Raw genomic sequence first — 72,089 nt, forward strand, 5'->3', positions numbered from 1 at the left:
ATTGAGTGACTGAACTGAACTGATTATCCCTTCACAGTAAATAACTGCCTTTGTCATATACAAATTGACAAGGAATCAAATTATTTATTACTCTTTTCCTTTGTCTTGGTTCCCAATAGACTGGGCTAGTGACTTGTATAAAGTTCGTGTATGTGCGCTCAGTTGTGTCAGACTCTCTGTGACAGACTGCCACAGACTGTAGCCTGTCAGACTCCTCTGTCCATGGGATTTTCCCAGCAAGAATACTGGAGTGAGTTGCCATGCCCTCCGCCAGGGGATTTTCCCGACCCAGGGATTGAACCCATGTCTCCTGTATTGGCAGGTGGCTTCCTAACCACTGAGCCACCTGGGAATCCCTGTGCAAAGGTCAAGAGGGGGCAATTCAAATGCTCAAGTCATTCAGATCCTGGCCCCTCCACCTCCCCATCTCTGTGGGAGGTGTGGATGAGCACAGCCTGGATTTAGACTGTGTGGTGGCTCTGAACACTGGCTCACAGCCAAAGATCATGCTCTTTCTCTCCCAGACCCTGTAGGTCTCTCCTTTCCTTCTCACCCTCATTCAGGTTAACTTTAAATGTAAATGAGAGTGGGATTTTTGAAGGTCTAAACTCAAATATGCGCTAATGTTTTACAAGGCAAAGACTTTATAATTTTGCTACTTTAATGATTTCCAGTAACAAATTGTTTGTGGTCTATATCACAACTCAATGACTAGCTTGACTTTATGAATAAATGAAAGTGTGTGCAAGGTGGTTAAACGACATTGTGTCAGTCAACTAATCACATACCTTTTACTTCCCAAAAGGATGTGATGTGTTTCTGTTGATGAGGAATCGTCATGGAACACTGGAAACTTTATAAATGGGAAATATTTTTCTTTTCTTTGTTTTATTTTTAAATATTTATTTATCTACTTGTCTGCCCTGAGTCTTAGCTATGGCACGTGGCATCTTCTGTCTTTGTTTGCAGCAAGCAGAATCTTTAATTGAGGCATCAGTTCAGTTCACTCGCTCAGTCGTGTCTGACTCTTTGCGACCCCAGGCCTCCCTGTCCATCACCAACTCCCGGAGTTCATTCATATGAACTCTTAATTGTGGCATGTGGGATCTAGTTTCCTGACCAGGGATCGAACCTGGGGAGCCTGCCTCAAGAGTGCAGAGTCTTAGCCATTGGACCACCAGGGAAGTCCCAAAGTATTTTTCTTTCAAAAACACAGGACTTTTATTCTGTTTTCTCTTTCCTAACCTATGGATGATTGTTCTAACCACACCCTCTACTGTGAATATCTTCTGTTCCCTCCTATCCTCGCTGACTATCTCAGATGCCACTGGGTGGAGTTTGGGACTGTCATACCTGAGGGTCTTCCCATTCAGCAGGGTTGTGGTGAAGAGTCCAAATATTGAGAAACAAAGGCATTCCTGAGTAAACAGGAGGAAAAGTAGGTGAGCTAAGATTCTGACTTCAAGAGCCGACTCATTGGAAAAGACCCTGATGTTGGGAAAGATAGAAGACAGGAGGAGAAGGGGATGACACAGGACAAGATGATTGGATGGCATCACCAACTCAATGGACATGAATCTGAGCAAACTTTGGGAGATAGTAAAGGACAGAGAAGCCTGGCATGTGCAGTCCATGGGGCTTCAAACAGTCAGACATGACTGAGTGACCAAACAACAATGATTTGTGACATTGAGCATCTTTTCATCTGTCTGTAGGTCCTCTGTATGTCTTCTTTGGAAGAATGCCTATTCAGGTCCTTTGCCCATTTTTAAATTGGATTTTTTAATATATGGGGCAGGAGAAGGGGATGACAGAGGGTGAGATGGCTGGATGGCATCACTGACTCAATGGATGTGAGTCTGAGTGAACTCTGGGAGTTGGTGATGGACAGGGAGGCCTGGCATGCTGTGATTCATGGGGTCGCAAAGAGTCAGACACGACTGAGCGACTGAACAGAACTGAACTGATGAGTTCTTTATAGATTGTGGATATTAACCCCTTAGTAGACATATCATTCGAAGAAGGCAATGGCACCCCACTCTAGTACTCTTGCCTGGAAAATCCCATGGATGGAGGAGCCTGGTGGGCTGCTGTCTGTGGGGTCGCACAGAGTCGGGCACAACTGAAGCGACTTAGCAGTAGCAGCAGCAGCAGACATATCATTTGAATCTTCATTCAGTATGCTTTTCATTTTGTTGATAGTTTCCTTCCCTGTGCAAAAGCTTTTTAGTTTGATGCAGTCTCATTTATTTATTTTGGCTTCTTTTTCCTTTACATAAAGAGACAGATCCAAAAAAATATTGCTAAGACCCATGACAAAGAGCTCACTGCCTATAGTATTCTTCTAGGAATTTTATGGCTTCTAGTCTTCCTTTTAAGTGTTTAATTCATTTTATTTTTTTGAGTATATGGTGTGAGAAAAGTTATCTAGTTTCATCCTTTTACATGTAGCTATCCATCAAATCTATATATTGTTAAAGAATTTTGAGTTGTACCAATGAGTGAGTTTTACAAAGGAGGACGTTTTTTTGTTCAATATTCTCAAACTGCCTAAGGATGAAATGACTTGCCTCCCGAACATGGGGTACCTCCACTACTAGACATATCCATCTGCTAAGGTTCTCCAAGATATTAGGGCAAAGGAATGGCTCTCAATAGGTTCCAGAAATGGGCTCAGGGAGTCCACTGGTGTCACAAGATCATAGACAAGCTCTTTTACTGGTGCTTAGAAAATGTATATATTTCTGGGGGAAGATTTTCTGTTTTCTTCAAATTTGTAAAATGATCTGTGATGCACAAAAATAAAGAATAAAAACATGACACTTGATATGATTTACAACTAACTCTGTTGGGTGTACTGTCCTTTACAGAAAAACTTTAGTGTTTAAGAAGTTGAGCATTGTTTTTTGCTTGTGTGCCATCTCCCAGTTGGGGGGACAAGAAGAGAGAGTGATAGCATTTTGGTCAGGTTTATGTGACTCCTCCAAGATTCTTGCCCACATCACCTATTCCTGACTTGAGACTGAATACTTACAGATTTACCTGTATGGCCTGCTGAATGGTGACCTTTAATTACTAGACTCTAAATGCTATGACACCCTTCATGGTCTCAGCACTATCCCTGATACAGTTTCTATTTTAAAAACATCAGTAGGTTATTTGTGGCAGAGATGACTCAGTGTCCCTTCAACATCTTTTCTCCACTCTTACAGAAATATCAATAGTTTTAGCTGAGAACATGGTCCCAGTGAAAGACCACATTTCCTAGTCTCCTTTTCAGCTAAAGGAGGAAGTCGGTTATAGGCAGAGCTGTGAGCAGAAGGGATGTATACAATTTCCAGCTAAATGTTTTCATAAAGAAAAGTGCATGCCTTCCCATTCCCTCTTATGTCCTCTCACTTGCTCAAAGGCAGATGCGGTGGTGGGAGCTGGTAACTATCTCAGATCATTAACTGAAAGCCATGTGTTGAAGATGGAGAACAAAAGACTGAAGGAGCCTGGATGCCTTGACGGTCTTGTAAAACAAACCATGCTACCAACTCTGGACCACTTGCCTCCCTGAGATTTTAATGTGAGAGAGAAAGAAATTTCTATCTGGTTTAGGTCCCTCTATTTGGGGATCTTCTTGTTAGAGTGGGTTATTACTGATGTGATCAGTGCTTTCTTTCCACTTACTGTCTACCCATATTGTCAGGAAGATTAGTTTGCTTTTACTTGTCAGGGTTCATGTTTCAGGGCTATTTAAACTGTCCAGCTACTTGCCATAATTTTGCTGCTACGAGGCACATGAGGAAAAGGAGGGCTAACTTCCATTACCATCTTTCAGGTTTCAACTTGTATGCCACCTTCTCAAAGAAGATTTTCTAGACAACCCCATCTAAAGTAAATTCCCCTTAAAAGCAAATACCATATGATATCACTTATATGTGAAAACTAAAATATGGCATAAATGAACCTGTCTACTAAACAGAAACAGACTCACAGACATAGAAATCAGACTTGTGGTTGCCAAGGGGAAGGGAGGGGAGGAGAGAGATGGACTGAGAGTTTGGGTTTGGTAGATGCAAGCTATTACATTTAGAATGGATCAACAACAAGGTCCTACTGTATAGCACAGGGAATTATATCCTGTCTCCTGGGATAACCTAACTGCCATCCCTTAATGACACCCCTACACAGCTTGAAGGGGCATCCCTGGTAGCTCAGCTGGTAAAGAATTCATCTAAGATGCGGGAGACCCTGGTTCAATTTCTGGGTTGGAAAGATCCACTGGAGAAGGGATAGGCTACCCACTCCAGTATTCTTGGTCTTCCATGGTGGCTAGGCTGGTAAAGAATCTGCTTGCAATGTGGGAGACCTGGGTTCAACCCCTGGGTTGGGAAGATCCCCTGGAGAAGGGAAAGGCTGCCCACTCCAGTATTCTTGCCTGAAGAATTCCATGGACTGGAGAAGTCCATGGGGTCACAAAGAGTTGGACATGCCTGAGCGACTTTCATTTCATTTTCCTGGGATAAACCTGGGAAAAGAATTTTAAAAATAATGTATATATGTGTAAAGCTGATATAGCAGAGATTGGCACTTTGTAAATCAACTATACTTAGGTGAAAAAAAGTAAGTTCCACTGGATTACTGTCTAGCTCAACCACTCATTTCTTTCATGGCACTCAGTATTAATACAATTTGTATTTATCTATTTGGTATCATTTTCCACTTTAGAATAGAAGCTCCATGAAGGCAGGGACCATGTATATTAATCCACTGAGTATCTAATATGTATCAAATATTTGGCACTTACACATCAAATAAGTGGTGAATCTCGAAATCATTAAGAAATTCCTGTTCAGGCTTCACAAGAGTTGTTAGCATCAGGAAACTATGTAGAATGTCTTGATAATATTCCAAACAAAAACCTTCTTATCCCAGACTCAAATCCCACAGACCATAAAGAAAAGTTTACCTATCTTACTTTGTGAAAATTTAGAAGTCCCATATGATAAAAGACACCATAAATACAGTTTTCAAAAAGGAAAAGAATGGGGGAAAATTACAAATAAAAGTTATAATCAAGGATTATTATCCACAATATGTAAAGAACTTACATGAATCAATAAGAAAAAGATAACTTCATGGAAAAATAAACATAGATGACATATACATTACAGAGAACAAAACACAGATAAACATAAATGGCCAATAAGCATGTTTTGAAAACTAAAAGTAATGTCTCCAATAATAGGAAAAGAGCTAAAAAAATTATAGTATATTCACATTACAGAATTTCATGAAGTCATGATTAGAAATGAGATGTATTTTTATTGAGTGAAAAAAGTAAGAACAATATGGATATGATCCCATAGATAAGAATACGTACATACATATGCATATATGAAATGTACAGGAAAAAGTCTGAAAGAATGCATTCCAAGCTATTCTGTTTTTAGGAAAAGCAGTAGGATCGGGCAGGGAGGTGTGGCTATGTGAAATGGGATTTTTACTTCTTACTCCATAGCTTTTCTAGTGTTGTAAATCTTTTACCGTGAGCATACATTCATCTATTATGAGTGCAATTCTGCAAGAGATTTTAAAACAGCAGAAAATATATGGAAGCCACTTAGAAAATTCTTGATATTTGGCATTAGTAATAACCAGAATCAAACAGAAAAGATGACAAAATCTCTGAATCATACAGAAACAGATCAAGGTGACACCCTAGGTCACCATACTTTGATTGCTCTCTATTTTCCTGGACCTTGAGCTGAAATTTAACTTTAAAACAAAATGTATATAATCATCATGTCCTAGGCTCTAACATTAGGGGAGTTTCTTCAGGTTCAAGTAGATCCCCTTCTTGGGTTTGATGAAAATATGGGGCATGAAGACAATAGGCTTGGTGGGCTCTACTCTCATCTGGAAGCGGAGCAGAATCAAGGCAACAATCACCTTCATCTCAGTTATGGCAAAATTCTGCCCGATGCAGTTCCTGCAGACACCAAGAAAAAGAGAGACCTGAAGAACTGATACTTCTTCTGACGCTTTAATAAGATACTAGAAAAACAAGCCTGTGTTAACAATACATTTGCACATGAAATTCCATACCAACTTTTGGACTTTGGACTTACCTTGTTCCCTGTAAGAATGTGAGCTGGAAGGTTCAAATTGATGTCCTTCCAAAACAAAGTGGCACTTGGAGCTGCTCACAGAATTGTTCCTCCCTCCACCCACCTCCACCACCGCCATGAAGTTCTAATGTATAATAAAACATGATGACCATAGTTGGTAATACACTGCATTGTAGAACTGAAATTTGCTAAGAAAGAAGAACTTAAATGTCCTCTCACACACAAAAAAGGACAGGTATGTAAGCTGAAGAATATGTTAATGAGCTACATGGGAAGGAATCTTCTCACAGTGTATATCGAATCATCATGATGCATATATCACGTGTCTTAAAATTTAAGATTCTAATATAAAGATGAAATAAAAGATGAAATAAATTGTTTTTCTGAAAAAGAATCATCTCATCTTTATTGGGAGTGAACCTGCATTGAACCCATAAGCAACAGCTTGCCTTGCTGTTTAGCCTTCTGAGCCATGGATGTATAGGATGCCATGGCAAAGGGTGTTGTCCTTCATGAAACTAATTGACACTTTCAGTGGTTCAAACAGGCATTAAGATCTATCTCATGGTCAGGTGAGAAGATAAGTTTCCATAAAGGAACTTATAGAGCTAGGGGGCTGAAGCGAGAAGGCTGTTCCCAGGTAAACATTTTTATGTGTTTTTAAAAACTTCAAATAGTCCTCACCTTGGTCCAGATGAGAAGGGTAAGTAAGCATGGGAGTGTCTTTTATTATTTTCCTGGGAGAACCTCAAGGGGTCAAAGACCTGAAATGAGAGGGTAACCCCACGACCATCCCCAAAACACCATTAACACATTTCTGAAGCTACTGCTTAGCACTAATCAACAGAAATATCCATGCACCACATATGTAATTTCAAATGTTCTGATATCCACATTTTTACAAGGGGTAATGAATTTTCTAATATAATTTATTTAACAGAAAATATGATCATTCCAACATGAATTCATATACATAATTACTTCAAGAAAATATTTCCTATTTTTTGTACTACAGCTGCAAAATTTTACTTTCCCAGCACATCTCAGTTCTAACCAGCCACATTTCAAGTGCTCCACACCACATGTGGTTAATGGCTACCACCCTGGACAGCACAACTCTAGACCTGCTGACCTTGTCTGGTCTCCCAGGTGATTAGTCTGCTACCCAGACTATGAAAGAGGAAAGCAGAAATACCATGGCCGGCGGTAGTATTTGAACTTTGAAGGTACAAGTGCATCTACTTAGAAGTCAAGCCAAGATGACCTACGTGATCAGTTGTCCAACTTCCCGTTACACATAACAGGTTTGAAACTAGCAGCATATAAAAAAGGAAGTATCTGCACACGTTGTGTTTAGAGTTTCAAGAGACTCAGGTATGCTACAAACCTTCTTTTTGCCTCTTCAGATCCTTTCTCCTCCCTTTCCCACCTTGCTCTGGGCTCCAAACTGACCCACGGGGTTTCCTGTTGGGTTTGACCAATAAAAGGCATTGAAAGGAAATCTGGAGAGTGGGACAGTCGTACCTGTGGGTTTTCCCAGACGTCAGGGTTGTGGTGGAGACCCCAGATACTGAGAACCACGGTCATTCCTGAGAAAGGAAGGAAATAAAAGAGATTGCAGAAAAAAGAGCAAATTGTGAGCTCCTTTTGTACTGCTCTTCAGTAACACTTTTCTTTTTGAAGGGAAAGACTTAGTTCCTGGCAGAGTTCTGTGGGCTGTAGCTGATGCCAGCAGTGAAGGACCCATAAAAAGATGGGGTTTGGTGGCACCTTAGTTTTCAAATCAATGATCTATTTAATACCTGATTCTATCTTAAGGCGCTCTTGGTATCATGTCAAAATGATAGCCTATGTTTATGCTTTCCACTATCCCTAGAAATTGTTTGTGCATCTATTCATGGACTATAAAGTATCCAGACACAACAGATTAGGTACAGTTAGGAACAGAATTGTACTTCCACTGTGCAGATCCAATGACAAGTTTCTGTTGGTGCAGGTCATACATGGAAGTAGGGAATTTTGGCAAATGTTCATGTAGTATGAGGATTTTAAAAAAGACAGAAGAAAAATATATAAAATTTAAAAAATAAAAAAGGAAAAAAGACAGGGGTGAGATAATTTGAGGATTATTGGGTTATCAGAAATAATTTTGGTAAAGTAATTCTAGATCTGTCAACAAAGGGACAGTGACAGGCTGTTGGTACTGATACAAGCAATCCTGTTGGCTTGTTCCTAAGGGCAAGAGTTAATTGAACACTGAAGCAGACTAAGTGGAGGGTATCTCATGTGATCTTTCTGCCTCCCACTTGCCCTGCTCAGATACTTGTGCTGTTCTGAAAAGCACTGGGCTCCAGACGTGGAACCTCTGAGCAAGTTCTAGCTCTGCTCAATGCACTTTGGGATCCCCCAGTGGGTTTTTGGCTACACCAAAAGTATCTGAAAATGCTCTGTAAACTGCAAAACACATATAAGCAATCTGCTAAGAGCATGTTCCAAGGTGAAAAAGATAAGATAATCTATTTGAAGGCTCTATGTAAACTTTTAAGTGCTGCATACTTACTAGGGTAATATTACTATGATGATGAAGACGAAGACCCTCTTTGGGTCTTCTAGATAAAGATAAAAGTGTTCATCTCCCATGAAGTCTTGCTGGGTGTCAAATGCAGCCAAGCCAGGATTATCTTAGAAACAACATCCCATAATGGAAGAAACCCTGAGTTGGGATTCTGGTGATATAGGTTCTGTTCATAGCTTTGCTTCAAATGACTATATACCTTTGGAAAAGTCTCAGAAACCCACATCTGGCCAAGGTATTACCCACTGAGAACTTAGCAGGTGCCCAACCCTAAGCCAGCTATCCTGAGGTTTGTCTTTTGACTCTTCCAAGAGTTAAGAATCCCTCTGGTCTTTTTCACTGTGGTCCCCAGGATTCAGTGATCTTTAGAAACTTCTTAGGAAAAGAATGCAAAGACCTGCAGGCAAAGAGCGTCCATCTGGAAAGGTAATGGGCTTGCTGAGTTGTCTGGAAATGGACATGGCTGGAGGTGCCAAGCGGAGTGACTCCTTAATGCACATTGTGGTGTATGACATCTCACTCAGTTGGTCCCTGTGAGTACAAGAGAGGGAGCACAGGGAACTCAGACTCCATATTCAGTTTGTAGATACTGACATATTTTTCTATTCAACCTTTGCTCCTGGTCAAAGTCCTTTTACCCATTGGTTTATGTAACAGAATGTTAAAAAGGAATACTTTCTGCCTCAGGATCAGCTGAGGTCCCAGAGGACAAGGGACCATACAGGAGCCACACATCCTCACCTTGAATGTGGAGAAAAGGGAGGGAACCTCTTACACTTTGGTGGGAATGCAAACGGGCGTAGCCACTGTGGCAACAGTATGGAGGTTCCTCAAAGAACTGAAAACAAAGCTACCATACGCTCTTGCAATCTCACTCCTGGGTATATATCTGGAGAACTCTTATTTGAAAAGATACGTGCACCCCAATGTTCATAGAAGCATTATTTACAAGAGCCAAGATATGCAAGTAACCTAAATATCCATCAACAGATGAGTGGATAAAGAAGATGTGCTATATATACACAATGGAATACTACTCAGTCATAAAAAGAATGAAATAATGTCATTTGCAGCAACATGGATGGATCTAGAGATCATCATGCTAAGTGAAATAAGTCAGAAAGAGAAAGACAAATATTATATGATATCACTTACATGTGAAATTTAAAATATGATATAAATGAACTTATTTGCAAAGCAGAAACAGACTCACAGTCAAAGAAAACAAATTTATGATTGTGCATGCTAAGTCGCTTCAGTCGTGTCCCATTCTTTGCGACCCTATGGACTGTGACCCAAAAGGCTCCTCTGTCCAAGGGATTCTCCAGGCAAGAACACTGGAGTTGGTTGCTGTGCCCATCTCCAGGGCATCTTCCTGACACAGGGATCAAACCTGCATCTCTTTACCTCTCCTACACTGGCAGGTGGGTTCTTTACCACTAGCACCATCAAAGTAAACAAAGTTATGGTTACCACAGGGGTTAAGTAAGGGGAAGAATATTAAAAAGTGCAGTCACTTTGTTGTACACCAGAAACTAACACAACATTATAAATTAACCCTACTTGAAAAAATCCCAAATATCCTCATAATAAAGGGAAGCACTAAACTACTGGTAAAGGATTTGCTGAGAAGATTCCTGAAAACGTTTTGCAATATTTAGCTCATCATATAAATCAAGGAATGGCTAAGGAATGAAGAAAGGAGGCCTCCAAGTTTTGAGAGGGGAAAAAAGATCCTTCCAAAGAACTGCTGGAATGCTGGCGTGCTGTGGAGAATGCTGGAGAGGGGGTTCCCTTCATGTTTAGCAAAGAGGGGATTAAAGAAGATGTTCTGACATGTGCTCCTTAGAGGCTGGGAAGAACAGAACTAGTAGGAAAGACCATGACTCACAACAGACAGAGAGGCAGGGAAAGGAGCAGGGACAAAGCAAGAAGCCTACAGTGAGTCCTATGGGCCCATGAACCAGCAAGAAGGACAGCTTCTGAACCAGCTTGAAGGACACTCTAAGGACAAGAATTTCATTGCCCCGTGAATCATCATCATAAAGTCCCAGTGAGAGAATCTCCAAAAACCTCACTGAGAGTAAAAGGAAGCACCAAGTTTAAAGGGCAAGATGGCAACAGTACCAGCTGCCTCTCTCCTCATCCTCTCTCCCTCCTGGGACCATTTCTGGAAGGGTTGGTAAGCAGAAGCCAACAACAACCCCCCCACTGTAGAGGGTGACTGCAGCCATGAAATTAAAAGATGCTTGCTTCTTGGAAGAAAAGTTATGATCAACCGAGACAGCATATTAAAAAGCAGGGACATTACTTTGCCAACAAAGGTCCGTCTAGTCAAAGCTATGGTTTTTCCAGTAGTCATGTATGGATGTGAGAGTTGGACTATAAACAAAGCTGAGTGCTGAAGAATTGACGCTTTTGAACTATGATATTGGAGAAGACTCTTAAGAGTCCCTTGGACTGCAAGCAGATTCAACCAGCCCATCCTAAAGAAAATCAGTCCTGAATATTCATTGGAAGGACTGATGCTGAAGCTGAAACTCCATTATTCTGGCCACCTGATGCGAAGAACTGATTCATTGGAAAAGACCCTGATGCTGGGAAAGATGGAAGGCAGGAGGAAAAGTGGACGACAGATGGTTGGATGGCATCATTGACTCAGTGGACATGAGTTTGAGCAAGTTCTGGGAACTGGTGATGGACAGGGAGGCCTGGTGTGCTGCAGTCCATGGGGTCACAAAGAGTCGGACATGACTGAGTAACTGAACTGAACTGAACTGAACTGACAACTGCTTCACCCACCTCTGGCTTCCAGACCCAGAGAAGTACTGAATTGGAATAGATGGAGATGCTCCAAGTGGATAACAATTTGAAGTTTTTATTATTACACTGGACCAGACAGCTTAATTATTGAAATGAGACTGCTCTTGTGATTTAAATGGATGGGAACACTATGAGATTAACTCAGAGTTTCACCCCAGTGATGAAAAGTACTTGCCCACACAAGTTTGAAGTATCAGCGGGAGAAGAGTAAAGTTTTTATTTGATCATAGATAGTCAGGTTGGTTCAGTAAAATGACAGCATACATTTGGTCTTTTTGCTTCAGGTATTTTTATTTGTCTTTCTGATTATTTAGCAGGCTTTGGCCATTCATTAATGTGAAATTTTAATTTTGAACTCTTTCCTCCTCAAGCTCATTATAAGAAGAGGAATTCTGCTTAGCCTAGCACTTTTCATACTTAAGAAAAATAATGCTGTCTATCTCAGCCCTGGTGCAAAAAGATGAGAGGCCTTTTAACCCAATGCAGAAATAGATTGACAAGGAAGCAAATGGAGATGTTGAACAACTTTCTAACTTTTTCAGAAATTTGCTCTTTGCGGTGTGGTTTTATTAGAATTATAAATTTGGGGACTGTTCTGTACAAATTTCATTAAATGTAATGAAAGGCCATTTTTTATTCTCTATAATATGATTGCCATTTCTCTCATTAACATAAATAGTAGCAAAGAGATCCTCTAGAGCGTGTTTTATCACCTGGCAAAGATTTCCTTATAGTTTTGACATTTCACATGGGCCAAACAGGAATAAGAAAAGTCAATATTTGAATTGTGTATATACATGTACCCTAATTGAAGTTAAAATATCTGATTAATATTGGTGTGGGAGGTGATATACACTGTCTCTAAATTCAGTGAATGAATAAAAACTTACTAGTCAACACTGCATCTAGTGCTATATAGATTAGACCTTTGACTTATCGTAGGAAATGACTAGTGTTTTGTTATAAAAAGTAAGATCTCTGCTTCAGTTCAGTTCAGTTGCTCAGTCGTGTCTGACTCTGTGACCCCATGAACTGCAGAACACCAGGCCTTCCTGTCCATCACCAACTCCCGGAGTCCACCCAAACCCGTGTCCATCGAGTCGGTGATGCCATCCAACCATCTCATCCTCTGTCATCCCCTTCTCCTCCTGCCCTTAATCTTTTCCAGCATCAGTGTCTTTTCAAATGAGTCAGCTCTTCGCATCAGGTGGCCAAAGTACTGGAGTTTCAGCTTCAACATCAGTCCTTCCAATGAACACCCAGGACTGATCTCCTTTAGGATGGACTGGTTGGATCTCCTTGCAGCCCACGGGACTCTCAAGAGTCTTCTCCAACACCACAGTTCAAAAGCATCAATTCTTCGGCTCTGTTATACCTATATAAATTCATATTTTCCTTTACAAATGTTCTAATTGAGCTGACTTTTGCATTTGAAACATGGTATTTTCCCTCTAGTCACTGGGCTGGGTTGTTAGCATCTCTTTCTTTGACCAACAAAACAAATACAATGGCTGCGTTTTCCTTGCAAACAATGTATCTGAGGAGCACATCTATAACCTGGGCTTCACTAACAGAAAGATGTGCTCAAAGTCTAGCCGAATGGAGTTGAAGTTTTCCACCTGACTAACTCCTACCCATCCTGTAAGAGGCAGCTTAAGTGTCAGATCTCCCAATAAGTCTTCCTGGGCCTTCCATGCTAAATCTCTGTGGCCACTAATGTGTATCTCTCTCTTTACCCTCACTATGTTATATTGCAATCAACTATATGGGGATCAGACCTCCCTGGCGGTGCTGGGGATGAGCATCTGCCTGCCAATGCAGGGGACACGGGTTTGATCCCTGGTTCAGGAAGATTCCATATGCCTGGATATGGAAGTTTTCATAAGCCCATGGGCATCACAACGACTGAGCCAGTACTCTAGAGCCTGGGAGCAGCAACTTCCGAAGTCAGCACAGCACAATGAAGAGTAGCCCCTGCCTGCTTCTACAGAAAGTCCATGAATAGCAAAGAAGACCTAGCGTAGCCAAAAATAAATAAATAAATATTTTTAAAAATTAAAAAATATATATATATGGGGACCAGTCTTCTGTACTAGAGTATGAACTCATTGAGGGCAGAACCCACATCAAATCTGGCACCTTTTTATAGTGGCTCAGTACTTAAAGCTTCCCTAGTAGCTCAGCTGGTAAAGAATCTGCCTGCAATGTGGGAGACCTGAGTTCAATCCCTAGGCTGGGAAGAACCCCTGGAGAAGAGAACAGCTACCCACTCCAGTATTCTGGGCTGGAGAATTCTATAGACTGTATAGTCCATGGGGTCGCAAAGAGCAGGACATGACTGAGCGACTTTCAGTTTCACTTTCAGCACTTCAGTGGTACACACTGTACTTGAGTTTAACACATGTGGACTGAGTATGTTTATTATTTTGTTCTAAGTCCAAAGTCCATCCTGAGAAGTGAACAAGGGGATGGGAGAGAACGTCTCCATGAGGCTTAGAAACACAGATATTCACTCAGGTCTTTCAGAAGCACAGCCTTACTGGAGTCCTACCATTCAAGCTGTGGATGCAAATCTAGGGAGATCATATCCCCATTTCCAAAGCGCCAGGGCCTGAGTGAAAGAAAGAAATAGGACCTTTTACACACACACTGACTAAAAAAACAATGAAATAGAAAATTACGGATGAGTGTAAAAGAGAAAGGGATAATTTTGGGCCTTCTAGAAAAAGAGAACAATAGTAGCCTGCCTCTTCTACTCATATATATGTGTGTGTGTGTGTGTGTATGCATATTAAACACTATGATCACCAAGAGGAAAGAATAAAGCAAAATCCCAGGAGGAAAACAAGGAGGAAATGTTTATAGATGCAGATCTTACCAGGTAATGGAAGACCCATCCCCCAGGATGGCTCTGATCTCCTCCCGGCATTTCTCCTGATGCTCAGGGTACAGAGCTAGGTGGTAGAGGAGCCAGGAAATGCCTGCTGATACAGAGTCATGCCCTGCCAACATGAATGTGTTCACCTCGGACCATAGGTCTGCATCTGTGAAGCTATCATTTTCAGCCTAGAAAGAATAGTAGAGATACTTTTATGCAGTGTCAGTTTACAGATGTTTGAAGCCCCAATCAAAACAATGGTTTTAGAGGGAAAAACTAGCTATCAAATAAGAGTTTTCATTTTTATGCAGTTTAACAAATATATAGTTGAGTCATGCTTTGCCCAGGGCATAAAGGAGAACCAAAGACAGATAAGAAAAGCAGGCCCCTGCAATAAGTTCCTGCAATCATTTTGTCAGATTTATCCAGACTTTTCAGCATCTCTTCTTCATTGTTTTATCAGCTCAATCTGATTCACTTTCCTGTGTTTCCCTGAACTACCATGTATCTTTATGATAATCACCAAATCCTGCTGAATTTGTAAAAAATTTAGTCTTATCTGACTCCCTCTAGTGACAGAATTGTAGAATTCAGTTTTTAATCTCAAACTATGCAGCACCAACCATCAATTCAAAAGAACTGTTAAATTTAGTTGATCAATTTTGCTTTTGTCTTCCCTCCTCCCACTCATCTAACTACCCACACAATTAACTAGATACATAAGCAGGCTTAGAATTTGAAAGATTTTGTTTTTTGTCTTCCCTCCTCCCTCTCTTCTAACTACCCACACAATTAATTAGATACATGAGTAGGCTCAGAATTTGAAAGGCTTACCTGAGCAGAAAGGACAATATCCAGGAAGTCCTGGTACTTCCTCTTCTGAGTGTTAGTCTGCTTATTCTCATCCTTGAGGGAATTCCTTCTATTCTTGACTATCTTGTCTAGGGTAGAATAAATATTCCCCATTAACAAAGTGACAGAAAAGTCAATCAAAATAAAATAAATCACAGAAAAAGCCATGACCCCCCCGGAAAGTTTCAAATCTTGTCTAATTTCCTGAAGTTAGAGTGAGTACATTACATTTAAATAGATTTAACTTATGCGGGGGGGCTTCCCTGGTGGCTCAGATGGTAAAATATCCATCTGCAATGCAGGAAACCCAGGTTCAATCACTGGGTCAGGAATATCCCCCCCAGAGAAGGGAACGGCTACCCACTCCAGTATTCTTGCCTGGTGAATCCCATAGACAGAGGAGCCTGGTGGGCTACAGTCCATGGGGTCACAAAGAGTTGGACATGACTAACACTTAATTTATGCAGATGTGTATTTTCCCATCAAATGACAACTTTTGTTCAAAGTTCCAAAGGCAAACACAACAGATGAAAATATACTTTATATAACTAAGTAGGCAATATAATTAAAAAATTAAAAATGTAGGTGCAAGTAACCAATCATTCTTGTCTTTCTCAGTCTAATCTCTCATTTTCATGGAAAAATTATCACATGAAATGGAATGAAAAGAAAAAGACCAGCAAAGAAATGCCAATCTATATATAACTGAAGGGGCCGAAAGGAAAAAAGTACTGGATAGAATATTTAAAATTATAATCCAAGAAAACTGTCTGGAAATAAGAGAAAAATTAAATCTACATATTAAAGGGCTCATACTATGTCTGGAAAAATCTGAACAGAATAACCAATTCTGTTATATATATATTATATATATATATTATATATATATATATATCCTAATAAAACTACTTGACATTAAAGGCAGAGAAAAGGAAATTCTCAGAGATTCTAGACAAAAATATCAAATGACTTTTAATGATGATGAATTAAGCTAGCATCATACTTCTCGAGAACAATAAAAAAAAATCAAGGCAAGGTTAGAGTATTTAGAAAAACTCAAGGAAACAAAGTGTGAGGCAAAATTTTTATCCAGCAAAACTATCCTTCATGTATCAAGTCTACCAAAAAACTGTTATAAACTTATATGAACTCAGAAAATGCTTTGCTCATGAAGCCCATACTGAGGAATCTATAGTGGATGAGTTTCATCCAACCAAGAAATTATTGGAAAAACTTTATTAAAATAACTGAGGTGGGCCTTTCAAAGATTTAATTCTAGATAACAGAATAAAATAAGGATAAGATGTGGACAGAATAGTAACACATAAGCATTAAAAGTGAAAATAATGCTACTAAAAATAGGAGGAGTAGGGAGGGAGAAAGCTGGCTTAAAATTCAACATTCAAAAAACTAAGATCATGGCATCCAGTCCCATCACTTAATGGCAAACAGATGGGGAAATAATGGAAACAGTGACAGACTTTATTTTCTTGAGCTCCAAAATCAATGCAGATGGTGACTGCAGCCATGAAATTGAAAGACACTTGCTCCTTGGAAGAAAAGCTATGACAAATCTATATAGCATGTTAAAAAGCAGAGACATTACTTTGCCAACAAAGACCCGTATAGTCAAAGCTATGTTTTTTCCAGTAGTCATATATGGATGTGAGAATTGGACCATAAAGAAGGTTGAGTGCCAAAGAATTTGTGTTTTTGAACTGTGGTGTTGGAGAAGACTCTTGAGAGTCCCTTGGACTGCAAGGAGATCAAACTAGGCAATCCTAAATGAAATCAATCCTGAATATTCACTGGAAGGACTGATGCTGAAGTTGAAGCTCCAATACTTTGGCCACCTGATGCGAAGAGCTGACTCATTAGAAAAGACCCTGATGCTGGGAAAGACTGAAGGCAAGAGGAGAAGGGATGACAGAGGACAAGATAGTTGGATGGCATCACCGACTCAATGCACATGAATTTGAGCAAGCTCAGGGAGATGGTGAAGGACAGGGAAGCCTGGTGTGCTGGAGTCCATGGAGTCCATGTGCAGAGTCAGGCACGACTGAGTGACTGAACAACAAATATCAACAATCACTTTAAACATCAATGGTTTACTACACCAATTAAAAGACAAAGAAGGTCAGAATGCACCTAAAAAACAAGATCCAACTGTATGTTGTCTACAAGCCCACCTTAAATATATAAAGATATACACAGATTATAAGTAAAGGGACAGAGAAAGATATACCATGCTAACTAATCAAAAGAAAGCTGGAGAAGCAATATTAGTTTCAAACAGAAGAGATTTCAGAGAAAAGAAAATATTAGGGATAAAGAAGAGCATTACATAATGACAAAGGGGTCAATTATCCAAGAAGACAATGATCTTTAATGTGCATGTGCCTAACAAAGGAGTCTCAAAATGCATGAGCCAAAAAGTAATGGGGCTCAAGAAGAAATAAATAAATCTACTATCATAGTTGGAGACTTCAATATCCCTCTATCATAATGGACAGATCCAGCAAGCAGAAAACAAGCAAGGATATAGTTGAACTGAACAGTATCATCCATCAACTGGATCTATTTGACAACTATAAAATATCTCATTTAACATGAGAACACTGACCAACATAGACCATACTTAGGGCCATAAACCATAATCTAGACTTTTAAAAATAGAGCTTATAGGATATATGCTTTCAAACCACAATGAAACAGAAATCAGTAATAGAAAGATAATTGGAAAACTCCAAATTATTTGGCAAGTAAACTACACACTTCTAAATAACACATGAGTCATAGACGTAGTCTCAACTTAAAAAATATTTTGAATTAATGAAAATTCAAATACAATTAATCAAAATTGTGAGATACAGTGAAAGCAGTGCTTAAAGGGAAATTTATAGCATTAAAAGAATTATCAGAAAAGAAGAAAGAACTGAAATCAATAATCTAAGCTTCTCCTTTGGGAAACAGGATAAGAAGAAAAAAATTAAGTCCAAACTAACTAAAGGAAAAGACATAATAAAAATCTGAGCAGAAAGCAATAAAACTGAAATAAGAAATAAAGAGACAAAATCAATGAAACCAAAAGTTGGTTCTTAGAAAAGATCAATAAAGTTGATAAATCTCTAGCCAGGTTAACTAAGGAAAAAAGAGAAAAGACAAAATTGCTATTATTAGGTATAAAAGGAACCATCACTTCTGATCCTATGGATATTAAAAAGAGAATAAGGAAATATTATGAACAACTCCATGCTTACAATTTGATAACCTAGTTGAAATGGGTCAATTTCCTGAAAGACACAACCTACCAAAAATCAAAAGAGAAATAGCTAATCTGAATAGACCTCTATCTATAAAACAGTTTTAGTCAATAATTAACAACCTTCCAAACCAGAATGGACCAGACTTGGTTGATTTCCTTGGTGATTTCTACCAAACATTTAGGAAAGAAATCCTGCCAATTCTCTACAATCTCTTCCAGAAAAATAGAAGCAGAGGGAGTACTTCCTGACTAATTTTATGAGACCAGCCATTATTCTCACTCCTAAACTGAGACAGGCCTGGAATCTGGGACCCTTTGTTGCAGTGCTGAAAAGCTTGTACCTGGACACATCTCTTCTCAAGCTACAGTATACAAAGAAACTATATGGGACTAAAAATTATTGTGTGCATGTGCAGTTAGAGCAAACTCTAGACCAAAAGATATAAAATAGACAAACCAAAACCAAAACCCATCTGCTGTTTCTGAAGGACCTGGAGCAAAAACTGGGTGTCGAAGCAAAAGCAGGGTGTTCCGCAGGGTGCCCTGCACTCAACAACACAAAGGATGGGCAAACCACCTAAACCACCCTTCCAGCCAGACCCCTGGACACGCTCCTATTGTCACCCCATGTAAGAAACAAGCTCAGCCACCCGCCTTGGGGACCAAACAAGGGAGCTTGTTACTTGTTTCGGTTATCCTCCTGGAGCCCCAATGAAGGCTTGACTGAATTTCTTGTCTGGCTTCCAGTCAATTTCTATTGGCTGGGGAAGACCAAGAACCCCGGTGGGTATCAAAACCAAATAAAGACATTACAATAAAGGGAACATTTTGGAGGATAATTTGGTGGATTCTTACAAAACTAAACTTATCCTTACCATGCCATCTCTAATCATCCTCCTCGGTATTTACCCAAAGGAGCTGAAAACTTAAGTTCATACAAAAACCTGTGCACAAATGTTTATAGAGACTTTATTCAAAATTGTCGAAACTTTGGTTTTTGAAAGCAACTAAGCAAACTATTGTTTGCCTTCAATTGGTAAACAAACTGTGATACACTCACAAGTGAAAGTGAAAGTCGCTCAGTTGTGTCTGACTCTTTGCCACCCCATGGACTTCACAGTCCATGGAATTCTCCAGGCCAGAATACTGGAGTGGGTAGCCTTTCCCTGCTCCAGGGATCTTCCTAACCCAGGGATCGAACTCAGGTCTCCCGCATTAGAGGTGGATTCTTTACCAGCTGAGCCACAAGGGAAGCCCTTATACAATAAAATAGAATTGAACAATAAAAATAAATGCACTATCAAGCCATGAAAATACATGGAAGAACTTTAGATGCATATTGCTAAGTGAAAAAAACCAATCTAAAAAGGTTACATATAGTATGATTCCAGTTAATGACATGGAAGAGGCCAAAGTATAGAGACAGTAAAAAAATTAGTGGTTGCCAGGGGTGTGGCACAAAGGAAGGAGGGCTAAGTAGGTGGAGCACAGGGGAGTTTTAAGGGCAGTGAAACTATGCTGTATGATACTGTAATGGTGGAAACATATCATTACATATTTGTCAAAATCCAGAGAGTGTACACATAAAGAGTGAACCCTACACTATGGACTTTAGTTAATAATAATGGCTCAAGAGGGCTTCCCTGGTGGCCCAGTGGTTAAGAATCTGCCTTGCAACACAGGGGACACCACTGGTCCAGAAAAATCCCACATGCCAGAGGCCAACTAAGCCCATGTAGCACAACCACTGACCCTGTGCTCTGGAGACCACCAGCCACAACTACTGAAGCCCATGTGCTTAGATCTTGTGTTTCTCAACAAGAGAAGCCACTGCAATGAGAAGCCCACGAAGCACAAGTAGAGAGTAGCCCCTGCTGGCCACAACTAGAGAAAGCCCATGTGCAGCAGTGAAGACTCAGTGCAGCCAAAAATAAATAAATAAAATAAATAAATATGTATGTAAAATAATTTGGAGAGGGCAATGGCACCCCACTCCAGTACTCTTGCCTGGAAAATCCCATGGATGGAGGAGCCTGGTAGGCTACAGTCCATGCTAAGGGTTGGACACGACTGAGCGACTTCACTTTCACTTTTCACTTTCATGCATTGGAGAAGGAAATGGCAATGCACTCCAGTGTTCTTGCCTGGAGAATCCCAGGGACGGGGGAGCCTGGTGGGCTACCATCTATGGGGTTGCACAGAGTCAGACACAACTGAAGTGACTTAGCAGCAGCAGCATGTAAAATAATAATGGCTCACCCATTATAAGAAATACACCATACTTATACAAGATGTTAATAAGGGAAAGTATGTATATAGGGGGTGGTGAAGAAGTAGCAATATATGGGAACTCTGTGCTTTCTGCTTAATTTTTCTATAAGCCTAAAACCCCCTGAAAAATACCTTATTAATTAAAAAAATACTACAAAGTCTCTTTAATTGATTCAGTGTGATTTACCACACAAATAGATAGACCAATGGATAGAAAAGAAAGTGAAGAAATAGATCCAAGTACATATGAAGAAATAGGTCCAAGTACATTAGAATATGATAAAAGTGGTTACCTCAAACTGACTGGAAAAGATGGAACTTTTTAATAAATGGTGATAGGACAATTGGATAATCATTTGGAAATATTAAAGCACCTCTGTCAAGAGTCCTACTATCATCAAGTGGGTTTATATCAGGGAAACAGCTAAACATCCTACAATGCACTGGACAGCTCCTCACTGTCTGGATAACAAAGATTTAGCTAGCCCCATGGAGAAGGCAATGGCACCCCACTCCAGTACTCTTGCCTGGAAAATCCCATGGATGGAGGAGCCTGGTGGGCTGCAGTGCATGGGGTCGCTAAGAGTCAGACACGACTGAGCGACTTCACTTTATTTTTTCGCTTTCATGCATTGGAGAAGGAAATGGCAACCCACTCCAGTGTTCTTGCCTGGAGAATCCCAAGGATGGGGGAGCCTGGTGGGCTGCCGTCTATGGGGTCACGCAGAGTCGGACACGACTGAAGCGACTTAGCAGCAACAGCAAATGTCATTAGTGCCATAATTGAGGTATTCTGGAATAGGGGAAGGTTTTTGACTATTGCTCAAAATCTAGATGCAGTAAAAGAAAATATAAATAAATTTGACTAATGGAAAATTTTGAAAAGTTTTTATTTTTGACCAATTTAACATTTCAGTTCAGTTCAGTTCAGTCACTCAGTCATGTCCAATTCTTTGCAACCCCATGAATCGCAGCACACCAGGCCTCCCTGTCCATCACCAACTCCTGGAGTTTACCCAAACTCATGTCCATCGAGTCGGTGATGCCATCCAGCCATCTCATCCTCTGTTGTCCCCTTCTCCTCCTGCCCCCAATCCCTCCCAGCATCAGGATCTTTTCCAATGAGTCAACTCTTCGTATGAGGTGGCCAAAGTATTGGAGTTTCAGCTTCAGCATCAGTCCTTCCAATGAACACCCAGGACTGATCTCCTTTAGGATGGACTGGTTGGATCTCCTTGCAGTCCAAGGGACTCTCAAGAGTCTTCTCCAACACCACAGTTCAAAAGCATCAATTCTTCGGCACTCAGCTTTCTTCACAGTCCAACTCTCACATGCATACATGACCACTGGAAAAACTATAGCCTTGACTAGACAGACCTTTGTTGGCACAGTGATGTCTCTGTTTTTGAATATGCTTTCTAGGTTGGTCATAACTTTCTTTCCAAGGCGTAAGCATCTTTTAACTTCATGGCTGCAAGCACCATCTGCAGTGATTTTGGAGCCCAAAAAATAAAGTCTGACACTGTTTCCACTATTTCCCCATCTATTTCCCATGAAGGGATGGGACCAGATGCCATGATCTTCGTTTTCTGAATGTTGAGCTTTAAGCCAACTTTTTCACTCTCCACTTTCACTTTTATCAAGAGGCTTTTTAGTTCCTCTTCACTTTCTGCCATAAGGGTGGTGTCATCTGCATATCTGAGGTTATTGATATTTCTCCCGGCAATCTTGATTCCAGCTTGTGTGTCATCCAGCCCAGGGTTTCTCGTGATGTACTCTGCATAGAAGTTAAATAAGCAGGGTGACAATATACAGCCTTGATGTACTCCTTTTCCTATTTGGAACCAGTCTGTTGTTCCATGTCCAGTTCTAACTATTGCTTCCTGACCTGCATACAGGTTTCTCAAGAGGCAGGTCAGGTGGTCTGGTATTCCTATCTCTTTCAGAATTTTCCACAGTTTATTGTGATCCACACAGTCAAAGGCTTTGGCATAGTCAATAAAGCAGAAATAGATGTTTTTCTGGAACTCTCTTGCTTTTTCACTGATCCAGCGGATGTTGGCAATTTGATCTCTGGTTCCTCTGCCTTTTCTAAAACCAGCTTGAACATCAGGAAGTTTGTGGTTCATGTATTGCTGAAGCCTGGCTTGGAGAATTTTAAGCATTACTTTACTAGCGTGTGAGATGAGTGCAAGTGTGTGGTAGTTTGAGCATTCTTTGGGATTGCCTTTCTTTGGGATTAGAATGAAAACTGACCTTTTCCAGTCCTGTGGCCACTGCTGAGTTTTCCAAATTTGCTGGCATATTGAGTGCAGCACTTTCACAGCATAATCTTCCAGGACTTGAAATAGCTCAACTGGAATTCCATCACCTCCACTAGCTTTGTTCGTAGTGATGCTTTCTAAGGTCCACTTGACATCACATTCCAGGATGTCTGGCTCTAGGTGAGTGATCACACCATCATGATTATCTGGGTTGTGAAGATTTTTTTTTTGTACAGTTCTTCTGTATATTCTTGCCATCTCGTCTTAATATCTTCTGCTTCTTTAGGCCCATACCATTTCTGTCCTTTATCGAGCCCATCTTTGCATGAAATGTTCCCTTGGTATCTCTAATTTTCTTGAAGAGCTCTCTAGTCTTTCCCATTCTGTTGTTTTCCTGTATTTCTTTGCATTGATCACTGAGGAAGGCTTTCTGATCTCTCATTGCTATTCTTTGGAACTCTGCATTCAGATGCTTATATCTTTCCTTTTCTCCTTTGCTTTCTGCTTCTCTTCTTTTCACAGCTATTAGTAAGGCCTCCCCAGACAGCCATTTTGCTTTTTTGCATTTCTTTTCCATGGGGTGTGGTGGCTGTGACGGACCATGCAGAAGCGTGCCGAGAGGAGCTACCCCAAGCCCAAGATCAGGGGCGGCGACCAAGAGCGCCAGGCTGTGACGGGGCAGGAGCAGCCAAGAGGAGCTACCCCATGTCTGAAGTCAGAGGCTGCGGCCGAGAGGAGCAACCCCTCATTCAAGGAGCAGTGGCTGCATGGGCCCTGGGGGGCTGAGAGGGGCTACTCCACATTCTTGGTCAGGAGGGGCGAGCTCGTCAAAGGTAAGGAGCAGAGGCTGTGCTTTGCTGGAGCAGCCGTGAAGAGATACCCCACGTCCAAGGTAAGAGAAACCCAAGTAAGATGGTAGGTGTTGCGAGAGGGCATCAGAGGGCAGACACACTGAAACTATAATCACAGAAAACTAGTCAATCTGATCATATGGACCACAGCCTTGTCTTACTCAATGAAACTAAGCCATGCCATGTGGGGCCACCCAAGATGGACGGGTCATGGTGGAGAGGTCTGACAGAATGTGGTCCACTGGAGAAGGGAATGGCAAACCCCTTCAGTATTCTTGCCTTGAGAACCCCATGAACAGTATGAAAAGGCAAAAAGATAGGACACTGAAAGAGGAACTCCCCAGGTCGGTAGGTACCCAATAAGCTACTGGAGATCAGTGGAGAAATAACTCCAGAAAGAATGAAGGGATGGAGCCAAAGCAAAAAGAATGCCCAGCTGTGGATGTGACTGGTGATAGAAGCAAGGTCCAATGCTGTAAAGAGCAATATTGCATAGGAACCTGGAATGTTAGGTCCATGAATCAAGGCAAATTGGAAGTGGTCAAACAGGAGATGGCAAGAGTGAACGTTGACATTCTAGGAATCAGTGAACTAAAATGGACTGGAATGGGTGAATTTAACTCTGATGACCATTACATCTACTACTGCGGGCAGGAATCCCTCAAAAGAAATTGAGTAGCCATCATGTTCAACAAAAGAGTCCAAAATGCAGTACTTGGATGCAATCTCAAAAAAGACAGAATGATCTCTGTTCATTTCCAAGGCAAACCATTCAATATCACAGTAATCCAAGTTTATGCCCCAACCAGTAACGCTGAAGAAGCTGAAGTTGAACAGTTCTATGAAGACCTACAAGACTTTTAGAACTAACACCCAAAAAAGATGTCCTTTTCATTATAGGGGACTGGAATGCAAAAGTAGGAAGTCAAGAAACACCTGGAGTAACAGGCAAATTTGGCCTTGGAATACAGAATTAAGCAGGACAAAGGCTAATAGAGTTTTGCCAAGAGAATGCACTGGTCATAGCAAACACCCTCTTCCAACAACACAAGAGAAAACTCTACACATGGACATCACCAGATGGTCAACACCGAAATCAGATTGATTATATTCTTTGCAGCCAAAAATGGAGAAGCTATATACAGTCAGCAAAAACAAGACCAGGAGCTGACTGTGGCTCAGACCATGAACTCCTTATTGCCAAATTCAGACTTAAATTGAAGAAAGTAGGGAAAACCACTAGACCATTCAGGTATGACCTAAATCAAATCCCTTATGATTATACAGTGGAAGTGAGAAATAGATTTAAGGGACTAGATCTGATAGACAGAGTGCCTGATGAACTATGGACTGAGGTTGGTGACATTGTACAGGAGACAGGGATCAAGACCATCCCCATGGAAAAGAAATGCAAAAAGCAAAATGGCTGTCTGAGGAGGCCTTACAAATAGCTGTGAAAAGAAGAGAAGTGAAAAGCAAAGGAGAAAAGGAAAGATATAAGCATCTGAATGCAGAGTTCCAAAGAATAGCAAGGACAGATAAGAAATTTAACATTTAATTTCCCCCTAATGTTCTGCATTTTGTTTTTTCATCATAAATAGGCAATAGCAAGAGAATGTGAATAATTGTTTTCACTAAGTTCTGTGTAGATGCCTACAAATCCACTCCTGTTTCCTCTAATATTTAAATATTAATATTTTTGGTGTGGGCCATGATACAAACAGGTTTGATAACTACTGTTATACCGAAAGCTCATTTGTGTCTTAGATGATTTCTAATCTGCTTATCTGTATGTCCTTACAATATCTATATATATGTGTCTCCATATGTATGCATGTGTAGGTGTGTCTTGCAAGTTTCTTGGAACAAATGTATTTTATATTTAACATTTATTCAGTTCCAGGGCCTGTCTTAAGTGCTTTACATATATTAACATATTTAATCATCATCACAAAACAATGAGATAGGTTTTTTTTATCTTCATTTTACAGATAACCCTGAGACAGAACAGTAACTTGCCCAAAGTCATACTGCTACTCAGTGGTGGAGCTGAGGAAGGATTAATTAATGGCCTGATAAATATTCTCTGTTTTGGTGTTCATGAAAAGTAGTGTTGAATTGCTTAAAAACTTAATCGATTTCAACTTTTGTTTATGTTTTGCTAAAACTATTTATTTTCGAATGAAGCTTCTTTTCTTTTATTTTTTTATTGGGGTAAGAATACTTAACAAGATCTACCTAAAGCACAATGTTGTTCACTATAGGTACTATGTTGTACAGCAGATCTTTAGAACTTATTCATCTTGCCTAACTACTTTATACCCATTGAACAGTCCCCCAGGGGGTCCTTTTTTTTTTAATGTATGTCCATGTTTACTCTGTTCCTCCATTTATTCCTATGTTGCCTGAATATTTTTAGCTTGTCATTACTATGACAATCACTATGCAAAAAGCCATGCCAGGTACGCTATAAAATGTTAAGTGCCCACTTGCTATGTTATATTTGTATTAATAAAAACTGCATATAATATAATAAAAATGGTGTAATATATAGAAAGGGCTTCTCTTGTGGCTCAGCTGGTAAAGAATCTGCCTGCAATGTGGGAGACCTGGGTACAATCCCTGAGTTGGGAAGATCCCCTGGAGAAGGGAAAGGCTACCCACTCCAGTATTCTGGCCTGGAGAATTCCATGGACTGTATAGTCCATGAGGTCGCAAAGAGTCGGACACAACTGAGTGACTTTCACTTTCACCTATATAGAAAAATTCAGATAAGACTATTACTGTGGATACAGCAAACTCTTCTATAGAAATTGTTTCATTTGAGCCATGTTCCTATAAAAGCTCCATTAAGAACAAGAATTCTTTCTCTTTTCACACTGAGACCTGTTCCTCTAGAGAGACAGAATACAACTGAGACAGTGTATAGACTTGGACAATCCAAACTCAAGAAATACCTGTATGCTGATGCAATATCTTGTTTACCTTCCGCAATCGGTGGCCCATAGGACTTAATTTGAAAATTAGGTCATAGTGATAAAAGTAATTGAACACGCGTTGCATAAGGATATTGCTGCCATCACTTGTTGCTTTTACATAATAATCATGGGAGCTAGAAGAGGGAGTGGAGATAATATGTCAATAAATGGCTCAGATAATGCAAATGAGGTTTTTTGTTTTCCCCTCCTGTAACTGACCTGTCTGTTTGGCAGTTGGTTTCCCAGCTGAAAATACATTTCATGAGTACGTCCAGGGTCATCAAGTCGATGTGCTCATAGATTTCCAGAAGTGTATTCTGAGAGCCACAAATCTTCTCCCATTTATCCTGGCACAGGAGGTCAAGATCAACATCATCATCATCATCAAAATGCTTTTATCTGAAAGTTCCTCCCTGACACTTCTCTTACCATGTGACAGAGACAATTCTGACTTAGCAGGGGTCAAAGGTCATATAAGTAAATGTTAACCTGAAATAGCTGCCCCTTATTTCACCAGTAAAATGGGTTTATTTAGGCACAGCAAAGAATTGAAGTTCAGGACATGCAATCACAGTGCGTGCGTGCTCAGTTGTGTCCAACTCTTTGTGACCCCATGGACTGGAGCCCACCAGGCTCCTCTGTCCATGAGATTTCCCAGGCAAGAATACTGGAGTGGGTTGCCATTTCCTCCTCCAGGGGATCTTCCTGACTTCAGGGATCAAACCCGAGTCTCCTGCATCTCTTGCATTGTAGGTGGATTCTTTACCAGTGAGTCACCTGGGCAAGTCAGGAGAAAAAAGGACAGGAACAGTTATAGAGGAGAAGGAGGACTTGGGGGAGCTGTTATAAACAAAGAGTCGGTTGAAGGAAACTGGGAGATTAGAGTGCAGTGGTTTTTCATTGTCCAAGTTGTATTAGTCTCATTAACCGGGCTGTTATGGGTAAGGAGAAATTCTTCTTTTCTTTTGCTGGATAGTAAAGTAGTAACCTTCTTCCTGTTGGACATGCAAAGGTAGGTTTCTTCCGATTGGATCTGCAGTTGACCTCTAGTGGTAGGACGTGAGAGCTCCCCTTCTGGCTTCCTGACTCCATTTTAAATGAGATTTCTGTTTACTAATTTTCACATAAATAAGCCAAGTGCTTACTTGGCATGAGGAAGGGAAAAACGCACCAAACTAAATGAGAAAAAGCATGGAACAATCCAGGTATCTGGTAAATGGCTGAGGTAAGTATTTTTGGCCTTCCAATTATTATCACAACTCTTGTTTTAGAACAGATCAGGGTTCCAGTAAAACAGATAATCTCACACAAACCCATAATTACAAGGGTTCTCCCCAGGGCTTCCTCCTTCTTCAGTCCCCAGATTGCTAGATACCCCACCTATCACTACTCTCAACCACTATAGCTACCCTTAAAAATAAACTTGGAATTAAAAATAATTTTTTTTTGATGTAGAAGTGGGGAACAGAGATAAGCAGTGAATAGGAGCGGCTGCTGGGAGGTGGCTCTCAGCCAAGCACTGCCTGTGTCCACTCTACTTCCGCCCCCAAATGACCCACTTCCACGCCCAAGACGTTCTGTGCCTTAAACTGTCACAAAGTTCCCTGCTGAAAATGTATTCATCATAATAAGCATTCTTTGTGTAAAAAATACAAATAAATCTACATGTTCTAAGTTTAGATCAAGCTATATTTGTTGAGCACCCATGCCTACAGCTGGGTGCTAAGGATTTGGAGGCCACAGAAAAAAAGGCAAAGAAATTGAAAAAAATCTTTTACCCAAGTGTGAATTGTTTAGTCAGTTGCTTTCATCCTGAGGGCTTCCCAGGTGGCACTAGTGGTAAGGAATCCACCTGCCAATGCAGGAGATGCAAGAGACACAGGTTTGATCCCTGGGGTGGGAAGATTCACTGGAGTAGGAAATGGCAACCCTTTCCAGGATTCTTACCTGGAAAAGTCCATGGACAGAGAAGCCTGGTGGGCTACAGTCCAGGCGGCTGCAAAGAGTCGGACATGGCTGAGGATTATGTAAGGTTTACTGAGTACAAAAAGTGAGTTTGCTAATACAATATTGTTAATCAATTATATTTCAATGAGAATTCTATAAAAATAAATAAAATAAAATGAAACCTACAGGAATACCAAAAAAAGGGGGATCTAGAAGAAATGAGATCAAAAGAGGCTCTCCAGAGACACTTTGCAACAAAGCAGGGGAGGAGCTGTAAGAGGAGTCTTGGGAAAATATGCAACTGAGAAGCAAGAAAGATAGAAATGGTTCATCAAACTGTTGATAAACTCAAATATCACCACAGGCTGATTTGCAATTGTGCATAAAACTGCACAGCACCAGACTTGGAAAGCATGCCCTCTCTAGCCTGTACTTCTAGGTTTCTGCCTTGAGAAAGCACAACGAACATTTTAGTCACAATCCCAGTCAATTTCAGGTTAAATCCGCTTTTGTGAGCTTGGCTGAGGACCCAGCCAACCAGGTAGTAACAGTGGTTCTCTCTTGGGAAAGGGATGGGTTTGCAGATGTAGGTGGAGGGCAACTTTGGCTCTGTTTGTGGTGTTTGAAGCATTATAATGAAACTGTATTAATGAATTACTTGTCTTATTTTCAAGTGTGTACAATTTAAAAATCAAAAATATGCCATGTACAAGTGGAATTTTGGACTAGAACTCATTTATAAATCAGGGACCACCCACAGGAATATTCTGCAACATCCTTCTGCCCCTTTGGCCAAGCACAGGTCAGCTCCTAATGATACTCCACTACCTGCAAGAGGATTCTTTCTAGGTCCTTTATGGTCTTCAGGCAAGTCTATTCCAACCTTCAAACTTTTACTCCTGCTAACTCATTGTGCCTAAAATGCCCTGATCCATATTATCCATATATTCAAGTCCAGCTCATATTTCATAGTAAATTTGAGTCTCCCAGAGCTATTATAGCTGCTTCTAGTTTCCTTACTTGTCACCACAGCACTTATTATCTGAGTCTTACCACTTGGTACTTGGTTTATTGCCATAAGATCTCAAAATATACCTAAGATGGATGACCAGACCTTCATCTTCTTTTATCATCCAAAGAACGATAGCAAAGGCTTACATGGACTCTCATTGCTTGGTGGGTACTTGTACATTGGGTAATTTCTAGAAATCATCCTCATTTGACTTTCACTACCCACTAAACAGATATCTGATACATTCGCTGTAGCGTTTTGCAACACGCCAGAGCACTTTCATCCCTTCACTTACCAGCATGATGTTCACAGATTGAGCCATCACCTTGACAAACGATTTCAAGGTATTAAAATGGAATCCAGGAGTTAGTAGACGACGGTGCTGAGACCATTTGGGTCCATCCAAATTCACTAGTCCTTTTCCTTGAGAAATTAAAGGCACAAAACCACATGCCATTTTATTAGGTGAGATGGGGAAGGACAGCTAAGGAACATAGACATCATGGAGCGACTGTTGGTGCACACTGGTGACATAGTGGAATGTCAAAGTAGTGCTCGTACATTAAGGATGGAGTGAGTTTTGATGCTTACACCTGGGATGGATGTATTTAGCACTGTAAGAAAGATCCTGAGTTTTGAAGCTGGATAAGCATGCTAATCCTGAAATCACCAGTTACTTCCTGGTAGTAATTAAGTTATGTAACCTCCCTGGAGTTTGGTTTTCTCAATGCGAAATTGTGATAATAAATACCTACTTTACTGGGTCCCTGTGCAGATTAAATGAAGGCATATACATAAGGCGCCTAGCTTGGTCCCAGTAAAGGCACAACAAATATTTATCTCCTATCTATTCAAAACCAATCCATAAACTGCTGTCTGAAATTTCGCTGACACAAAATTCACAAGCAACTAGATAAGAGGTTTAAGTCTGTCTTCGGCTACCCTCTCCTTCAGTGTTAGTCTGTGCTTCACACCTGTAAGTGATACAAAGTGAAAAGACTCGTCAAACCTGAGGCCCATAATCTTCTGTTACCAGAGAGGTAAAGATTTGGCTTTAAAAGAACCTTAAAGTTTATTAATATATAATTGCCATCATTCATTGAGTGCTTATAACATGCCAGGCTTGCGATAGATGCATGCTCCAACACTGATACAATGCCAGCCATTACATTAAAGTGGCTAAAATGAAAATATGTGTTTCATTCAATCCTCACAATAGCCCAGAGATGTTATTCTCATCTTTATTTTCAAAGATGAGGAAACAGAGGCTTAGAGAAATTAGATGACTTCTCCAAGATCACTCAACTAGTTAGTGGGGATAGGGGAAGGGCAGGATTCAAATTCAAGTAGCTCTGAATCCAAAACCTATATTCTTTCATTTAATTACTTCCTTGTCTAACATAAATGCCAATTATATAACTAAAAAGCTTAATTTGTAATTAAGCTTGGAATTTGTAATTAAGCATGGAATATTTTCAAACTGCAGTTTGAAGCAAAACTTTACTGATTTGCATATGGAAATACAGAACCTCCAAAAAGAAAAGGAAAGATCCGAGAAAACAAGAGAGAAGAAAGAATAAAATAAATAATGTGGATGGTAAGGCTGCAGTTTTAAAGACAAGAGATGGGACAGATTTACAGACAGGCTGTCTTGCAAATGAGACTTTGGCAGAGAAATTGACAAGGAGGGTTCCTAGGAAGTTGCACTGTGCTGATGTTAGGACTTCCTCTTGACCTTCCCCCTAGAAAACTCCTAGTATAGATCTACCATATTCTCAATGCTTTTGAAGTCTAATTTGAGTTTTCTTGGCAAGCTCTACTATACAGATGGGGCTTCAAGAAAGAGTGGGTCACCTCCTTCATTTGCACATACATACCAATGCTTGAAGTCATGAACCTATACATGAAGTTGGACTTGGGATCTGTAGAGTCAAGCAGAGGAAACAAAAGACAACATTAGAGGAAAATCACCAAAGCTGGGGAAGGTTCTCTTCATTTGCGAAACTAACCACAAACAGTGAGCAAAAGGGAGCCCGGGGCTCACTCCCTGCAGCCCTTGGCTGTCTTGGCTTAGGAAGCTGACAACAGCAGCTCCAGGAGGCAGACGGTACACAAATCCAGATTCTTTCCTTGTCTCCACTTCCTCCAGCAGAAACAGATTGCCCAAAGGTTGCAAAGTGTCCAGGACAGGAGTTGGGACAAAATATCACATCTTTTTTGGAAAGCAAATTAACTACTAGAGCCGGGACCTGCAGAACCTGGAGAAGGAGAACCCTGAAAGGGTTCTCCTGAACTCTAGCATGAGGGTGTTTTACAGCTCTTGTCCTTTACAAGATGAATATGAGACAAATCAGAGCTCTGGGACTGGGAGACACAGAGGCTTTCAGGGAAAGGCTGCTTTTATAAGGTTTTGCTAAGAGTAAGGGAGGTAATGGGGCTTCCTGGGTGGTGCTAGTGGTAAAGAACACACTTGGCAACACAGGAGACTTAAGAGACGTGGATTCAATCCCTGGGTCGGGAAGATCCCCTGGAGAAGAACATGGCAACCCACTCTAGTATTCTTTCCTGGAGAATCCCGTGGACAGAGGAGCCTGGCAGGCTACAATCCATGGGGTCACAAAGAGTCGGACACGACTGAAGCGACTTAGCACATGCATGCACGCAAGGGAGGTAATAGCACAAAGAAGTTGAGCCTATCATTAGCTTTACAAAGTTGGGAGAGCAAAAACTGGACATTTGAATTTTGTGGTATGAGATAATCTACCCTGGGAACATTTCTCCTGAAGACTTTATACTCAAGAAACAGGCTGAGGTGGGGAGTATTACTGATGCTGAAGTCACAAAACCAAGAGACGAAAGGAAGGCCCTGGAGATCCAATGGTACCTTCTAGGCTTTAAGATACACTGCCCTAAAATGGTCCAGGAAGTCTGAACAAGACAAGGGACTAGGGGGACGTGGGAATCCCCTTCAGGATTGGTGGGAAACCTCTCCACACTTCTGCCAGTGTCTCTTAAAGGCCCAGTACCAATCTTTGCTTCAGAATTCCTTTAGAATCCTGCCTGTGGGTTGTGTCATATCACTCCTAGGAGGATTAGGACCCTGAGAGTCATCTCTTTTCTTACCTGTTCTGCTCAGAAATGTCTTTACATAGTCTGGATCATAGATATAGAGAAATGCCTGAAAGGGCCCAATCCAGCGAGGAAAGGCACAAGGGTATTTTTCTACAGTCTTCTCAAGGATCTCAATTTTACCATCTTCAAATAACTGCAATGAATAAGTGAAAGAAATGAGAGAAGTCAGCCAGTCTGGATTCATCCCCCTCTATAGACACAAGTTGAGCTCAGGTCCTGGATGAGGTCCCACAGGTAGAGGGGCTTGACCCTTTTTCTGGAAGTGAGTGAACACACTTTTCTTGGGATTTCTAAGCCTAGAGTATAATTTTCTAACCAAACAGTATATTCATCTTTTCAATATAATATGTTGTATCACCAGACAATGTTCCTGTTGAATGATATATATTGTGAACTGTTTCCCTAAGTGAGAAGGTGCAGTGAATAGAGTCATGCACTCTGCCTCACCTGCCAGTGTCACACACTTAGATTAGGAGTGGAGTCCGGAAGCTGAAAAAAATGTTTTTAGGTGGGAAGGAAAAAACATTAGTAGATTGAACATGATCCACCATCCAGCTCATCATTCTGTTTCTATAAATACTGATGACTGATTTTTTCTCATGACTTAATAGTAAATGCTCTCTAAAAATCTGTCAATCCCTTGTAATAGTAGAAGGCGCATATATATAGGTGTGTAAATCTTGCTGCTGCTGCTGCTGCTAAGTCGCTTCAGTCGTGTGCAGCTCTGTGCGACCCCACAGATGGCAGCCCACCAGGCTCCCCCATCCCTGGGATTCTCCAGGCAAGAACACTGGAGTGGGTTGCCATTTCTTTCTCCAATGCATGAAAGTGAAAAGTCAAAGTGAAGGTGCTCAGTCGTGTCCGACTCCTAGCGACCCCATGGACTGCAGCCTACCAGGCTCCTCCATCCATGGGATTTGCCAGGCAAGAGTACTGGAGTGGGGTGCCATTGCTTTCTCTGGTATAAATCTTTCTTTTTTTTAAAGAGGAAAAGATTGTGATTTTATTTTCAGATTTTTGCAAATAGTTTTCAAAAAAATAAAATGACAAGAACACATACAAAAATTGCAACCATTCACTGAACTATGAGCTCTTAGCAGAGGAAAGGACTTTTGAAGTATTTGAGTTCCTCTCCTTCTGAAAGCCAGGATCACTTCTCAAATGTCCCTCATGCAACCAGCCTCCTCAAATCTTTCCCAAATTTGATGAACTTCATCTCTTAAAAGTTAACAGGAATCATTTAAAATCATTTAGAACAAAAGAAAGAATAAAATACAGGAGGTATGCCTCTTAAGTTATATGTTTTTAAGGAAAACTCACATCCTTGAAATAGCTTTGCAATATGCAGAGCACAGTACTGGCTTCATAAAAACAAAATGACTCTGTACTTGCATTCTTTAAATGTGAAAAGCAGCTGTCATCTTCCTCTAAAAAATTAGCAAGCAATATTCATTCAGGAACATTCATTTAACTGTACTTCATATAGTATTATACTTGGGATGAGGCTAAAACAAAAACACAAAAACCAGCCAGCCTGCTGCTGCTGCTGCTAAGTCGCTTCAGTCGTGTCCGACTCTGTGTGACCCCATAGACGGCAGCCCACCAGGCTCCCCCATCCCTGGGATTCTCCAGCCAAGAACACTGGAGTGGGTTGCCATCTCCTTCTCCAATGCATGAAAGTGAAGAGTGAAAGTGAAGTCACTCAGTCGTGTCCGACTCTTAGTGACCCCATGGACTGCAGCCCACCAGGCTCCTCCGCCCATGCGATTTTCCAGGCAAGAGTACTGGAGTGGGGTGCCATTGCCTTCTCCGAGCCAGCCTAGAGCTCTAATAAAACAAATAGTAATTACTGAGAGATGTGACCAAGTGAAAAATCAATCCTGAATAACAAAACAAGTGTCTAATTACAGAAATAAGCTGACTGAAAATTTTCACACTTGGAAGATTCTGATTATGATAAAGAAATACGTAAAGTGGCAACAGTAAGTAAACGTGATGATCTGGTTCCTTCCTGAAGGTCTACTGGTCCAGCTGCCAGCCATACAAATCTCTGGGTTCTCAACGAAGTGTGACCAGTTCTTCTGAAGAGGTAGGATGAATAGCAACCGTGTTGTCAAAGTCAGATTTTGTTGTTCCCATTTTCACTGCAACTGCAAAGCCTTGCAGCATTTCATCACATCCAATTCCCTGCATATGAATTCCAACCACCTTTTCCTCTTTGTTGGCACAAACCATTTTCATCACACATTTTGTTTTCCTTTTGGTAACTGCATGATACATTGGGGTAAAGGTGGTAGAATAAGTCTTCAGATTTTCTTTTCCATAGTTATAAATGGCTTCATCTTCTGTGAGTCCCACTCTCCCAATAGGGTGGATGGCTGAAGACCACTGTGGGGATGTTGTCATAGTCTAATTTGGAATCTTCTTTGCACTCAAAAAGTCTATGGGCAAGTTTTCGGCCAGCAGCAATCGCAACTGGAGTAAGAAGAGCATGTCCACACACATCCGCAACTGCATAGACACCTTTTACGTTAGTATTCTGGAATTCATCTACTATGATGTGACCTTTGTCATCAGTTTGAACCCCCAGTTTGTTTAAATTCAGGCCCCAGGAGTTTGGGTCCCACCCAATGGCCCAGAGCAGGCAGTCAACATCCGCAATAGTGGTGAAGGTGGGTTCCCTACCAGGAATCGAAGTAACCATGCGGAGTTCCAGGCCCGAAGAAGTTTTTTTAACTTCCCTGACCTGGGAGTACTTCAGCACCTCAATGCCAGCGTTCTCCAGCTCTTCGGTACAGTTGGAACTGATTATTGAATCAAAAGTTCTAAGCACCTTATCATGCCGTATCATTATTGATGTCTTAGAACCCAGGGCAGACAGGATGCCAGCTATTTCCACAGCGATGTAACCAGCACCAACAATGACACGGCAGCGAGGCAACTCTTCCAGCTGAAAACACCCATCACTGGTTATTCCTAGGCTGGCACTGGGGATCTGGCTCTCCTGAGGAACCGAGGGCACGCCGCCCATGGCGATCAGGATGTGAGCAGCGTTGACCTCCACTGTGGGCTGGGGATCGCACGTGAATGCTGCATGGCCATGGATGATGTCTATGTGGGACTTGGTTAGATTATTTTGATAGATGGTGTTCAGGCGGCTCACATAGGCATCCCGCTTTTCCTTTATAATCCGCCAATTGAATTTACTTTCACAACTTTGAAAGGCATAACCAACGTGGTCATGCATGAATTCAGGGTGGACAGCAGTGTTCCACATTACCTTTTTGGATACACATCCGACATTCACGCATGTGCCGCCCAGCTTGTGTCTCTCCACCACCGCCGCCCGGGCGCCCAGCTCCGCCGCCCGGCGTGCGTTGGCCAGCCCGCCTGAGCCGCCGCCAGATCTAGTCGTCCGAGATCTCGGCGCCGGCGCTGAGCGGCGGCACGGCGGCTGCGGCTCCTGCTTGGACGCCATGGGGCGGGAGAAGGCGCTAGCTGGCCCGGCCTGAGGTGGTGCGGAGCTGGGGAAGGCGCCTGCCACCCGCAGCCAGCAGTGTCCCGCGCTCGCAATTAGAGTCCCGGCCAGCCTAAGTCTTGAAGCAAGCTCATTAACAAAACTCTCAGCTTCCAACATTTATACATTAGTGTACATGAGTGCCATCAGAGATGGATTTTTTGCCTTGATAAGCAGATTACTATGGCTCGTTTAAATAGTTACTTTCCTGGTGGCTCAGACGGTAAAGCGTCTGTCTACAGTGTGGGAGACCTGGGTTCGATCTCTCCGTCGGGAAGATTCCCTGGAGAAGGAAACGGCAACCCACTCCAGTACTCTTGCCTAGAAAATCCCATGGAAGGAGGAGCTTGGTGCAGGCTACTGTCCATGGGGTCGCAAAGAGTCAGGCACGACGGAGCCACTTCACTTCACTTCTGAGGTAGGAAGGTAGGTGGGCCTCGGGCTGAGCCACTGGAGCTTGTCTCTTGCTGACATTTCAGAGAAAAGACAGGAGCAGAGAGAAGCTGAGCTCTGCTAGAACAAAAAGATAAGATGACAACATATTTTTGGAATCAAGAAGATCTTCTAGACCACACATGTGCAGAAAAGATCCTCAGGGTATCAGGGAAGGGAGGAGGCACCTCCTGCCAACCTCGAAGAGACTTTTGCGTAAATCCATCTTGGCTAAAAGATATGCATGCACATCTGAAGGACCCTGAATCAGACAAGATATGAGCAATAAGCAAGATGATTGGCCAGAGGAAACCTGGAAAATCCATGCCCTCACATAAGCAATTTAAGTCACCCCAAAAGCACGACTCTCTGAGCTCATCCATGTATTCTTTTCACATGTACTCTGCTTCTAATAAACGCTTTACCCACCTTACTATCTTTTGCTCTTTGATGAATTCTTTCTTCAAAGAAGACAAGGACTGAGGTCCCCTTTTAAGCCCACTGGCCCTCAGGGTCTAGTGGTTAAGGATTCAACACTCTAACCACCATGACCCAGATTCGATTCCTGGCCAAGGATCTAGGATCCTGCTTCAAGCTACTGCACCCCGGAGCCCCCCAGATCACTTCTAAATCACTGACAATAAGATCCATTTGCATCTGCTTGTTGTATAAAGTGTGAGGGTAGAGAGGCACCTCTGTGTGTGTCTGGATGCGCCTAGCTATGCATTTGAGCACAATTGTGAGGGGCCTGACTTGCAAAGAAATCTTTAAAATTTTTAAAAAATTTTTATTTATTTATCTAAGTTTTTGGCTGTGCTGGGTCTTCATGGCTATGTCCAAGATTTCTCTAGTTGCAGAGAACAGGGGCTACTCTTCGTTGCAGTGTGCAGGCTTCTCATTAGGGTGCGCTTGCTTCTCTTGTTGCAGAGCATGGGCTCTAGGGTGTGCGGGCTTCAGGAGTTGTGGTACACGGGCTTAGTTAGCCCTCAGTATGTGGAATCATCCTAGAGGAGGGACTAGGGACTGAGTCCTTCCTCTGCATTGTGTCCCCTGCATTGACAGGTAGACTCTTAACCATCCCACCACCAGGGAAGTCCTGTAAAGATATCTTAAAGCTGGCAAGTTCTTTCTTGTGTGACCAATCAGAATTTGCTGTGTGATTGTGAAAAGGTGGAAAACTTCAGCTCCCAATTTCCTGTTACCAGCTAGTAGCTGTAACCCATGAAATGTTCCCTGGATACTCTAGGGCCCCGAAAACATTTGAGACTCCTGAAATCTAGTTCCTGAAATATTGCAGACTCTATTTTGCTAACATTCCCACAATCAAGCCAGTGATAAGAGCCCACTGACAGTGCAAATGGTGTTTCCTAACAATGTAAATATTTATTCATTTGCAAACAATAAACAGGTAAGTATTTATTAAGTGCCTATTATATGTGCCAGGTCATAGAGATGCAGAGAAATATAAAACAGGCAAGTTCTTTGCCCTGGTGGAAATTGCAACTTAACATGAGGATTATTTTTTTATATTTGAAATTGTCATGGACATCCTCAGCCATAAGCTTTCTGGTTGTACTTTTAGTAACTCTAGTCTGGAAAAAAAGGAAAGAAAGCTATTGTGAATTCTGTAATATATGAATTTATATTTTTTCATCCACAAATCTAAACACATTTGAATTTATGTATCATATGTATTTAGGAAAGATGCTCAGATATATTAAAAAAAAGAGCTTAGTCCCCTGAGATATAGTAATAGCTAACATTTACCAAGCACTGTTATGAGCTAGGTGCTGCTGTCGACAGAAAAAAAAAAAAAAAAGCACAGCCTGAAAGTTGAGAATTATGTTTTATATGGTGGACAAGACTGAGGACTTAAGCCCAGGATGCAGCCTCTCAGATAGCTCTGAGAGACTGCTGTGAAGAGGTGAAGGAGAAGTCAGGATATATAGGAGTTTTTGCAACAAAGACCAGATAGTCAAAACTTCAAAAGATTACTGTTAATTAAATAAAACCAGAAGGAATTTAGTGCTTTTCTATGCTTTATATTCCTTACTCTTTACATCACAAACCCTATAAAGCAGATACAATTGCAATCCCATTTTACAGATGAGGAAATTGAGCCTTAGAGAAGTTAAGTAATCTCTTCCAGATTGTGTAAGAAATAGAACTTGAAGTGGTCCATTTTCAGAACCAAGTAGCTGGCCTTGGGTGGAAAATTATTAGCAAACGGTTTTCCACTCAGAGCTAGCTAGTTTTGTCTTGAAAATTACTGGCAAGCTAGTCTTGCCTAACCGGAGAAGGCAATGGCACCCCACTCCAGTACTCTTGCCTGGAAAATCCCATGGGAGGAGCCTGGTGGGCTGCAGTCCATGGGGTCGCTAAGAGTCGGACACGACTGAGTGACTTCCCTTTCACTTTTTACTTTCACACATTGGAGAAGGAAATGGCAGCCCACTCCGGTGTTCCTGCCTGGAGAATCCCAGGGACGGGGAAGCTTGGTGGGCTTCCGTCTACGGGTTGCACAGAGTTGGATACAACTGAAGCAACTTAGCAGCAGCAGCAGCAGGCTTGTCTAACAGCTTACACCTGAAGAGTCCCTAAGCTAACAGGATGTCTGGGAAGGGATAAACAAAAATCTTTGTTGAGAACTGTGGACTTAGGATAGGAAGGGAGAAGAAAGAATACCCTATGAGACTTGGGCAATTCCAGGAAGACTGTAACCGCATCAGTTCAGTTCAGTTCAGTTCAGTTCAGTTGCACAGTCTCACCTAATGAGGAACCAGGGAGGGATCTTCGAGCCAGGGAATAAGTGTTTCCTGTAACTGTCCTGGGTGTGCCTACCCACCAGACACCCGATCTTGCAAGACTCTCATTATAAGTCTCGCTTTCACTGTGCTTCGTGTCTCTGAGTTCATCCCTTGGTTTTGGGCTGGTTGAGTGTGTTTCTCACAGATTGTATAGCCAGCCACTAGCAGTAAGGATTCAAACTTGCATTGAACTATGGAGCCCAAGAACTACTTAGTTACACAGACTTTCCCTGAATTATGTATAAGGATACACACACACACCCCCACATAAACTAGGGGTGTTTACCGCATAAACACTAGGTCCTCCACACTGACTGGGATACACTGGTCTACTGAATAAATGTCAGTCTACCTAGTCGGTTTTTTATAGTCAACAGATCTTTGAATGAATCAGTTTATTTAGCATCTAATATATGTGTGCATTCAACAAAGTAGTTTTTAAAAATTTAAGTATAGTTGATTTACAATGGTGTGTTAATTTCTGCTCTTTAGCCAAGTGACTCAGTTATATATATATATATATACACTTTCTTTTTTCTGTTCTTTTCCATTATAGTTTACCTTAGGATACTGAATATAGTTCCTTGTGCTATACAGTACTACCCTGTTGCTTATCCATTCTGTATGTAATAGTTTGCATGCACTAAACCCAAACTCCCAGTCCGTCCCTCCCCCACAGCAAACACAAGTGTATTCTCTATGTCTGAGTCTGTTTCTGTTCCATAGATAGGTTCATTTGTGTCATATTTTAGCTTCTACATACAAGTGATTTCATATTTTATTGTCTTTCTCTTTCTGACTTACTTCACTTAGTATTGTAACAAGGAAGAACAAAATCTGGCTCCATATTGAATCTGTTTCTTTTACTTTAACCTTTGCTTTCCATTGCTTTTGTTACTATAATCACTAAAAGGATGATATCCATAGCTATGAGCATACATAACACCTGTCTCAGGAACCCTGCCCTTCTGCCTGAATGCTAAACTAAAGTGCCTTTGTTGAGCTCACAGGGAAACAACCTGACCCCGCACACCTGTGAACAGCTGCAGGAAAGAAGAAATTTACATATCCCCTCCTGAAGCTGGCCAAACTAGGAGATATTTTGCAAGACTTGTGGCCATTTTACTTTACTTCTTCACCTCCTCCCCATCTCTGTTCTATAAAAGAGATAAGTATCCAGACCTCTATAAGATGGGACTCTAGAACTCTAGTCTGCCACCTTCTTGGACACACAGTTTTTCTACTATTTCTTGCCTCGGCGCCTTGCCTCCTGATTTATTGGCCTGTGTGTGGCGAGCAGACTGAGCTAGGACTCAGTAACAGTATGATAATATCTCGTTCCATCCATGTTGCTGCAAATGGCTTTATTTCATTCTTTTTTTGTGGCTTTACTCCTTGGAAGAAAAGTTATGACCAACCTAGATAGTATATTCAAAAACAGAGACATTGCTTTGCCAACAAAGGTCCGTCTAGTCAAGGCTATGGTTTTTCCAGTGGTCATGTATGGATGTGAGAGTTGGACTGTGAAGAAAGCTGAGCACCGAAGAATTGATGCTTTTGAACTGTGGTGTTGGAGAAGACTCTTGAGAGTCCCTTGGACTGCAAGGAGATTCAACCAGTCCATTCTAAAGGAGCTCAGTCTTGGGTGTTCTTTGGAAGGACTGATGTTAAAGCTGAAACTCCAATACTTTGGTCACCTCATGCAAAGAGTGGAGTCATTGGAAAAGACTCTGATGCTGGGAGGGACTGGGGGCAGGAGGAGAAGGGGGACGACAGAGGATGAGATGGCTGGATGGCATCACCGACTCGATGGACATGAGTTTGGGTGAACTCTGGGAGTTGGTGATGGACAGGGGGGCCTGGGGTGCTGCAATTCATGGGGTCGCAAAGAGTAGGACATGACTGAATGACTGAACTGAACTGAACATCCTATTATATAATATACCACACATTCTTTATCCATTCATCTGTTGATGAACAATTAGATTGTTTCCATGTCTTGGCTGTTGTGAATACTGCAGCTATGAACACAGGCGTGCTTTATCATTTGGGATTATATTTTTGCTCGGATATACACCCAGGAGTGGGATTGCTCAATCCTATAGTAATTCTATTTTTAGTTTTTGGAGAACCCCCATACTGCTTTTTAAAAATTATTTATTTATTTAATTTTGGCAGTGTTGGGTCTTTGTTGCTGTGTGGGCTTCTCATTATCCTGGCTTCCCTTGCTGTGGAGCATGGGTTCTAGGCATGTGGGCTTCAGTGGTTGTGGCACAGGGGCTCGGCAGTTGCAGTTCCTGGGCTCTAGAACACAGGCTCAGTTGCTCTGGGGCATGTGGAATCTTCCCCTGCCCACCCCCACCCCCACACCCCAATACTGTTTTCCACAGTGGCTGCAGCAACTCATGTTCTCACCAACAGTATAGGTGGGTTCCCTTTTCTCTATACCCTCTTCAGCAAAAAAGTAGCTATTGAACACCTACTATGAGTCAAGAACTGGGTTTATAGTGGTGAGCAAAGACTCTCCTCTCACAGATCCTATATTCTAGTGGGGAGAAGGGGAGTATGGATGAAAAATGTTGCCTGCCATATCAGCAAACAAAGAATGTTGCAGCCATCAAGCCATCAGTCACTACTGCTGCCCTCCCTCCCCCAAACCCTGAGCCTGACTATTGGGAACTCAAGATGGGGAAGAACACGATACCAGCTGTAGATAGCTAAGGTGCACATCAAAGGAATAATTTCAATGAATCCAAACTCTTGCATTTTCCCATACACAGAAAAGCACTAAACTCCTTATGTTGAGAAAATTAGTTTTCTTCATTTTATTATTATTATATTTTGGCCACACCACACAGCTTGTAAGATCTTAGTTCTCTAACCAGGGATGGAACCCATGCCCCTTGCAGTGGAAATGCAAAGTTCTAATCACTGGCACCCCACTCCAGTACTCTTGCCTGGAAAATCCCATGGATGGGGGAGCCTGGTAGGCTGCAGTCCGTGGGGTCGCTAAGAGTCAGGCACGACTGAGCGCCTTCACTTTCACTTTTCTTTTTTTTTTTTTTTTTTTTTAAATTTTATTTTATTTTTAAACTTTACATAATTGTATTAGTTTTGCCAAATATCAAAATGAATCCGCCACAGGTATACATGTGTTCCCCATCCTGAACTCTCCTCCTTCCTCCCTCCCCATTCCATCCCTCTGGATCGTCCCAGTGCACCAGCCCCAAGCATCCAGTATCGTGCATCGAACCTGGACTGGCAACTCGTTTCATACATGATATTTTACATGTTTCAATGCCATTCTCCCAAATCTTCCCACCCTCTCCCTCTCTTTCACATTCATGCATTGGAGAAGGAAATGGCAACCCACTCCAGTGTTCTTGCCTGGAGAATCCCAGGGATGGCAGAGCCTGGTGGGCTGCCGTCTATGGGGTCGAACAGAGTCGGACACATCTGAAGCGACTTAGCAGCAGTAGCAGCAGCAATCACTGGATTGCCAGGGAATTCCCCTGGTTTTCTTTAATTAATAGTAATCTTTTGATGTTCCAACTATGTGATTTTTATTGAAGAACCCCTTCATACCCTGGCTCCTTGCTTACCTTTTTGGAGCAGTCTCAAGGCAATGGCACCCCACTCCAGTACTCTTGCCTGGAAAATCCCATGGGCGGAGGAGCCTGGTGGGCTGCAGTCCATGGGGTCGCTAAGAGTCAGATACGACTGAGCGCCTTCACTTTCGCTTTTCACTTTCACGCATTGGAGAAGGAAATGGCAACCCACTCCAGTGTTCTTGCCTGGAGAATCCCAGGCATGGGGGAGCCTGGTGGGCTGCCGTCCATGGGGTCGCACAGAGTTGGACACCACTGAAGCAACTTAGCAGCAGCAGCTCAGAGCTATGTGGCTTGAAGTCCTCAGAAAGTCCACCAAATTAAACACATGTAACTTATATTTCATTTAACACTTACATAGCACTTACAAAGTGCCAGACATGGTCTCAGTTCTTTTCAAATATCTAATAAGTTTATCTTCTGAAAAAGTCAATAAAAATATCAGTAATTATATTACATGTAAATAACCTAATTATTTCAAGTAAAAGACAAAAGGTATAAGATTATATTTTTTAAAAGCTTAAGTATACTACTGACAAAAGACATGAGATAAAAAGTTCAAAAAGTTAAAAACAAAGGATTAAAAAAGTACCATTTCAATACTAGCAAAAAAGTTTGCATAGTTACACTAGTATCAGATACAGTAAAATTTAAGATAAGAAGTCTTACTAGATATAAAAAAGGACAATTCTTATATAAAAAGGATTAGTCTACCAGAAGATATAATAATTCAAAATCTCAAAAGCTTGAAAATTGATAAAACAGAAAAGGCATTAGAACTAAAATGAGAAATAAAGAAGTTCACCATAAGACTGGAAGACTTTACCACAATGCTACTCGAAGTATGATCCATAAACCAGTCCATGATGAGATACTTATAGAAACTGAGCACAGCCCTTCAGATTTTTATAATAATTTAACATTGCTGAAATTTCTTACTTTTTTAAAAAAATGAAGGCAATTGTCTACAACAGATCAGAAAAAAAAAATGGCTCTTCACCACAAATGCTTTAAGAAGCACTATGTTAATATACCATTCTTAATAGCTGGTAGAACAGATCTCTTGGGCCATTTTTAGGATTCCCAATTTCTGATTGACAGTGCCTCCTCAATTTTGGTTTGTGGAAGGTGTAGAGATGAAAATTAAACTCTAACAAGAAACAAAGGAAATGGAAGTCGAGGATGAACAGTTTAGAAAAAGTTAATCAGGTTAAATGAAAAAAAAAATCTAGACATAGAGCAATAACTTAAAGGCTGGTTCAACCCTAAATCTCTACTCTCTCTCCATGCAACACCCCCTTAGGTCCCACAACATATCAGAGCTTTTATTTTCTAGAAAAACTAAACCAGCAAGACTCCAAGACTTGAAGAAACCAGACACTGTGGAGGGCAGAGATGAATCAGTGGACTAAAAATAGAGGGATTCAGTGAAAGACTGCATAACAAATGATTAGATCCCCAGCTCCCTTCCTTTTTCTGCTCCCAGAATGCCAGGAGTCACCTGGCAATCTAAGTAACAGAAAGGTAGGTTCATCTCCAAGAAACCGAAAAATGAACAAATAGATACTGACAGGTTGAGTCCTCCAACAGGTTTGCTCTCATGGAAAGTTCTTGCCATGTACACAAGACTTCAAACATCTTTAGAGCCTCACTCTAGAAAATGAAATGACAGCCAAAGACCATCTCTCATTTTTGGAGACAGCCTCCAAGAAAGGCATAAAGCAAAACTAACAAACTGTGGTAGCCAGCCTCCAAAATGGCCTCCAATCATCCCCCACCTTTTTATATTGCCCCTTCCTACATTGTACACACATTTGTCATTGTGACTGATTGCTTACAGTAGAAATGATGGAATAAAAGTTTCAAGATTAGGTTATGAAAGACTGCAGTTTCCATCTTAGATTCTCTAATTCTCACTCTTGCTCTCTCATATCTTACTCTGAGGGAAACAAGCGGCCATGTTGAGAGCAGGGTGACTAATCTTTCCAGCTTGCCTGACTGAATGGGTTGCCAGATGCAAAACCTTTAGAACTAAAATCAGGGGTCAACCAGGAAACCTGGAATGAGTTGGTCACCCTACTTGTGAGCAACCTTATGGAAATGTCCATGGGGGAAAGAACTGATGCCTCTGGCTAATAGCCAATGAGAAACTGTGGCCTGTAAACAACTGTGTAAGTGAGCTTAAGAGTGGATTCCCTAGCCCCAGTGGAGCCTTGAGATGACTATAGGCCCAGCCAATCCCATGCAACCTTGGAGGAGATCCTGAGTCTCTCACAGAGAGATTCTCAAAAACTTCACAGATTGTGTAAGATAAAACCATATGTTGTTTTAAGTTGCTAAGCTTGAAGGTAATTTGCTAGGCTTTAATACATAACTAATACACAACAGAAAAAAAAAACCCTGAAAAAGTTAGTACTTCCAAAAAAGATATGTATAGTATTTCAAGACCAGGATTCTGTAACAAAGCAGAGTGTGTTAAATTGATTATAGGAATGGCCTCAATTTGTTAAAGCCTCCCTGCACTCAACACTTTGTCAGTTCTCTCACACTGATTTGGCTACGTATCTTGCTTTGGGAGAGTAGCAAGCATGACTCAGAGACTTAAAAAGCACCTGCACATTTAGACTTGCTCTCTTGCTATTCTTGAGACCCTGATACCACGTGGGCAAAGCTAGCCTAACCAGCTGAAGGATAATAAACCAGATGAAAGAGAATGAAGGCACCCAAGAGGACAGTCAGCCTTTATCTGCCCCAGTAGCTGACTGTAGTTGCATCAGTGAGCCAAACTGAAGTCATTTCAGACTGGCTATAAGAGCAGAACCTCATAGCCTAGTCTAGCTCAAATTGCTGACCCACAGAATCATGAACTAAATAGCTGGCTGTCATCTTAAGCCACTAAGCTTCAGCTTTAGAGTGTTTTTAAGTTAATTTATTTTTGGCTGCGATGGGTCTTCATCACTGTGTGTGGCTTTTCTCTAGTTGCAGCAAGCACGGGCTACTCTGTTGCAGGTCACAGGCTTCTCATTACTGTGGCTTCTGTGTTGCAGAGCACAGGCTCTAGGACACACAGGCTTCAGTAGTTGTGGCTTGTGGGCTCTAGCGTGCACGCTCAGTAGTTGTGGCACACATGGTTACTTGCCCCACAGCATGAATATTCTTCCTGGACCAGGGATAGAACCCATGTCCCCTGCATTGGCAGGCAGATTCCCAACCTCTGGGCCACCCAGGGACTCCCCTTAGGGACTTTTTTTTTTTTTTTTAATGCATCATAAGGTAATCGATGCAATAATAGATGAAGAATAAGACAGAGCTCTTGGAAATAAAAATTATGACAGTCAAAAATTTTCAACATTTTAGTAGAAATTCTAGGAAGGTAAAATCAAGAAGAAAAGATTAAAAAAAAATAGATCTAGAAGGTTTATATCCAACCAATAGGAGTTCCAGAAAGAGAGAAAAGAGAAATTGAGAGAGGTGGGGGATGTGTTGAAGAAATTGTAGTATTCAGTGTAAATGTCCTGTCCCTAATTCCTCATTCTTACCACCTTAATATATACCATATTTAGCACCTGCATTTATTAACCTAAGGGTTTTCCCCTGGGCATTTGAGCCTGCTTTGATGCTTGACTATCAAAGAAAAATTAATAACTTAGGAAGTGAAACCTCCTCCTTTCCAAGTATTGGAACTATGTATTTCCAAACAAAAGTGGAAGGCTTATTCAGTGAAAATTATAAATCATGTTGAAAGAAATTTTAAAAGGCATAAAAAGCCTCCTGATGAAAGTGAAAGAGGAGAGTGAAAAAGTTGGCTTAAAACTCAAGATTCAGAAAACTGAGATCATGGTATTCGGTCCCATCACTTCATGGGAAATAGATGGGGAAACAATGGAAACAGTGAGAAACCCAATTTTCTTGGGCTCCAAAATCACTGCAGATGGTGACTGCAGCTATGAAATTAAAAGATGCTTGCTCCTTGGAAGAAAAGTTATGACCAACCTAGACAGCATATTAAAAAGCAGAGATATTACTTTGCCAACAAAGGTCCATCTAGTCAAGGCTATGGTTTTTCCAGTAGTCATGTATGGATATGAGAGTTGGACTATAAAGAAAGCTGAGTGCTGAAGAATTGATGCTTTTTAACTGTGGTGTTGGAGAAGACTCTTGAGAGTCCTTTGGACTGCAAGGAGATCCAACCAGTCAATCAGTCAGTCAGACCTGAATATTCATTGGAAGGACTGATGCTGAAGCTGAAACTCCAATACTTTGGCCACCTGATGCAAAGAAATGACTCATTTGAAAAGACCCTGATGTTGGGAAAGAATGAAGGCGGGAGGAGAAGGGGATGACAGAGGATGAGATAGTTTGATGGCATCACTGAGTTGATGGACATGAGCTTGAGCAAGCTCTGGGAGTTGGTGATGGACAGGAAAGCCTGGCGTGCTGCAGTCCATGGGGTCGCAAAGAGTAGGACACTAATGAGCAACTGAATTTACTGAGGTGGAAACATATCCCATGTTCATGGATTGGAAGATTTAAGATATGAATACTACCCAAAGCAATCTACAGATTCAATGCAATCCCTATCAAAATCCCTATGATGTTTTTGCAGAAATAGAAAAATTCTAGAAAATTCATTCTAAAACTCATGTGGGATAACAAAGGATTGTGAATAGCCCAAACAGTCTTCAATAAGAACAAAGCTGGATGACTCAATGTTTTTTGATTTCAAAATTCACTACAAAAGTATACTAATCAAAATAGTATGGTTCTGGTTTAAAAACAGACATATAGACAAACAGAAAAGGATAGAAAGACCAGAAATAAACCCTTCAAAATATGGTTAAATGATTTATGACAAAGGTGCCAGGACCATTACATGGGAAAACGTGCTGGAAAAATTAGATATTCACATGCAACAGAAAGAAGTTGTACCCTTACCTAAAATACAAAAGATAACCCAAAATAGATCAAAGATTTCAGTTTAGTTCAGTTCAGTCACTCAGTCATGTCCTACTCTTTGCAACCCCATGAACCGTAGCATGCCAGGCCTCCCTGTCCATCACCAACTCCTGGAGTTTACCCAAACTCATGTCCATTGAGTCGGTGATGCCATCCAACCATTGCATCCTCTGTCATCCCCTTCTCCTCCTGCCCTCAATCTTTCCCAGCATCAGGGTTTTTTCAAACGAGTCAGCTCTTCACATCAGGTGGCCAAAGGATTGGAGTTTCAGCTTCAACATCAGTCCTTTCAATGAATATTAAGGACTGGTTGGATCTCCTTGCTGTCCAAGAGATTCTCAAGAGTCTTCTCTTGAGAGAAGACTTAAAACTATAAAATTCTTAAAAGGAAACATAGGACTAAAGCTTCACAACTTTGGATCTGGCAATAATAATCTTGGATATTACATCAAAGGCATAAGCAACAAAAGAAAAAATAAACAAATGGAACTTAATGAAATTAAAAATTTTTTGTACATGAAGAGACAGTATCAACAGAGTAAAAAGGCAACCCAAAGATTGAGAGTCAATATTAGCAAATCATACATCTGGGATTAATAGTTAGAATATATAGAGAACCCCTAAAACTCAACAATAAAAAAACAACCAGATTCAAAATCAACAAAGGACTAAATAGACATTTTTCCAAAGAGGAAATGAAGATGGCCAACAGGTACATGGATGCTCAACATGACTAATTATCAGAGAAATGCAAATCAAAACCACAATGAGAGATCAAGCACCACATGCCTACCAGAATATCTATCATCAAAAAGAACAAATAACAAATGTTGGCAAGGATATGGAGAAACCCAGAGAGTCCCCATGGCAAGAGGAGTCTGGTGGGCTACAGTCCATGGGGTCACAAAGCGTCTGTCATGACTGAGCAACTAAGAACAGCACAGCACAGCAAACAGTGTACCCTCACATACTGTTGGTGGGAACTGTAAATTAGTGTAGCAATTGTGAAAAACAGTATGGAAGCTTCTCAAAAAACTAAAAATACAACTACTCTATGACTTGTCCACTCCTGGGTATATAGCCAAAAAAACCCCCAAAAACACTAATTCAAAAAGATATGTGCACTCTGATGTTCATAGTAACATTATTTACAATAGTTAGGGTATGGAGAAGCAATGGCACCCCACTCCAATACTCTTGCCTGGAAAATCCCATGGACGGAGGAGCCTGGTAGGCTGCAGTCCGTGGGGTCGCTAAGAGTTGGACATGACTGAGAGCCTTCACTTTCGCTTTTCACTTTCATGTATTGGAGGAAGAAATGGCAACCCACTCCAGTGTTCTTGCCTGGAGAATCCCAGGGACAGCGGGGCCTGGTGGGCTGCCATCCATGGGGTCCCACAGAGTCGGACACGACTGAAGTGACTTAACAGCAGCACCAGCAGCAGGGTATGGAAGCAACTTGTGTCCATCAACAGAAGAATGGATAAAGATGTGGTGTACATATATATAATGAAATACTACTCAGCCATAAAAAAGATGAACTTTTGCCATTTGCAACAGCACAAATGGACTTGGAGGGCATTAAGCAAAGTGAAATAAGTCGGTCAGAGAAAGACAACTACTGTACGATACCATTTAAATGTGGACTCTAAAGAATACAACAAACTAGTGAATAAAACAAAAAAGCAGCAGATTCACAGATACAGAGAAGAAACTAGTGTTTACCAGAGGGGAGAAAAAAGAGGGGGATGGGAAATATAGGGGTAGGAGGAAAAAAGGGTTATTATGGATTATATGAAATTATATGTATGAAACTTTTGAAAATTGTAATACACTACAGAATTTTAAAATTGTAAAGCACCCCTTCATGGATCATTGCCTTGTTGTGGCGAAGGGGCTCATGTAACTCGATGAAGCTATGAGCCATGCCATGTAGGGCCACCCAAGGTGGAAGGGTCATAGCAGAAGGTTCTAACAAAACATGATTCACTGGAGGTGGAAATGACAAGCCACCTCAGTTCACTTGCCATTGAGAACTTCATAAATTGTATATAAAGGACAAAAAGATATAACCCCAAAAGATGAGTGTTCCCAGGTCTGAAGGTGTCCAATATGCTACTGGGGAAGAGTGGAGAACTACTAATAGCGTCAAAAAGAATGAAGTGGCTGGGCCAAAGTGGAAACAACACTCAGTTGTGGATTTGTCTGGTGATGAAAGTATTGCATAGGAACCTGGAATGTTAGGTAAATTACCATGGATCAAGGTAAATTGGACATGGTCAAGCAGGAGATGGTAAGAATAAACATGGACATCTTAGGAATCAGTGAACTAAAATGGATGGGAATGGGTGAATTTAATTCAGACCATTATATCTATTACTGCGCGCAGGAATCCCATAGAAGAAATGGAATAGCTCTCAAATCAACAAGAGTCCAATGCAGTAGTTGGGTGCAACTTCAAAAATGACAGAATGATCTGGGTTCATTTCCAAGGCAAACCAATCAACATCACAGTAACCCAAGTCTATGCCCCTACCAACGATGCTGAAGAAGCTGAAGATGATCAGTTCTATGATGACCTAGAAGACCTCCTAGAGCTAACACCAAAATAAGATGTTCTATTCATCATTGGCGATTGGAATGCAAAAGTAGGAAGTCAAGAGATACCTGGAATAACAGGCAAGTTTGGCCTTGGAGAACAAAATGAAGCAAGGCAAAGGGTAACTGAATTCTGTCAAGAGAATGCATTGATCATAGCAAATGTCCTTTTTCAATGACACAAGAGACAACTTTATACATGAACATCACCAAATGGCTAATATGAAAATAAAATTGATTACACTCTTTGTAGCTGAAGATGGAGAAGCTGTATACAGTCAGCAAAAACAAGACTTGGAGCTGACTGTGGCTCAGATCATCAGCTTCTCATAGCAAAATTCAGGCTTAAACTAAAAAACGTGGGGAAAACCACTAGGAGAGCCAGGTATGGTTTAAATCAAATCCCCTATGAACATGCAGTGGAGGTAATGAATAGATTCAAGGGATTAGAACTTGTAAACAGTGTGCTTGAAGAATTATGGATGAAGGTCCATAATATTGTACAGGAAGCAGTGAACAAAACCATCTCAAAGATAAAGAAAAGCAAGAAGGCAAAGTGGTTATCTTAGGAGGCCTTACAAATAGCTAAAAAAAGAAAAGACGTGGAAAGCGAGGGAGAAAGGGAAAAGTATACCCAATTAAATGCAGATTTCCAAAGAACAACATGGAGGGACAAGAAGGCCTTCTTCAGTGAACAGTGTATAAAACTAGAAAAAAACAACAGAAGGGGAAGACTAGACATCATTCAGGAAAATTGGAGATATCAAGGGGACATTTTGCCCAAAGATGGGCACAATAAAGGACAGAGACGGTAGAGACCTTATAGACACTGAAGAGATCGAGAAGAAGTGGAAAGAATACACAGAAGAGCTGTATAAAAAAGATACAGATGGACTGGGTGACTATGATGGTATAGTCAGCCACCCAGAGCCAGACATTCTGGAGAGTAAAAGTCAAGTGGGCCTTAGGAAGCTCTGCTGTCAATAAAGCTAGTAGATGTGATGGAATTCCAGCAGAACTATTCAAAATCCTAAAGGATGATGCCATTAAGGTGTTTCATTCAATATGTCAGCAAATCTGAAAGACCCAGCAGTGGCCACAGGACTGGAAAAGGTCAATCCTCATTCCAATTCCCAAGAAGGGTAGTACTAAAGAATGTGCTAACCATCAGACAATTACACTCACTCCCATGCTAGTAAAGTCATGCTTAAAATCTTGTATGCTAGGCTTCAGCATTATGCAAACCAAGAACTTCCAGATGTCTGAGGTGGATTTAGAAAAGGAAGAGGAACCAGAGATCAAATTGCCAGCATTTGCTGGATCATAGAGAATGCTAGGGAAGTCCAAAAAAAAAAAAAAAAAAAAGATCTACCTCTGTGTCATTGACTATGCCAAAACCTTTGACTGTGTGGATCATAATAAACTGTGGAAAGCTCTTAAAGAAATGGGAATACCAGACCATCTTACCTGTTTCCTGAGAAACCTATATGCGGGTCAAGAAGCAACCTGTATACAAAAGCAAACCCTGTATGAAACAACTGATTGGTTCAGGATTGAGAAAGGAATACAGCAGGGCTGTCTGCTGTCACCTGTTGGTTTAATCTACATGCTGAGCACATCATGAGAAATGTCAGGCTGGATGAGTTACGAGCTGGAATTAAGATAGGCAGGAGAAATATCAACAACTTCAGATATGTGGATGGTACCACTCTAATGGCAGAAAGCGAAGACGAACTAAAGAACCTCTTGATGAGAGTGAAGGATGAGAGTGAAAAAGAGCCAGCTTAAAACTAAATGTTAAAAAAAACACCTAAGATCATGACATCTGGCCCCTTTAACTCATGGCAAATAGAAGGGGAAAAGGTGGAAGTAGTGACAGATTTCCTCTTCTTGGGCTCTAAAATCACTGAGGATAGTAGACTGCAGCCATGAAATCAGAAGATGTTTGCATCTTGGCAAGAAAGCTGTGACAAACCTAGACGGTGTGTTGAAAAGCAGAGACATTACTGTGCTGAGAAAGGTCCTTTTAGTCAAGGCTATGGTCTTCCCAGTGGTCATATACAGTTGTGAGAGCTGGACTGTAAAGAAGATGGAGCGCCAAAGAATTGAAGCCTTTGAACTATGGTGCTGGAGAAGACTCCTAAGAGTCACTTGGACAGCAAGGAGATCAAACCAGTCAATCTTACGGGAAATCAACCCTGAATACTCATTGGAAGGATGCTGAAGCTGAAACTCTAGTATTTTGCTCATTTAATGTGAACAGCTGACTCATTGGAAAAGTCCCTGATGTTGTGAAAGATTGAGGGCAGAAGAAGATGGCATCAGAGGGTGAGATGGCTGGATGGCATCACCAATGCAATGGACATGAACTTGGGCAAACTTTGGAGATTAGTGACAGACAGAGAGGCCTGGTGCGTTGCAGTCCATGGGATTGCAAAGAGTCAGACACGACTGGGTAACTGAACAACAACAATGGATTATATGAAATCATATGTATGTAACTTCTGAAAATTGTAAAGCACTATAGAATTTAAAGAATCTTTCTTTCAGTAAAACTTTTTAAGTTAAAAAAAAGAACAAAAGACTTAAATAGACATTTCTCCAAGTAAGATATACAAATGGAAATAAGCACATGAAAAGATGTTCAGCAATGCATTAGGGATCATTAGGGAAATGCAAATCAAAATTATGAGATACTACCTCACATCCACTAGGATGGCTGCCATTCAAAAAAAGAACAGAAAATAACAAGTTTTGGCAAGAATGTTGAGAAACTGGAACTCCTGTGCACTTCTGGTGAAAATGTAAAATGGTATTGCCACTGTGGAAAACAGTACAGTGGTTCCTCAAAAAACTAAAAATAGAATTACCATATGATCCAGCAATTCCATTTCTGCACATTTACCCAAAAGAATTGAAAGCAAGGTCTCAAACAGATATTTGTACACTCATGTTCACAACTGCTAAAATGTGGAAACAACCCAAGCATCCACCAACGAATGAATGGATAAAGAAAAAGTGGTATATACATACAATAGGATATTATTCAGCCTTAAAAAGGAAGGAAATTCTGACATATGCTATAATATGGATGATGTGATATGATTGGGAATTTGTGTGTCAGCAGGGGACAAGGGTTTGATCCCTGGTCTGGGAAGATTTCACTTGTTGCGGGGCAACTAAGACCCCGTGCCACAACTACTGAGCCCATGCGCAGCAACTACAGAAGCCCCCAGGCCCTAGAGCTCTTGGTTTGTGACAAGAAAAGCCACCGCAATCAGAAGTCTGTGCAGGGTACAACTAGAGAGTAGCCCCTGCTCACTGCAAATAGAAAAAGCCTAGCACATCAGTGAAGACCCAGCACAGCCAAAAATAAAGAAATAATAAATAAAAAAATTTTAAATAAAAAAACATGTTATTTAGACTACTTTTAGCAATGTATGTGGAAGGCTTTTAAAAACGCGTACATAAATGCGAGATGAGCGAAGCAATTTAGACAGACCCGAATTACACCACAGCTTTCTTTTTCCATATTGTCTCTTTAAATATCCCCCCTCCCACTCCCACCCCCCCTAAATATTCCTTCTAGTGGCATGCATTGGAGAAGGAAATGGCAACCCGCTCCAGTGTTCTTGCCTGGAGAATCCCAGGGACGGGGGAGCCTGATGGGCTGCCGTCTATGGGGTCGCACCGAGTCCGACACGACTGAAGCGACTTAGCAGCAGCAGCAGCAGCAGCAGCGGCTCTAGGGTGTTTCATGGAGTAATATAAGTGCGGGAGCCACAGGCTGGGCAGGAGAGGTCGGTGCAGGACTGAGGGATGGGAGGGAAAGAAGGAAGCAGCCGCTTCTCTGCGCGATCGGATTTCCAGCATCCTCCTTCACCCCTCCCTCCGATGTGTCTACCTTGTTATGCCCGTAGAGCCAGTGAGTAGGGGGCGAGGGGAAGGGGCGCAGGTCTCGGAGCAGCCTCTGCCTCTGCAGGTAGAGCTTGATGGCCTGCAGCAGCCCTAGGGTCAAGCAGAACACCAGCGTCAGGTGAAAGGGCCTTGCCCAGTGCGTCTCAAGCCAGGAGGACTCCATCCAGGAGGACTCCTTCCAGGAGGACTCCATCGCTTTGCGCTACGAGGATTGACTTAGAGGCGGGGAGCTTTGTGTAGCCGCTCTTGAGGGAGGATCCACCCACTCACTCCAGGGCAAAGCCCGCCCACTGTTTCTCTGTGCCCTCCCGCAAGATCCCCGCTCCCTCACCCCGCTTCCCCCTCTCATCGCCAAGGGTGCTAAGGAAGAGCCGTGGGAGGGGCAGTTCCCGCTTAGGGGGAGGAAGCAGGCACGAGTTCCCGGATTTCTTGCCCTTTACTAATGGATGCAAACCTGCATTCAGGACGACTTCTCATGGAGTGTCATAGTTCATGTGTGACAGCTTTCAGTCACAGAAGATCTGAATTTTAGGTTTTGAAATAATGCCAAAGCTAACATCGTTGGTTTTCCTCTTTGCCGCAAAGCATTTATAAACTGCGCTGAAAAAGAGAACTTGTTCCCCACTGAAATGCTATCAAACCCTCAAGAGTCTGGGGGCTGGTAATGCGTGAGTAGGATTATTAACCTTATATAGCTACCCTGTCCAGTGGTGTGCTAGTAATGTCTTACAGCTGGTTCTCACTCTGATTACTGGTGCTTGCCAGTGTCCAGCAAGTCCTATTTCAAGTCTGCCAGCAGAGGACCCTGAACACTGAGTTGGGAAGAGATGCAAAGTTGCTACCACCATATAGCATTTCCACCACACAGATTCAGATGGGGCCAGTTACAGGATTTGTGGATCCAGGTGTAAGATGAAAATGTGGGGTTTCTTGTTAAAACTTTATTAAAAATTTCAAGATGATGACAGCAGAGCATTAAGCCAAGCACACACCCTTTTGAGTGCAGGGCTTAGATCTCAGGCCCATGAAGCCAGCCCTGGATACAAGAGACATCAGTTCAGTTCAGTCGCATCGGACTCTTTGCGACCCCATGGACTGCAGGACGCCAGGCTTCCCTGTCCATCACCAATTCCCAGAGTTTACTCAAACTCATGTCCATTGAGTCAGTGATGCCATCCAACCATGTCATCCTCTGTCGTCCCCTTCTCCTCCTGCCTTCAATCATTCCCAGCCTCAGGGTCTTTTCAAATGAGTCAACTCTTCGCATGAGGTGGCCAAAGGATTGGAGTTTCAGCTTCAACATCAGTCCTTCCAATGAACACCCAGGACTGATCTCCTTTAGGATGGACTGGTTGGATCTCCTTGCAGTCCAAGGGACTCTCAGGAGTCTTCTCCAACACCAGAGTTCAAAAGCATCAATTCTTCGGTGCTCAGCTTTCTTTTTAGTCCAACTCTCACATCCATACACAACTACTGGAAAAACCAAAGCTTTGACTAGACAGACCTTTGTTGGCAAAGTAATGTCTTTGCTTTATAATATGCTGTCTAGGTTGTTCATAACTTTTCTTCCAAGGAACAAGCATCTTTTAATTTCATGGCTGCAGTGATTTTGGAGCCCCCCAAAATAGTCTGTCACTGTTTCCATTGTTTCCCCATCTATTTGCCATGAAGTGATAGTACCAGATGCCATGATCTTAGTTTTCTGAATGTTGAGCTTTAAGCCAACTTTTTGACTCTCTTTTTTCACTTTTAAGAGACATAATTATTAATAATCTCAAGAGCATAGATAATAGTATAGTGAAATTTAAAAAGTATGCATTTTTAATACATATTAATCATCAGATATGGGCTTCATTGGTGGTTCAAAATCCACCTGCCAATGTAGGAGAGGCAGGTTCAATCCCTGGGTTGGGAAGATGCCCTGGAGAAGGAAATGGCAATCCTCTCCAGTATTCTTGCTTGGGAAATGCCATGGATAGAAGTGCCTGGTGGGCTACAATCCATGGGGTCGCAAAGAGTCAGACACAACTGGGCGACTAACACAATGACAACAGCAAAACCATCAGGTGGTGACCTCAGATTCAAGAGGCCTAATTTCTCAAGCTGCTGTTCCTCACATCTAGCCTTCTTTTGTACATTCATTTATTTATGCTAAAACAGGCAAATGTAAGGTGTTGGATTCACAGCCCAGAATAATAAACCCAGTCTCTGCTGCAACTCCCTACTCCCCTCTCCTCAGTACCGCCCACTCCTCAGGCTCCCACCCCAGTCTCTGGAGCCAGGTTTTACTTGGCAAGGTAAGGGTTAGGACAGACTCCAGTGAAGGCAATTTCACCTGGACCAAGTGCCGGCCCCTCAGATCCATTGTGCACCACACATGAAGTGTTTCAGTTGCCTCTTCTCAGACCTTACCACCTCCCGCCTATCTCCGTCTCTCAACTAGAGACTGCTATTTAACAGTGTATCAGAATCTTCTGGTTTACAGTCTCTCCTGGGAGATTCATGAAATTTTTATTTTTCCGATTCTTTCTCTGTGTCCTGCTCTTTTCCTAGATCATGGTAAGTGTATGGTGGCCTTCATAAGACTGCATCATAGTGGTCTGGCTGAAGACCTCAGATTCACACCTAGGTCCTGGGTAGTCTCAGCTTTGTGAGATCTAGTCTGGTCCTTGGGTTGGTGAACTTCTAGTTAGTTCTCTCAGCAGGGTCAGCACCTGAGGACACCTTAGCTGACCCAGTCCCACCCAGGCTCTTGCTGAAAGTGTTAGCTCTCTGAAACCTGGCCAGCCTATTTTCTGCATTCCATGTCCTTCTTTGCAGAACAAAGGAACTTTGGGCTTTTTACCAATATACCCTAAGAGGCATGAGGGTGCTATTTCAGGCCTTCTTTCTCCTTCACTGCCATTTTCATTCTGCTTCCTCCCAAAAAGGAACTCTTGTGCTATCAACTTTTCTATCATCTATCCAAAACTCACCTTCCCTCGATTTTAGCCTAGATGGGAGAAATCAGTTACTCTCCTGACCACTGGCTTCCTGACCTCTGCTCATTCTTTCCCCAGCCTAGTAGGTTGGAAGAGGTGGCTTTTCCACAACCTCCATTTCATGTAGGAACAACTTTCCTTATGATATTGCCTGTGTTCTGTCTACCTCCAATTGAGAGTGAAGATCTAACATTCACTCCAACAGTGGGGAAATAGAGAAATTTAGAAATTTATTCTGGCTAAAGACTGGCTTTCCATACTTACTGCCACTCAAAAATACCATTTGGGGGGAGCAGTCCCTTCCTTCTCTTGGCATTCTTATGCAAATAGCCACTGAATTAAATTTCCTCAGCTGCACTACATGGGACAGAGGTCATTGAAAAAGCCCCCAGCAACACAGATAATGATGTTTGGCAGGTCCAAGTAAGTAAGGACGTCAGGCTTTACCTAGGACATAAGAATCCACTGAAGGGATTTAAGATAGAAAGTTACATGGGTTAGATAGTAGAGCACTCTGATGACTATATGGATGATAATAGGTAAATATTTATTGTGTGCTTACTAAGTGCCAGGTACTATTTTAAAGTGTTTTAGAAGTAGTAGCTTGTTTAATTATCAAATTAAAAATTTGAGATTGGTATTAGCATTTTACATATCCTCATTTTATGTATATAGAAACTGGGACACAGAGAGATTATGCAATTTGCCCAAGGACACTAGAGGGTAAGGAGGCAATCTCAAGAATTCAGGTCTCAGGATCTTAACATTTATGGGGGCAAATTATATGTGTATATAGAAGGATATGTGGAGAAGGCAATGGCACCCCACTCCAGTACTCTTGCCTGGAAAATTCCATGGATGGAGGAGCCTGGTGGGCTGCAGTCCATGGGATCGCTAAGAGTCGGACACGACTGAGCGACTTCACTTTTACTTTTCACTTTCCTGCATTGGAGAAGGAAATGGCAACCCACTCCACTATTCTTGCCTGGAGAATCCCAGGGTCGGCGGAGCCTGGTGGGCTGCTGTCTATGGGGTTGCACAGAGTCGGACACGACTGAAGTGGCTTAGCAGAAGGATATGGGTTTCCCAGGTGGCTCAGTGGTAAAGAATCCTCCCGCCAATGCAAGAGACACAAGAGATGCAGGTTCAATCCCTGGGTCAAGAAGATGCCCTGGAGAAGGAAATGGCAACCCGCTCCAATGCCCTTGCCTGGTAAGTCCCATGGACAGGAGCCTGGTGGGCTCTAGTCCATGAGGCTGTGAGAGTTGGACACAACTTAGGGGCTAAACCACAAAAATAGAGGGATATAGGACCAGAACTAGGAGAACAGTTCAAATGCTATTGTTGTGTTCAGGTAAGATGTGAAAATGGCCTGGACTGCCAGTATCATGGGACAGAGAGGCAGAATGAGTAGGAGAAATACTGGTGTGTTTTTTATGGGAATTGGTAACTGACTGGATGTGGGCACAGTAGGGAAGAAATCTAGGATGATCCTTATGTTTCTGTTCTTGAGATAGACAAAGCAAGAAGAATTAATATTCTGTAACATCCCTCTTCCCGGACACCCCCAATCCTTGTCCCGTGTGTCTTGTGCTCGTCTCAAACTCATCTTCAAGATTCACTGCCTCTATAAATGCTTCTCTAACCAGCCCCAGCCCATGGGAATCTATCCTGTGAACAATCAACACATTCAATTTTATTTTTATTTATTTTTTTTGTCTTCATTGCTGCATGCAGACCTTCTCTAGTTGCAGTGAGCAAGGTCTACTCTCCAGGCTTTTCATAGGCTTTTCATTGCGGTGGCTTCTCCTGTTGTGGAGGACAGGCTCTAGGTACATGGGCTTCAGTAGTTGTAGCACACGGGCTCAGTAGTTGTGTCTCTCAGGCTCTAGAGTGTGGGCTCAGTAGTTGTGGTGCACAACCCCAGCAGCTCCACACCATGTGGAATCTTCCTGGCCCAGGGATTGAACCCATGTCCCCTTCATTGGCAAGTGGATTCCCATCCACTGTACCACCAGGGACGTCCCAACACATTTTTATAGCTCTCATGTGACACTTTGCTCATGCTTTCATTTATTATTCATATCACAATCACCAATCTTATGCAGCCTTATTATGTATGCCTCATTATGTACCTCTTTATATCTGCAACTTGCTTTCCTAATTAGGTTTTGAAACTCTATAGTGGTTCAAATATTGTTTTTTTCATCTCTTGGATTCTCTTAGAGCCCGACTTTGGGCTAGACACACAGTAGATGTTTTCAAAATAGTTCTTTAATTCACTTGAACTAAGAAGACATGTGGGGGGAGGGGGAGATTTAGGAAAGAGCAGAATGAGGAATATAGAATAATGATCTCCAAAACAAATGGAAGACAAAGAACTGGAGACTTCCCAGTTCAAATAGTTTGTATACTAAGAGAATAAGCATAACATAGGGAGTAGGGAAGGGAGTTGAGAAAATGAAGAATAAATTAAAATGACAGTTATTTTCATGACAGGGAGCCTGGTGCTTGTTCATAACGGACATGGTGTTGCAAAGTGCTACTGCTGCTGCTAAGTCGCTTCAGTCGTGTCCGACTCTGTGCGACCCCATAGACGGCAGCCCACCAGGTTCCCCCGTCTCCGGGATTTTCTAGGCAAGAACACTGGAGTGGGTTGCCATTTCCTTCTCCAATGCATGAAAGTGAAAACTGAAAGTGAAGTCGCTCAGTCATGTCCGACTCTTCGAGACCCCATGGAGTGCAGCCTACCAGGCTCCTCCGTCCATGGGATTTTCCAGGCAAGAGTACTGGAGTAGGGTGCCATTGCCTTCTCCTTGCAAAGTGCTAAGAGAGGGGCAATAAGAGAAAAAATAGGGCCAGGGGATGAATGGGGCATTGATAGAATGAATGAGCTGGTCGGATGTGGCTCAGAAACTTCGTAGATGGATATTTTCATGAAAATATTGAGGCTGGGTAGAAATCACTGCGTTCTGCTCTTAATTTAACACAGAAGTTATAGTTTTTGAAGGGGTGCTACTGGGAAGAAATGTGAGACGTGTGAGAGGTGAGAAACAGGGAGGGAGTGGCTAGATTAGATTTCTGATGCCAAATAACCTCAATTTTCTTAAAGGAGTCTGAGGCATTGTTTGCCCTGGCAAGGACAGGGAGGATTGAGTGCCTGAGCAGAGTGGTGATTTGGAACAGCCACCATGGTTAATGTGAGGACATAGTCCCATAAGATGTGAAAAGACAGGAACCAGTGGAATTTACATAGCAAGTTCCATGTAGAGGGCCAAGGACACAGAGTTCCATTACTTCCTTCCACAAGAGCCTGGAGGTAAGAGAATGGAAATGTTCAGGTCGGAAACATAGACCCATTCCCCACAGGCATTGCCTCCTGTATACCAGCCAGTGCTGAGCGACGCCAGGATACAAAGATGGATCAAGGGGAGGCCTTGCCCTGGCAGACAGATTTCACAGTCTGGTGGTGGGGGGGACAGATTGATAAGCAAAGAGATATAGTACAGTGGGTAAATGCCACAATTGGAAGGATCCATATGGATTATCTACACCTTGTCCTGTCTTTGGAATAAGGAAATTAATCCAAAAAAGGGGAAGGGGCTTGCCCTAAGCCCCTTATCACCAGACTGAGAATTTTAAGGTCCTTTCTCCTTTTCTTTTTGTCTCCTGTGTGACACAGCAGTTGCACTGGTCTCCCCAGTCCCTTTGAATGATACAACCAGTGAATTGGGGAGACCTTGCAGTTCAGTTCAGTTCAGTTGCTCAGTCGTGTCCAACTCTGCAACCCCATGAACCACAGCATGCCAGGCCTCCTTGTCCATCACCAACTCCTGGAGTCCACCCAAACCCATGTCCATTGTGTCGGTGATGCCATCCAACCATCTCATCCTCCGTCGTCCCCTTCTCCTCCTGCCCTCAATCTTTCCCAGCAGCAGGGTCTTTTCAAATGAGTCAGCTCTTCGCATTAGGTGGCCAAAGTATTGGAGTTTCAACTTCAACATCAGTCCTTCCAATGAACAACCAGGACTGATCCTGATTGGATCTCCTTGCAGTCCAAGGGACTCTCAAGAGTCTTCTCCAGCACCATAGTTCAAAAGCATCAATTCTTCGGCGCTCAGCTTTCTTCACAGTCCAGTTCTCATATCCATACATGACCACTGGAAAAACCATAGCCTTGACTAGACAGACCTTTGTTGACAAAGTAATGTCTCTGCTTTTTAATATGCTGTCTAGGTTGATCATAACTTTCCTTCCAAGGAGTAAGTGTCTTTTAATTTCATGGCTGCAATCACCATCTGCAGTGATTTTGAAGCCCAGAAAAATAAAGTCAGCCACTGTTTCCACTGTTTTCCCATCTATTTGCCATGAAGTGATGGGACCGGATGCCATGATCTTAGTTTTCTGAATGTTGAGCTTTAAGCCAACTTTTTCACTCTCCTCTTTCACTTTCATCAAGAGGCTTTCTAGTTCTTCTTCACTTTCTGCCATAAGGGGAGACCTTTGAATATGTCTAATCATGTTACTCTGTTACTGTGACTAATACCAATATTTCAAAAACTGGGTAAGAAGTGTGAGGCTCCAGAGGAGGAAAAGGAGCCACAGAGAAGTAATAGGGAAACTAGGAGCACTCTCCACAAGGAGAGAGTTTCACAACACAAGAAATGAAAGATGGATGTTGGGCACATGAGACAATGAGGACCAAACATAAAATGTGGGTCTTGGGATTAGCATAATGGAAGTCAGTATTAACTGTAAGAAGAGATATTGAAATCATAGAAGCCAAAATAATGTGGGTTGAGAAGTGAATATGATGGCAATTCATTGAGACAGTGGAGAAATCATTAACCACCCTGAAAAGTCTGGCTCTGAGAGGGAAAAAATTAAGATGTTACCCATGAGTAGGGGTGGGGGGCTTCCCAGGTGATTCAGTGGTAAAGAATCTGCCTGCAGTGCAGGAGACACCAGAGACATGGGTTCTATCCCTGTTTTGGGAAGATCCCCTGGAGGAGGAAATGGCAACCCACTCCTGTATACCAGCCAGTGCTGAGCGATGCCAGGATACAAAGATGGATCAAGGCGAGGCCTTGCCCTGGCAGAGCTCACAATCTGGAGGTGGGGGGCGGACAGAGAATCCCATGGGAAGAGGAGTCTGGCGGGTTGCAGTCCATAGTGTGACAAAGAGTAAGACATGACTGAGCACACACTCAGCCACATGGGGATTTGAGACAGGAAATTAAGGTCTCCCCACTACCCTGGTTAAACAAATGCCTTCAGCAATCCTTCATATTTGTTTAAACTGGGTACAATTCAAAAAATATTAATTTTATTTGTGCAATTACATGAGTAACATAACTATAGGGCATAACAGCCTATGCCAGGATAGACTCTCACCCGGAATAATAATAATATAAAATAATATTGAACTATACTACTTGCCAGATACTTTATATGCGTTCTCCATTCTCCTAAGCAGGTCTGACTTACCATCCCTAGTTTCAGTTCAATTCAGTTCAGTTCAGTTGCTCAGTCATGTCCAGCTCTTTGCGACCCCATGAATCGCAGCACGCCAGGCCTCCCTGTCCATCACCAACTCCTGGAGTTCACTCAAACTCATGTCCATCGAGTCGGTGATGCCATCTAGCCATCTCATCCTCTGTCATCCCCTTCTCCTCCTGCCCCCAATCTTTCCCAGCATCAGAGTCTTTTCCAATGAGTCAGCTCTTCGCATGAGGTGGCCAAAGTACTGGAGTTTCAGCTTCAGCATCATTCCTTCCAAAGAACAGCCAGGGCTGATCTCCTTCAGAATGGACTGGTTGGATCTCCTTGCAGTCCAAGGGACTCTCAAGAGTCTTCTCCAACACCACAGTTCAAAAGCATCAATTCTTCAGCGCTCAGCTTTCTTCATAGTCCAACTCTCACATCCATACATGACCACTGGAAAAACCATAGCCTTGACTAGATGGACCTTTGTTGGCAAAGTAATATCTCTGCTTTTTAATATGCTGTCTAGGTTGGTCATAACTTTCCTTCCAAGGAGTAAGCGTCTTTTAATTTTATGGCTGCAATCACCATCTGCAGTGATTTTGGAGCCCCCCAAAATAAAGTCAGCCACTGTTTCCACTGTTTCCCCATCTATTTCCTATGAAGTGATGGGACCAGATGCCATGATCTTCGTTTTCTGAATGTTGAGCTTTAAGCCACTTTTTCACTCTCCTCTTTCACTTTCCTCAAAAGGCTTTTTACTTCCTCTTCACTTTCTGCCATAGGGGTGGTGTCATCTGTTTATCTGAGGTTCTTGATATTTCTCCCGGCAATCTTGATTCTAGCTTGTGCTTCTTCCAGCCCAGTGTTTCTCATGATGTACTCTGCATAGAAGTTAAATAAGCAGGGTGACAATATACAGCCTTGATGTACTCCTTTTCCTATTTGGAATCAGTCTGTTGTTCCATGTCCAGTTCTAACTGTTGCTTCCTGACCTGCATACAGATTTCTCAAGAGGCAGGTCAGGTGGTCTGGTATTCCCATCTCTTTTAGAATTTTCCACAGTTTATTGTGACCCACACAGTCAAAAGCTTTGGCATAGTCAATAAAGAGAGCTTATTATTCATAAAATGGTATCCATTTTGATAAACCAAACCACTATATAAGCAAATATGGAATCTTCAGACTTTAAGGAAAAACTTGAAGACTGACGATTTTGCCTTTACAAGTCAAATATAAAATTTTTAATAAGCCTAAAATATTTTACCTTGTAATCTAACATTAGCAAAATTATAAACATGTTACTGCTTCCATTTTTCAATTGCTTTAGTTTCCATGGTTAATAGCAGTAGCTCTATTAATCATGGCTATCCCATTGTGTTGCTTAAATGGCTTTTAATTTTTAAGATGGAGAAAGACATTCTACTGTAGAGACAAAGATAGAAATTGTCAAAATAAAATTAATTAAAAACCTATTCTGTAAAACTTGCACATGTATTGTTTTATGATAATGATCTCAGCAGATCTGCAGAAATATTTTTTTTCCAATTTCATTTTTAATGATTTTATTCAAAGCCTTCATTATATTGGCAATACTTGTGATGGGTCACTTGATTTTTCTTTTTTTTTGCAATCTTTATATTTTTTACAATAGATTTTCCTCCACTTGAAATAATTGATTTGGTGGAAGAAATGCAAGAATGTCAGCATCAGTAGGTTAGTTCTTGAAATATTAAAATTGCTGAGCAATCATTGCATCAATTGTGTAACAAAAATGATGCTTTATAATCCTGTTGCCTAAAACTCTGCTCAGAGTTAGAAACATGGCATCTGGCTCTCACACAGTGGAAAACAAAGCAAGAGAAGAAATCAGCCTGCCTGCCTTGCATTAAACCTTCCCCAGGACAAGAAATAACCGAGCCAGTAAATGGGAGCAGGAAAAAGGGATAGGAGGATTCACATCTCCAAAAATTATCCTGCTTTGTGTCGGTCTATTTACAAATCAAATTCTGACCCACTTCCTGCAAAGCACTGTTCTGTGGATGAAACATAACTCCTGGACTCACATGGTACTTAAACCAGTGGCAACTTCTCTAAGCCTCAGTTTCCCCAACTGTAAAACATGGCAGTGACGATAGCACCTCCACTGTCAGTTACTGTAAGAATTAAATGCACAGCACGGAGCACTGCACTGGAGCAGTGGGTTACACATGTGTTTTTAAATACTGTGACTATCAGAGAAACCAGGGCTCTAGCCAGGGAGACCTAAGGAAGTGAAGGAAGGAGTATGTCATTCAGCCATTAAACACACATATGTTAAACAAATAATATGTATACTAAACAAACATATCCCATCAATAAATAAATATGCAGGCAGATTTTTTACCACTAAGCCACCTGGGAAGCCCTTTTAGTTGACACTGCCTCACATTTCAACCACTGTGCCTCAAAGCACTGCACCAGGGAAAGCTATTAGAACCAGCCACAAATCAAGACAAAAATCATTCCTTCCCTTAAAAAAATCCTAGGGCCTCATGTTGAATGTAGTGCCTAGTCTAGAACGTCCCTTTGCATAAGGTAATTTAATTTTAATGGAATCACTGTCATCCACTGCCACTGAGATTGTCAGGATCATGTTGTTGATCCTCCCAAATCTCCCTCGCTTGCAAACATGCAGCCAAGGAAGGAGTGTTTGTCCCTTCCGTACCTGTCTGTGTAAACAACTTTGACTCAGAGACACAGTTCTTGTCAAATCCCATAAAAGGAAGGACCCACAAACACCTACCTCACAGATATAGAGAAGAAACTAGCTGTTAGCAGTGGGGAGAGTGGAGTGGGGGAGGACAAGATTGGGGTAGAAGTTTAAGAGGTACAAACTGCTATGAATAAAATAAACTACAAGGAATGTAGCCAATATTTTATAACAAATATAAATGGAGTATAGTCTTTCAGTTCAGTTCAGTTCAGTCGCTCAGTCATGTCCGACTCTTTGTGACCCCATGAATCACAGAATGCCAGGCCTCCCTGTCTGTCACCAACTCCCGGAGTTCACTCAAACTCATGTCCATCGAGTCAGTGATGCCATCCAGCCATCTCATCCTCTGTCGTCCCCTACTCCTCCTGCCCCCAATCCCTCCCAGCATCAGAGTCTTTTCCAATGAGTCAACTCTTCGCATGAGGTGGCCAAAGTACTGGAGTTTCAGCTTTAGAATCAGTTCTTCCAATGAACACACAGGACTGATCTTCTTTAGAATGGACTGGTTGGATCTCTTGCAGTCCAAAGGACTCTCAAGAGTCTTCTCCAACACCACAGTTCAGAAGCATCAGTTCTTTGGCGCTCAGCTTTCTTCACAGTCCAACTCTCACATCCATACATGACCACTGGAAAAACCATAGCCTTGACTAGACGGACCTTTGTTGGCAAAGTAATGTCTCTGCTTTTCAATATGCTATCTAGGTTGGTCATACCTTTCCTTCCAAGGAGTAAGCGTCTTTTAATTTCATGGCTGCACTCACCATCTGCAGTGATTTTGGAGCCCCAAAGAATAAAGTCTGACACTGTTTCCACTGTTTCCCCATCTATTTCCCATGAAGGGATGGGACCAGATGCCATAATCTTAGTTTTCTGAATGTTGAGCTTTAAGCTAACTTTTTCACTCTCCTCTTTCACTTTCATCAAGAGGCTTTTTAGTTCCTCTTCACTTTCTGCCATAAGGGTGGTGTCATCTGCATATCGGAGGTTATTGATATTTCTCCCGGCAATCTTGATACCAGCTTGTGCTTCTTCTAGCCCAGCATTTCTCATGATGTCCTCTGCATATTGTCAATTACTATGTTGTACATCTGAAACATGTAATATTGTGGATCAACTGTACCTCAAAAAAAATTAATTAATTAAATAAAAGAAAAGCCAAGATGAGAGGTGGAGAGAAAGTGGCCTACTTGGAATCTCTAACTCCAGGCCTATGGCATCTCATGTCTTGGTTATATTAATCAGTAAAGTCTCAAGTTAGGTTTCTACTACTTTTCACTAAAACATAAACAAACAACAACAATAAAACTCCCAATTAATGTATCAGATTCTCACTAAAAATGGCACTTTGTAGTTTTATGTACTGGTTCTGAGGATAAGAACATGGGAATACTTGGAGGGGCAGTTATTCTGCCTATCACAGAAAATAATCCAAAAGTTAACTAAGGGCTTTGTCCAAGGGACTAAGCAGGTTTTTGAAACTAAGATATTTGGCAAACACACTCATGAAATATAATACAACATGTTGCTTAAGACTTCTGGCACAATATTCAGAATAAACCAGTTTTGAATATTGGGTCACTATTTGCTATCTCTGTTGCCTTGAGCAAGTTATTTTACTGCTTTGGAGACTATCATAAAATGGGCATTTTTCCAGTACTTATTTATAGGGCTTGCTGCAAAAGCCCTGGTTCACCTTGAAGATCCCCCTGCAGAATCAAGGCACTCATTCCTCTAGCTCCTTGGTGTGTTGGCTGCTAAGGGATCAAAGATGCATCCTTTTTATGGCTGAGTAATATTTCATTGTGTATACGTATCACAACTTCTTTGTCCATTTATCTGTCGATGGACACCTAGGTTGTTTCCATGTCCTGGCTATTATTGTAAGTAGTGTGGCAATGAACATTGAGGTACTTGTGTTTGTTTGAATTATGTTTTCTCAGGGTATACACCCAATAGCAGGATTGCTGGTTCATGTGGTAATTTTAGTCCTAGTTTTTAAAGGAATCTTCATACTGTCAGTTGAACTGAGGTGAGTGAACCTAGAGCCTGTTAAACAGAATGAAGTAAGTCAAAAGGAGAAAAAAACAAATATATTAACACAGATATATGGAATCTAGAAAAAAGATACTAATGAATCTATCTGCAGGGCAGAATAGAGACATGGATGTAACAGAATGGACTCCTGGACACAGCGAGGGAAAAAGAGCCTGAAATGAATTGAGAGAGTAGCATTGAAACATATACATTACCATGTGTAAAATAATAGCCAGTGGGAAGTTTCTGTATAACTCAGGGAGCCCAGCCTGGAACTCTGTGATGACTTAGAGGGGTGGGACTAGGGGTAGGTGGGAGGGAGATTCAAGAGGGAGGGGATACATGTATACTTATGGCTGAATTATGTTGTTATACATAAGAAACCAACACAACATTGTAAAGCAATTATTTCAATTAAAAATAAATTTTAGAAAAGATGCATCATTTTCTAGTGATTGCCCTGCGGCAGCCAAAGAACAGAAAGGACTGCGGATCAGCTCTACGACTTAATTCTAAGAAGAGCAAACTTCAGAGGAGATTAAACTTTCAACTTCAACAGGATTGCCACAACAAAGTCAGGGTAGCAATTGGGAAGAATGGGACCCTAATACATGAGATAGAACATCTGAGTCAATACACTTAACAATCTGAGTCCCCAACCTCCCTTGAATGATTCCAGCCATTTGAAAATCAATTCTTGTCATACTACTGTGCCCAAGTGGAGATAGGGTACCTAATCATGGAGCATGAGTGACCTTGTAGTCACAAACATTTGTTTGAGTCGGTTTTGTCAGACCTATTAAGTCATAAGTTTGGACAGGCCCAGCAGCAATAGATCACAAGATGGAAGTGGTACACCCAGAATCAGGTGCAACTAGGACCAGAGAAAACAAATAAGTTATATGAGCTTTATTTTATGTATGTGCTAAGTCAATGGACATGAGTTTGGGCAAACTCCAGGAGATGGTAAAGGACAGGGAAGCCTGGTATGCTGCAGTCCATGGGGTTGCAAAAAGTTGGACACAAATGAGTGACTGAATATCATCATCAAGTGGCTCAAACCTTCATGTTGTCAGACTTCCCTGGTGTTCTGGTGGTAAGGCCAATGCAAGGGACATGGGTTTGATCGCTGGTGCAGGAAGATTCCACATGCCATGGGACAAATTAATCCCATCTGTCACAACTGCTGAGCCCACACTCTACAGCATGTGCTCCACAACAAGAGAAGCCACCACAATTTGAAGCCTGAGCCCCGCAGGTAGAGAGTAACCCCTGCTCACCACAACTAGAGAAAGTCTGTGTGCAATGAAGACCCAGCAAGGTCAAATGAGTAAATAAGAAATTAAAGAAAAAGACCTTCATGTTGTCCACCACTGTCACCTAGGAAACATTCCATCAGTTCATAACCATGGCTGTAGGTCCGGTCCTTTATGACTCACTGAAGGAAGAGAAAAAAGGCTGAGTGTGGAGCACATATGGATTGGTTCAATCTGTGAGTGTTAATTGATAAAGGACTGCTGCTGCTCTCCAGCCCCTTTCAGGAGCAGTTCTTTCTTTTAATTTTATTTTATTTATTTTTTTACATTTTATTTTATTTTTAAACTTTACAATATTGTATTGGTTCTGCCATATATCGAAATGAATCCGCCACAGGCATACACGTGTTCCCCATCCTGAACCCTCCTCCCTCCCCCCTCCCCATACCATCCCTCTGGGTCGTTCCAGTGCACCAGCCCCAAGCATCCAGTATCGTGCATCGAACCTGGACTGGTGACTCATTTCATATATAATATTATACATATTTCAATGCCATTCCCAGGGGCAGTTCTGAAGTGCAGTAGTGAGAAGAAATCTTTCCAATGGACAGAGATTTAGGAAGGATCATCCTTTTGATGAGAAATAGGATAAAAATTTATAGAGTCATGAACAGTGGCGAATGTCTTGGTGGTTTGACTGGGACCTAGAGGGAGAAAGATTAGAAAATAGGAGACAAGAAGGTCTGGGAAACAGACATGTGGATGGAAAAGTGGCAGTGGGCATGAAGTGTGAAGACCTTTGTATTGCACCCTAATATCTGCCCAAGAGTTTCTATCACAAATGAGGCATGGGGAAACTGGTAGACAAAGTGACTTAATCAGTTGACATCAGCCAGCCTCCTGCATCATGTGTTCTAGTACTGGCACAAAGGGTACATGAGCAGGGTAGCCATAGTAACAGGGAAGGAAGCTATGAATGGGCCCAATAACATGGACTCCCTCCTACTCATGAAGTTTGACCTAGCTACTGCCACTGTGAAACATTCAGTTCAGTTCAGTCACTCAGTCATGTCTGACTCTTTGCAACCCCATGGACTGCAGCATACCAGGCTTCTCTGTCCATCACCCACTCCCGGAGTTTACTCAAACTCATGTCCATTGAGTCAGTGTTGCCATCCAACCATCTCATCCTCTGTCATCCCCTTCTCCTCCCACCTTCAACCTTTCCCAGCATCAGGGTCTTTTCAAATGAGACAGCTCTTCGCATCAGGTGGCCAAAGTATTGGAGTTTCAGCTTCAGCATCAGCCATTCCAATGAATAGTCAGGACTGATTTCCTTTAGGATGGACTGGTTGGATCTCCTTGCAGTCCAAGGGACTCTCAAGAGTCTTCTCCAACAACATAGTTCAAAAGCATCAATTCTTTGGCACTCATTTTTCTTTATGGCTGAGCAGGTGAAACATTTATAGCATTATAGCTGGCAGGTGAAACATTCAACCTGACAACAAAAGAGATCAATGCTAAGCCCCTCAGGTCATCCTCTGAGAAGACAAATGCATTGGATGTCTTGCATCCTGAAAGAGACACAATTGAACTTAACAGGATTTGGCCAAGTTCCACGTATTGGTTTACCATTCTTGCCTGCTGGGAAAGATTAAAGGCAGGGAGAGAAGGGGACAACAGAGGATGAAATGGTTGGATGGCATCGACTCAAAGGAATTGAGTTTGAGCAAACTCCAGGAGATGGTGAAGGACAGGGAAGCCTGGCATGCTGCAGTCCATAGGGTAGCAAAGAGTCGGACATGACTGAATGATTGAATAACAATACCGCTGTCCAAAGGCTTACACAGGGTTTTACCCACTAATACAAGATCTCACACAACATCACCTTGAACTCTGAGATGCTCCCCCACCCCCCTTTACAGGAAAGGAAGTATGGTAGTGTTCATAGAAACACAGGATCCACCATAAACTGCCAGTCAAAAAGCTTGTCCTGAACAGGTGATGAAATGGCCTTTTGAAAGCAGAGCTAAGTCTCCAACTTGGAGACAATATCTTGGGAAGATGGGTCCCCATGGATGTTATACACAATCTACTCAGACCTAATACAGACCTGTGTGTTGTGTGTGCTAAGTCCTAATGGTTCTGTATTTTCATGAATCTACTTGAATCTAGAAACCAAAGGGTGGAAGAAAAATTGACTCTGCTCATTATCACTCTCAGTGGTTCAGTTTGGGGAATTAGTGCTCCCCTTATGCACAACAATAGGCTCTGTGAAGCTAAAGACTTGTTTTCCAAGGGGGAGATATTTCTACCAGAGGCACAACAAAAGTCCCATTAAACACTAAGCTATGGCTTCCACCCAGTTACTTCACGTTCCTTTTTACCAACAGACAAGCAGGCAAGAAAAAGAATCCCATCTCTGTAAAGGGTAATTGACCCTGATCATTAGCAGGAAGTATAGCTTCTATTCCCAATGGAAGCAGGGTAATTACTTTGGTACCTGGGCATTCCCCTACACAATTATGACCACAGATAGACAATACATCCTGAGATGATCATGGTGATCAAGGGCTCAGTCCCTCAGGGATAAGGAGCTGGATCACCACGTCTAGACCAGGAGAGATACCAGCTGAAGAGAGGAAAATTTAGGAGTAGAGGAGGAAGATGGTGAATATCATTTGTGACTTTGAGGGAAACTTAGCCTTCTAAGTTTCCCGAGGAAGTCACTACATGAAGCAAGTGGATCCAGGAAGTGAACAGTGTAGATTATAAA

At 41.8% G+C, this 72,089-nt stretch overlaps 1 protein-coding gene and 1 pseudogene across 1 annotated transcript; both read right to left on the reverse strand.

Moving 5' to 3' along the window:
- Positions 1-5,293: 5,293 nt before the first annotated feature.
- Positions 5,294-55,037, reverse strand: LOC102410132 (cytochrome P450 4X1). The gene is made up of 12 exons (XM_006051654.4): positions 54,790-55,037; positions 32,959-33,100; positions 31,713-31,757; positions 30,131-30,258; positions 27,096-27,223; positions 26,856-27,010; positions 15,230-15,336; positions 14,396-14,583; positions 9,092-9,225; positions 7,644-7,708; positions 6,804-6,883; positions 5,294-5,980 (listed from the first exon to the last, which is right to left on the reverse strand). The coding sequence occupies exons 1-12, from the start codon at positions 54,994-54,996 to the stop codon at positions 5,812-5,814; spliced, it is 1,548 nt and encodes a 515-aa protein (XP_006051716.4). The 5' UTR covers positions 54,997-55,037; the 3' UTR covers positions 5,294-5,811.
- Positions 34,862-36,734, reverse strand: LOC102412123 (annotated as a pseudogene).
- Positions 55,038-72,089: the final 17,052 nt, after the last annotated feature.

The sequence above is a fragment of the Bubalus bubalis genome, chromosome 6 (assembly GCF_019923935.1).
Source record: "Bubalus bubalis isolate 160015118507 breed Murrah chromosome 6, NDDB_SH_1, whole genome shotgun sequence".
NCBI classification, from domain to species: Eukaryota; Metazoa; Chordata; class Mammalia; order Artiodactyla; family Bovidae; genus Bubalus; species Bubalus bubalis.

Excerpts from the sequence above, each read along its gene's own strand:
- LOC102410132 (XM_006051654.4), bottom strand. The coding sequence starts at position 54,996 with ATGGAGTCCTCCTGGAAGGAGTCCTCCTGGATGGAGTCCTCCTGGCTT. Across the intron at positions 15,337-26,855 it reads GATATTGCATCAGCATACAG|ACAAGATAGTCAAGAATAGA; the intron begins GTATTTCTTGAG and ends ATTCTACCCTAG. Across the intron at positions 14,584-15,229 it reads ATATTGTCCTTTCTGCTCAG|GCTGAAAATGATAGCTTCAC; the intron begins GTAAGCCTTTCA and ends TATTCTTTCTAG.